This window comes from Solanum lycopersicum, chromosome 12, assembly GCF_036512215.1.
Source record: "Solanum lycopersicum chromosome 12, SLM_r2.1".
Taxonomy (NCBI): domain Eukaryota; kingdom Viridiplantae; phylum Streptophyta; class Magnoliopsida; order Solanales; family Solanaceae; genus Solanum; species Solanum lycopersicum.
This window is the reverse complement of record NC_090811.1, coordinates 69,333,441-69,405,529: the sequence shown is the minus strand read 5'-3', so window position 1 is coordinate 69,405,529 and position 72,089 is coordinate 69,333,441. Positions and strand designations below refer to the sequence as shown.

Below are 72,089 nucleotides of genomic sequence, written 5' to 3'. Positions count from 1 at the left end.
GTCTATGCATACGGTTGGCCATCACGGGTTTTCTGGGCCGTTTGGAAGGTCAAACGAGCCCCGGAGCGAGCATACGCCTCATTTTGACGATTTTCGTGTGCTATTGCACACCATTTTTTGGGTGATCGGTATTCCGACGTCAAAAATGCCAAATTTGTTCGTGGACGTCCGTCAAGACGTTGTCTATGCATACTGTTGGCCATCACGGGTTTTCTGGGCCATTTGGAAGGTCAAACGAGCCCCGGAGCGAGCATACGCCTCATTTTGACGATTTTCGTGTGCTATTGCACACCATTTTTTGGGTGATCGGGATTCCGATGTCAAAATGCCAAATTTGTTCGTGTACGTCCGTCAAGACGTTGTCTATGCATACGGTTGGCCATCACGGGTTTTCTGGGCCGTTTGGAAGGTCAAACGAGCCCCGGAGCGAGCATACGCCTCATTTTGACGATTTTCGTGTGCTATTGCACACCATTTTTTAGGTGATCGGGATTCCGACGTCAAAAATGCCAAATTTGTTCGTGGACGTCCGTCAAGACGTTTTCTATGCATACGGTTGGCCATCACGGGTTTTCTGGGCCGTTTGGAAGGTCAAACGAGCCCCGGAGCGAGCATACGCGTCATTTTGATGATTTTCGTGTGCTATTGCACACCATTTTTTGGGTGATCGGGATTCCGACGTCAAAAATGCCAAATTTGTTCGTGGACGTCCGTCAAGACGTTGTCTATGCATACGGTTGGCCATCACGGGTTTTCTGGGCCATTTGGAAGGTCAAACGAGCCCCGGAGCGAGCATACGCCTCATTTTGACGATTTTCGTGTGCTATTGCACACCATTTTTTGGGTGATCGGGATTCTGACGTCAAAAATGCCAAATTTGTTCGTGGACGTCCGTCAAGACGTTGTCTATGCATACGGTTGGCCATCACGGGTTTTCTGGGCCGTTTGGAAGGTCAAACGAGCCCCGGAGCGAGCATACGCCTCATTTTGACGATTTTCGTGTGCTATTGCACACCATTTTTAAGGTGATCGGGATTCCGACGTCAAAAATGCCAAATTTGTTCGTGGACGTCCGTCAAGACGTTGTCTATGCATACGGTTGGCCATCATGGGTTTTCTGGGCCATTTGGAAGGTCAAACGAGCCCCGGAGCGAGCATACGCCTCATTTTGACGATTTTCGTGTGCTATTGAACACCATTTTTTGGGTGATCGGGATTCCGACGTCAAAAATGCCAAATTTGTTCGTGGACGTCCGTCAAGACGTTGTCTATGCATACGGTTGGCCATCACGGGTTTTCTGGGCCATTTGGAAGGTCAAACGAGCCCCGGAGCGAGCATACGCCTCATTTTGACGATTTTCGTGTGCTATTGCACACCATTTTTTGGGTGATCGGGATTCTGACGTCAAAAATGCCAAATTTGTTCGTGGACGTCCGTCAAGACGTTGTCTATGCATACGGTTGGCCATCACGGGTTTTCTGGGTCGTTTGGAAGGTCAAACGAGCCCCGGAGCGAGCATACGCCTCATTTTGACGATTTTCGTGTGCTATTGCACACCATTTTTTGAGTGATCGGGATTCCGACGTCAAAAATGCCAAATTTGTTCGTGGACGTCCGTCAAGACGTTGTCTATGCATACGGTTGGCCATCACGGGTTTTCTTGGCCTTTTGGAAGGTCAAACGAGCCCCGGAGCGAGCATACGCCTCATTTTGACGATTTTCGTGTGCTATAGCACACCATTTTTTGGGTGATCGGGATTCCGATGTTAAAAATGCCAAATTTGTTCGTGGACGTCCGTCAAGACGTTGTCTATGCATACGGTTGGCCATCACGGGTTTTCTGGGCCGTTTGGAAGGTCAAACGAGCCCCGGAGCGAGCATACGCCTCATTTTGACGATTTTCGTGTGCTATTGCACACCATTTTTTGGGTGATCGGGATTCCGACGTCAAAAATGCCAAATTTGTTCGTGGACGTCCGTCAAGACGTTGTCTATGCATACGGTTGGCCATCACGGGTTTTCTGGGCCATTTGGAAGGTCAAACGAGCCCCGGAGCGAGCATACGCCTCATTTTGACGATTTTCGTGTGCTATTGCACACCATTTTTTGGGTGATCGGGATTCTGATGTCAAAAATGCCAAATTTGTTCGTGGACGTCCGTCAAGACGTTGTCTATGCATACGGTTGGCCATCACGGGTTTTCTGGGCCGTTTGGAAGGTCAAACAAGCCCCGGAGCGAGCATACGCCTCATTTTGACGATTTTCGTGTGCTATTGCACACCATTTTTTGGGTGATCGGGATTCCGACGTCAAAAATGCCAAATTTGTTCGTGGACGTCCGTCAAGACGTTGTCTATGCATACGTTTGGCCATCACGGGTTTTCTGGGCCATTTGGAAGGTCAAACGAGCCCCGGAGCGAGCATACGCCTCATTTTGACGATTTTCGTGTGCTATTGCACACCATTTTTTGGGTGATCGGGATTCCGACGTCAAAAATGCCAAATTTGTTCGTGGTCGTCCGTCAAGACGTTGTCTATGCATACGGTTGGCCATCACGGGTTTTCTGGGCCGTTTGGAAGGTCAAACGAGCCCCGGAGCGAGCATACGCCTCATTTTGACGATTTTCGTGTGCTATTGCACACCATTTTTTGGGTGATCGGGATTCCGACGTCAAAAATGCCAAATTTGTTCGTGGAAGTCCGTCAAGACGTTGTCTATGCATACGGTTGGCCATCACGGGTTTTCTGGGCCATTTGGAAGGTCAAACGAGCCCCGGAGCGAGCATACGCCTCATTTTGACGATTTTCGTGTGCTATTGCACACCATTTTTTGGGTGATCGGGATTCCGACGTCAAAAATGCCAAATTTGTTCGTGGACGTCCGTCAAGACGTTGTCTATGCATACGGTTGGCCATCACGGGTTTTCTGGGCCATTTGGAAGGTCAAACGAGCCCCGGAGCAAGCATACGCCTCATTTTGACGATTTTCGTGTGCTATTGCACACCATTTTTTGGGTGATCGGGATTCCGACGTCAAAAATTCCAAATTTGTTCGTGGACGTCCGTCAAGACGTTGTCTATGCATACGGTTGGCCATCACGGGTTTTCTGGGCCATTTGGAAGGTCAAACGAGCCCCGGAGCGAGCATACGCCTCATTTTGACGATTTTCGTGTGCTATTGCACACCATTTTTTGGGTGATCGGGATTCTGATGTCAAAAATGCCAAATTTGTTCGTGGACGTCCGTCAAGACGTTGTCTATGCATACGGTTGGCCATCACGGGTTTTCTGGGCCGTTTGGAAGGTCAAACGAGCCCCGGAGCGAGCATACGCCTCATTTTGACGATTTTCGTGTGCTATTGCACACCATTTTTTGGGTGATCGGGATTCCGACGTCAAAAATGCCAAATTTGTTCATGGACGTCCGTCAAGACGTTGTCTATGCATACGGTTGGCCATCACGGGTTTTCTGGGCCATTTGGAAGGTCAAACGAGCCCCGGAGCGAGCATACGCCTCATTTTGACGATTTTCGTGTGCTATTGCACACCATTTTTTGGGTGATCGGGATTCCGATGTCAAAAATGCCAAATTTGTTCGTGGACGTCCGTCAAGACGTTGTCTATGCATACGGTTGGCCATCACGGGTTTTCTGGGCCGTTTGGAAGGTCAAACAAGCCCCGGAGCGAGCATACGCCTCATTTTGACGATTTTCGTGTGCTATTGCACACCATTTTTTGGGTGATCGGGATTCCGACGTCAAAAATGCCAAATTTGTTCGTGGACGTCCGTCAAGACGTTGTCTATGCATACGGTTGGCCATCACGGGTTTTCTGGGCCATTTGGAAGGACAAACGAGCCCCGGAGCGAGCATACGCCTCATTTTGACGATTTTCGTGTGCTATTGCACACCATTTTTTGGGTGATCGGGATTCTGATGTCAAAAATGCCAAATTTGTTCGTGGACGTCCGTCAAGACGTTGTCTATGCATACGGTTGGCCATCACGGGTTTTCTGGGCCGTTTGGAAGGTCAAACAAGCCCCGGAGCGAGCATACGCCTCATTTTGACGATTTTCGTGTGCTATTGCACACCATTTTTTGGGTGATCGGGATTCCGACGTCAAAAATGCCAAATTTGTTCGTGGACGTCCGTCAAGACGTTGTCTATGCATACGGTTGGCCATCACGGGTTTTCTGGGCCATTTGGAAGGTCAAACGAGCCCCGGAGCGAGCATACGCTTCATTTTGACGATTTTCGTGTGCTATTGCACACCATTTTTTGGGTGATCGGGATTCCGACGTCAAAAATGCCAAATTTGTTCGTGGACGTCCGTCAAGACGTTGTCTATGCATACGGTTGGCCATCACGGGTTTTCTGGGCCGTTTGGAAGGTCAAACGAGCCCCGGAGCGAGCATACGCCTCATTTTGACGATTTTCGTGTGCTATTGCACACCATTTTTTGGGTGATCGGGATTCCGACGTCAAAAATGCCAAATTTGTTCGTGGACGTCCGTCAAGACGTTGTTTATGCATACGGTTGGCCATCACGGGTTTTCTGGGCCGTTTGGAAGGTCAAACGAGCCCCGGAGCGAGCATACGCCTCATTTTGACGATTTTCGTGTGCTATTAAACACCATTTTTTGGGTGATCGGTATTCCAACGTCAAAAATGCCAAATTTGTTCGTGGACGTCCGTCAAGACGTCGTCTATGCATACGATTGGCCATCACGGGTTTTCTGGGCCATTTGGAAGGTCAAACGAGCCCCGGAGCGAGCATACGCCTCATTTTGACGATTTTCGTGTGCTATTGCACACCATTTTTAGGGTGATCGGGATTCCGACGTCAAAAATGCCAAATTCGTTCGTGGACGTCCGTCAAGACGTTGTCTATGCATACGGTTGGCCATCATGGGTTTTCTGGCCCATTTGGAAGGTCAAACGAGCCCCGGAGCGAGCATACGCCTCATTTTGACGATTTTCGTGTGCTATTGCACACCATTTTTTGGGTGATCGGGATTCCGACGTCAAAAATGCCAAATTTGTTCGTGGACGTCCGTCAAGACGTTGTCTATGCATACGGTTGGCCATCACGGGTTTTCTGGGCCGTTTGGAAGGTCAAACGAGCCCCGGAGCGAGCATACGCCTCATTTTGACGATTTTCGTGTGCTATTGCACACCATTTTTTAGGTGATCGGGATTCCGACATCAAAAATGCCAAATTTGTTCGTGGACGTCCGTCAAGACGTTGTCTATGCATACTGTTGGCCATCACGGGTTTTCTGGGCCATTTGGAAGGTCAAACGAGCCCCGGAGCGAGCATACGCCTCATTTTGACGATTTTCGTGTGCTATTGCACACCATTTTTTGGGTGATCGGGATTCCGATGTCAAAATGCCAAATTTGTTCGTGGACGTCCGTCAAGACGTTGTCTATGCATACGGTTGGCCATCACGGGTTTTCTGGGCCGTTTGGAAGGTCAAACGAGCCCCGGAGCGAGCATACGCCTCATTTTGACGATTTTCGTGTGCTATTGCACACCATTTTTTAGGTGATCGGGATTCCGACGTCAAAAATGCCAAATTTGTTCGTGGACGTCCGTCAAGACGTTTTCTATGCATACGGTTGGCCATCACGGGTTTTCTGGGCCATTTGGAAGGTCAAACGAGCCCCGGAGCGAGCATACGCCTCATTTTGACGATTTTCGTGTGCTATTGCACACCATTTTTTGGGTGATCGGGATTCCTACGTCAAAAATGCCAAATTTATTCGTGGACGTCCGTCAAGACGTTGTCTATGCATACGGTTGGCCATCACGGGTTTTCTGGGCCATTTGGAAGGTCAAACGAGCCCCGGAGCAAGCATACGCCTCATTTTGACGATTTTCGTGTGCTATTGCACACCATTTTTTGGGTGATCGGGATTCCGACGTCAAAAATTCCAAATTTGTTCGTGGACGTCCGTCAAGACGTTGTCTATGCATACGGTTGGCCATCACGGGTTTTCTGGGCCATTTGGAAGGTCAAACGAGCCCCGGAGCGAGCATACGCCTCATTTTGATGATTTTCGTGTGCTATTGCACACCATTTTTTGGGTGATCGGGATTCCGATGTCAAAAATGCCAAATTTGTTCGTGGACGTCCGTCAAGACGTTGTCTATGCATACGGTTGGCCATCACGGGTTTTCTGGGCCATTTGGAAGGTCAAACGAGCCCCGGAGCGAGCATACGCCTCATTTTGACGATTTTCGTGTGCTATTGAACACCATTTTTTGGGTGATCGGGATTCTGACGTCAAAAATGCCAAATTTGTTCGTGGACGTCCGTCAAGACGTTGTCTATGCATACGGTTGGCCATCACGGGTTTTCTGGGCCATTTGGAAGGTCAAACGAGCCCCGGAGCGAGCATACGCCTCATTTTGACGATTTTCGTGTGCTATTGCACACCATTTTTTGGGTGATCGGGATTCTGACGTCAAAAATGCCAAATTTGTTCGTGGACGTCCGTCAAGACGTTGTCTATGCATACGGTTGGCCATCACGGGTTTTCTGGGTCGTTTGGAAGGTCAAACGAGCCCCGGAGCGAGCATACGCCTCATTTTGACGATTTTCGTGTGCTATTGCACACCATTTTTTGAGTGATCGGGATTCCGACGTCAAAAATGCCAAATTTGTTCGTGGACGTCCGTCAAGACGTTGTCTATGCATACGGTTGGCCATCACGGGTTTTCTTGGCCTTTTGGAAGGTCAAACGAGCCCCGGAGCGAGCATACGCCTCATTTTGACGATTTTCGTGTGCTATAGCACACCATTTTTTGGGTGATCGGGATTCCGACGTTAAAAATGCCAAATTTGTTCGTGGACGTCCGTCAAGACGTTGTCTATGCATACGGTTGGCCATCACGGGTTTTCTGGGCCGTTTGGAAGGTCAAACGAGCCCCGGAGCGAGCATACGCCTCATTTTGACGATTTTCGTGTGCTATTGCACACCATTTTTTGGGTGATCGGGATTCCGACGTCAAAAATGCCAAATTTGTTCGTGGACGTCCGTCAAGACGTTGTCTATGCATACGGTTGGCCATCACGGGTTTTCTGGGCCATTTGGAAGGTCAAACGAGCCCCGGAGCGAGCATACGCCTCATTTTGACGATTTTCGTGTGCTATTGCACACCATTTTTTGGGTGATCGGGATTCTGATGTCAAAAATGCCAAATTTGTTCGTGGACGTCCGTCAAGACGTTGTCTATGCATACGGTTGGCCATCACGGGTTTTCTGGGCCGTTTGGAAGGTCAAACAAGCCCCGGAGCGAGCATACGCCTCATTTTGACGATTTTCGTGTGCTATTGCACACCATTTTTTGGGTGATCGGGATTCCGACGTCAAAAATGCCAAATTTGTTCGTGGACGTCCGTCAAGACGTTGTCTATGCATACGTTTGGCCATCACGGGTTTTCTGGGCCATTTGGAAGGTCAAACGAGCCCCGGAGCGAGCATACGCCTCATTTTGACGATTTTCGTGTGCTATTGCACACCATTTTTTGGGTGATCGGGATTCCGACGTCAAAAATGCCAAATTTGTTCGTGGACGTCCGTCAAGACGTTGTCTATGCATACGGTTGGCCATCACGAGTTTTCTGGGCCGTTTGGAAGGTCAAACGAGCCCCGGAGCGAGCATACGCCTCATTTTGACGATTTTCGTGTGCTATTGCACACCATTTTTTGGGTGATCGGGATTCCGACGTCAAAAACTCCAAATTTGTTCGTGGACGTCCGTCAAGACGTTGTCTATGCATACGGTTGGCCATCACGGGTTTTCTGGGCCATTTGGAAGGTCAAACGAGCCCCGGAGCGAGCATACGCCTCATTTTGACGATTTTCGTGTGCTATTGCACACCATTTTTGGGTGATCGGGATTCCGACGTCAAAAATGCCAAATTTGTTTGTGGACATCCGTAAAGACGTTGTCTATGCATACGGTTGGCCATCACGGGTTTTCTGGGCCGTTTGGAAGGTCAAACGAGCCCCGGAGCGAGCATACGCCTCATTTTGACGATTTTCGTGTGCTATTGCACACCATTTTTGGGTGATCGGGATTCCGACGTCAAAAATGCCAAATTTGTTCGTGGACGTCCGTCAAGACGTTGTCTATGCATACGGTTGGCCATCACGGGTTTTCTGGGCCGTTTGGAAGGTCAAACGAGCCCCGAAGCGAGCATACGCCTCATTTTGACGATTTTCGTGTGCTATTGCACACCATTTTTTGAGTGATCGGGATTCCGACGTCAAAAATGCCAAATTTGTTCGTGGACGTCTGTCAAGACGTTGTCTATGCATACGGTTGGCCATCACGGGTTTTCTGGGCCGTTTGGAAGGTCAAACGAGCCCCGGAGCGAGCATACGCCTCATTTTGACGATTTTCGTGTGCTATTGCACACCATTTTTTGGGTGATCGGGATTCCGACGTCAAAAATGCCAAATTTGTTCGTGGACGTCCGTCAAGACGTTGTCTATGCATACGGTTGGCCATCACGGGTTTTCTGGGCCATTTGGAAGGTCAAACGAGCCCCGGAGCGAGCATACGCCTCATTTTGACGATTTTCGTGTGCTATTGCACACCATTTTTTGGGTGATCGGGATTCCGACGTCAAAAATGCCAAATTTGTTCGTGGACGTCCGTCAAGACGTTGTCTATGCATACGGTTGGCCATCACGGGTTTTCTGGGCCATTTGGAAGGTCAAACGAGCCCCGGAGCGAGCATACGCCTCATTTTGACGATTTTCGTGTGCTATTGCACACCATTTTTTGGGTGATCGAGATTCCGACGTCAAAAATGCCAAATTTGTTCGTGGACGTCCGTCAAGACGTTGTCTATGCATACGGTTGGCCATCACGGGTTTTCTGGGCCGTTTGGAAGGTCAAACGAGCCCCGGAGCGAGCATACGCCTCATTTTGACGATTTTCGTGTGCACCATTTTTTGGGTGATCGGGATTCCGACGTCAAAAATGCCAAATTTGTTCGTGGACATCCGTCAAGACGTTGTCTATGCATACGGTTGGCCATCACGGCTTTTCTGGGCCATTTGGAAGGTCAAACGAGCCCCGAAGCGAGCATACGCCTAGTTTCGACGATTTTCGTGTGCTATTGCACACCGTTTTTTGGGTGATCGGGATTCCGACGTCAAAAATGCCAAATTTGTTCGTGGACGTCCGTCAAGACGTTGTCTATGCATATGGTTGGCCATCACGGCTTTTCTGGGCCATTTGGAAGGTCAAACGAGCCCCGAAGCGAGCATACGCCTCATTTTGACGATTTTCGTGTGCTATTGCACACCATTTTTTGGGTGATCGAGATTCCGACGTCAAAAATGCCAAATTTGTTCGTGGACGTCCGTCAAGACGTTGTCTATGCATACGGTTGGCCATCACGGCTTTTCTGGGCCATTTGGAAGGTCAAACGAGCCCCAGAGCGAGCATACGCCTCATTTTGACGATTTTCGTGTGCTATTGCACACCATTTTTTGGGTGATCGGGATTCCGACGTCAAAAATGCCAAATTTGTTCGTGGACGTCCGTCAAGATGTTGTCTATGCATACGGTTGGCCATCACGGCTTTTCTGGGCCATTTGAAGGTCAAACGAGCCCCGGAGCGAGCATACGCCTCATTTTGACGATTTTCGTGTGCTATTGCACACCATTTTTTGGGTGATCGGGAATCCGACGTCAAAAATGCCAAATTTGTTCGTGGACGTCCGTCAAGACGGTTTCTATGCATACGGTTGGCCATCACGGGTTTTCTGGGCCATTTGGAAGGTCAAACGAGCCCCGGAGCGAGCATACGCCTCATTTTGACAATTTTCGTGTTCTATTGCACACCATTTTTTGGGTGATCGGGATTCCGACGTCAAAAATGCCAAATATGTTCGTGGACGTCCGTCAAGACGTTGTCTATGCATACGGTTGGCCATCACGGCTTTTCTGGGCCATTTGGAAGGTCAAACAAGCCCCGAAGCGAGCATACGCCTCATTTTGACGATTTTCGTGTGCACCATTTTTTGGGTGATCGAGATTCCGACGTCAAAAATGCCAAATTTGTTCGTGGACATCCGTCAAGACGTTGTCTATGCATACGGTTGGCCATCACGGCTTTTCTGGGCCATTTGGAAGGTCAAACGAGCCCCGAAGCGAGCATACGCCTAGTTTCGACGATTTTCGTGTGCTATTGCACACCGTTTTTTGGGTGATCGGGATTCCGACGTCAAAAATGCCAAATTTGTTCGTGGACGTCCGTCAAGACGTTGTCTATGCATATGGTTGGCCATCACGGCTTTTCTGGGCCATTTGGAAGGTCAAACGAGCCCCGAAGCGAGCATACGCCTCATTTTGACGATTTTCGTGTGCTATTGCACACCATTTTTTGGGTGATCGAGATTCCGACGTCAAAAATGCCAAATTTGTTCGTGGACGTCCGTCAAGACGTTGTCTATGCATACGGTTGGCCATCACGGCTTTTCTGGGCCATTTGGAAGGTCAAACGAGCCCCAGAGCGAGCATACGCCTCATTTTGACGATTTTCGTGTGCTATTGCACACCATTTTTTGGGTGATCGGGATTCCGACGTCAAAAATGCCAAATTTGTTCGTGGACGTCCGTCAAGATGTTGTCTATGCATACGGTTGGCCATCACGGCTTTTCTGGGCCATTTGAAGGTCAAACGAGCCCCGGAGCGAGCATACGCCTCATTTTGACGATTTTCGTGTGCTATTGCACACCATTTTTTGGGTGATCGGGAATCCGACGTCAAAAATGCCAAATTTGTTCGTGGACGTCCGTCAAGACGGTTTCTATGCATACGGTTGGCCATCACGGGTTTTCTGGGCCATTTGGAAGGTCAAACGAGCCCCGGAGCGAGCATACGCCTCATTTTGACAATTTTCGTGTGCTATTGCACACCATTTTTTGGGTGATCGGGATTCCGACGTCAAAAATGCCAAATTTGTTCGTGGACGTCCGTCAAGACGTTGTCTATGCATACGGTTGGCAATCACGGCTTTTCTGGGCCATTTGGAAGGTCAAACGAGCCCCGAAGCGAGCATACGCCTAGTTTCGACGATTTTCGTGTGCTATTGCACACCATTTTTTGGGTGATCGAGATTCCGACGTCAAAAATGCCAAATTTGTTCGTGGACGTCCGTCAAGACGTTGTCTATGCATACGGTTGGCCATCACGGCTTTTCTGGGCCATTTGGAAGGTCAAACGAGCCCCGAAGCGAGCATACGCCTCATTTTGACGATTTTCGTGTGCTATTGCACACCATTTTTTGGGTGATCGGGATTCCGACGTCAAAAATGCCAAATTTGTTCGTGGACGTCCGTCAAGACGTTGTCTATGCATACGGTTGGCCATCACGGCTTTTCTGGGCCATTTGGAAGGTCAAACGAGCCCCGAAGCAAGCATACGCCTCATTTTGACGATTTTCGTGTGCTATTGCACACCATTTTTTGGGTGATCGAGATTCCGACGTCAAAAATGCCAAATTTGTTCGTGGACGTCCGTCAAGACGTTGTCTATGCATACGGTTGGCCATCACGGCTTTTCTGGGCCATTTGGAAGGTCAAACGAGCCCCGAAGCGAGCATACGCCTCATTTTGACGATTTTCGTGTGCTATTGCACACCATTTTTTGGGTGATCGAGATTCCGACGTCAAAAATGCCAAATTTGTTTGTGGACGTCCGTCAAGACGTTGTCTATGCATACGGTTGGCCATCACGGCTTTTCTGGGCCATTTGGAAGGTCAAACGAGCCCCGAAGCGAGCATACGCCTCATTTTGATGATTTTCGTGTGCTATTGCACACCATTTTTTGGGTTATCGGGATTCCGACGTCAAAAATGTCAAATTTGTTCGTGGACGTCCGTCAAGACGTTGTCTATGCATACGATTGGCCATCACGGCTTTTCTGGGCCATTTGGAAGGTCAAACGAGCCCCGAAGCAAGCATACGCCTCATTTTGACGATTTTCGTGTGCTATTGCACACCATTTTTTGGGTGATCGGGATTCCGACGTCAAAAATGCCAAATTTGTTCGTGGACGTCCGTCAAGACGTTGTCTATGCATACGGTTGGCCATCACGGCTTTTCTGGGCCATTTTGAAGGTCAAACGAGCCCCAAAGCGAGCATACGCCTCATTTTGACGATTTTCGTGTGCTATTGCACACCATTTTTTGGGTGATCGGGATTCCGACGTCAAAAATGCCAAATTTGTTCGTGGACGTCTGTCAAGACGTTGTCTATGCATACGGTTGGCCATCACGGCTTTTCTGGGCCATTTGGAAGGTCAAACGAGCCCCGAAGCGAGCATACGCCTCATTTTGACGATTTTCGTGTGCTATTGCACACCATTTTTTGGGTGATCGGGATTCCGACGTCAAAAATGCCAAATTTGTTCGTGGACGTCCGTCAAGACGTTGTCTATGCATACGGTTGGCCATCACGGCTTTTCCGGGCCATTTGGAAGGTCAAACGAGCCGCGAAGCGAGCATACGCCTCATTTTGACGATTTTCGTGTGCTATTGCACACCATTTTTTGGGTGATCGGGATTCCGACGTCAAAATGCCAAATTTGTTCGTGGACGTCCGTCAAGACGTTGTCTATGCATACGGTTGGCCATCACGGCTTTTCTAGGCCATTTGGAAGGTCAAACGAGCCCCGAAGCGAGCATACGCCTCATTTTGACGATTTTCGTGTGCTATTGCACACCATTTTTTGGGTGATGGGGATTCCGACGTCAAAAATGCCAAATTTGTTCGTGGACGTCCGTCAAGACGTTGTCTATGCATACGATTTGCCATCACGGCTTTTCTGGGCCATTTGGAAGGTCAAACGAGCCCCGAAGCGAGCATACGCCTCATTTTGACGATTTTCGTGTGCTATTGCACACCATTTTTTGGGTGATCAGGATTTCGACGTCAAAAATGCCAAATTTGTTCGTGGACGTCCGTCAAGACGTTGTCTATGCATACGGTTGGCCATCACGGCTTTTCTGGGCCATTTGGAAGGTCAAACGAGCCCCGAAGTGAGCATACGCCTCATTTTGTCGATTTTCGTGTGCACCATTTTTTGGGTGATCGGGATTTCGACGTCAAAAATGCCAAATTTGTTCGTGGACGTCCGTCAAGACGTTGTCTATGCATACGGTTGGCCATCACGGCTTTTCTGGGCCATTTGGAAGGTCAAACGAGCCCCGAAGCAAGCATACGCCTCATTTTGACGATTTTCGTGTGCTATTGCACACCATTTTTTGGGTGATCGAGATTCCGACGTCAAAAATGCCAAATTTGTTCGTGGACGTCCGTCAAGACGTTGTCTATGCATACGGTTGGCCATCACAGCTTTTCTGGGCCATTTGGAAGGTCAAACACGCCCCGAAGCGAGCATACGCCTCATTTTGACGATTTTCGTGTGCACCATTTTTTGGGTGATTGGGATTTCGACGTCAAAAATGCCAAATTTGTTCGTGGACCTCCGTCAAGACGTTGTCTATGCATACGGTTGGCCATCACGGCTTTTCTGGGCCATTTGGAAGGTCAAACGAGCCCCGAAGCGAGCATACGCCTAATTTTGACGATTTTCGTGTGCACCATTTTTTGGGTGATCGGGATTCCGATGTCAAAAATTCCAAATTTATTCGTGGACGTCCGTCAAGACGTTGTCTATGCATACGGTTGGCCATCACGGCTTTTCTGGGCCATTTGGAAGGTCAAACGAGCCCCGAAGCGAGCATACGCCTCATTTTGACGATTTTCGTGTGCTATTGCACACCATTTTTTGGGTGATCGGGATTCCGACGTCAAAAATGCCAAATTTGTTCGTGGACGTCCGTCAAGACGTTGTCTATGCATACGGTTGGCCATCACGGCTTTTCTGGGCCATTTGGAAGGTCAAACGAGCCCCGAAGCGAGCATACGCCTCATTTTGACGATTTTCGTGTGCTATTGCACACCATTTTTTGGGTGATCGGGATTCCGACGTCAAAAATGCCAAATTTATTCGTGGACGTCCGTCAAGACGTTGTCTATGCATACGGTTGGCCATCACGGCTTTTCCGACCCATTTGGAAGGTCAAACGAGCCCCGAAGCGAGCATTCGCCTCATTTTGACAATTTTCGTGTGCTATTGCACATTATGTTTTGGGTGATCGAGATTCCGACGTCAAAAATGCCAAATTTATTCGTGGACGTTCGTCAAGACGTTTTCTATGCATACGGTTGGCCATCACGGCTTTTCCGACCAATTTGGAAGGTCAAACGAGCCCCGAAGCGAGCATACGCCTCATTTTGACGATTTTCGTGTGCTATTGCACACCATTTTTTGGGTGATCGGGATTCCGACGTCAAAAATGCCAAATTTATTCGTGGACGTCCGTCAAGACGTTGTCTATGCATACGGTTGGCCATCACGGCTTTTCCGACCCATTTGGAAGGTCAAACGAGCCCCGAAGCGAGCATACGCCTCATTTTGACGATTTTCGTGTGCTATTGCACACCATTTATTGGGTGATAGGGATTCCGACGTCCAAAATGCCAAATTTGTTCGTGGACGTCCGTCAAGACGTTGTATATGCATACGGTTGGCCATCACGGCTTTTCCGACCCATTTGGAAGGTCAAACGAGCCCCGAAGCGAGCATACGCCTCATTTTGACGATTTTCGTGTGCTATTGCACACCATTTTTTGGGTGATCGGGATTCCGACGTCAAAAATGCCAAAATTTGTTCGTGGACGTCCGTCAAGACGTTGTCTATGCATACGGTTGGCCATCACGGCTTTTCCGACCCATTTGGAAGGTCAAACGAGCCCTGAAGCGAGCATACGCCTCATTTTGACGATTTTCGTGTGCTATTGCAAACCATTTTTGGGGTGATCGGGATTCCGACGTCAAAAATGTCAAATTTGTTCGTGGACGTCCGTCAAGACGTTGTCTATGCATACGGTTGGCCATCACGGCTTTTCCGACCCATTTGGAAGGTCAAACGAGCCCCGAAGCGAGCATACGCCTCATTTTGATGATTTTCGTGTGCTATTGCACACCATTTTTTGGGTGATCGGGATTCTGACGTCAAAAATGCCAAATTTGTTCGTGGACGTCTGTAAAGATGTTGTCTATGCATACGGTTGGCCGTCACGGCTTTTCCCACCCATTTGGAAGGTCAAACAAGCCCCGAAGCGAGCATACACCTCATTTTGACGATTTTCGTGTGCGATTGCACACCATTTTTTGGGTGATCGGGATTCCGACGTCAAAAATGCCAAATTTGTTCGTGGACGTCCGTCAAGACGTTGTCTATGCATAAGGTTGGCCATCACAGCTTTTCCGGGCCATTTGGAAGGTCAAACGAGCCCCGAAGCGAGCATTCGCCTCATTTTGACAATTTTCGTGTGCTATTGCACATTATGTTTTGGGTGATCGAGATTCCGACGTCAAAAATGCCAAATTTATTCGTGGACGTTCGTCAAGACGTTGTCTATGCATACGGTTGGCCATGACGGCTTTTCCAACCCATTTGGAAGGTCAAACGAGCCCTGAAGCGAGCATACGCCTCATTTTGATGATTTTCGTGTGCTATTGCACACCATTTTTTGGGTTATCGGGATTCCGACGTCAAAATGTCAAATTTGTTCGTGGACGTCCGTCAAGACGTTGTCTATGCATACGGTTGGCCATGACGGCTTTTCCGACCCATTTGGAAGGTCAAACGAGCCCCGAAGCGAGCATACGCCTCATTTTGACGATTTTCGTGTGCTATTGCACACCATTTTTTGGGTGATCGGGATTCCGACGTCAAAAATGCAAAATTTGTTCGTGGACGTCCGTCAAGACGTTGTCTATGCATAGGGTTGGCAATCACGGCTTTTCCGACCCATTTAGAAGGTCAAACGAGTCCCGAAGCGAGCATACGCCTCATTTTGACGATTTTCGTGTGCTATTGCACACCATTTTTTGGGTGATCGGGATTCCGACGTCAAAAATGTCATATTTGTTCGTGGACGTCCACAAGACGTTGTCTATGCATACGGTTGGCCGTCACGGCTTTTCCGACCCATTTGGAAGGTCAAACGACCCCGAAGCGAGCATACGCCTCATTTTGACGATTTTCGTGTGCTATTGCACACCATTTTTTGGGTGATTGGGATTCCGATGTCAAAAATGCCAAATTTGTTCGTGGACGTCCGTCAAGACGTTGTCTATGCATACGGTTGGCCGTCACGGCTTTTCCCACCCATTTGGAAGGTCAAACGAGCCCCGAAGCGAGCATACACCTCATTTTGACGATTTCCGTGTGCTATTGCACACCATTTTTTGGGTGATCGGGATTCCAACGTAAAAAATGCCAAATTTGTTCGTGGACGTCCGTCAAGACGTTGTCTATGCATCTGGTTGGCCATCACGGATTTTCCGACCCATTTAGAAGGTCAAACGAGCCTCGAAGCGAGCATACGCCTCATTTTGACGATTTTCGTGTGCTATTGCACACCATTTTTTGGGTGATCGGGATTCCAACGTCAAAAATGTCAAATTTGTTCGTGGACATCCGTCAAGACGTTGTCTATGCATACGATTGGCCATCACGGCTTTTCCGACCCATTTGGAAGGTTAAACGAGCCCGAAGCGAGCATACGCCTCATTTTGACGATTTTAATGCGCTATTGCACACCATTTTTTGGGTGATTGGGATTCCGACGTTAAAAATTCCAAATTTGTTCGTGGACGTTCGTCAACATGTTGTCTATGCATATGGTTGGCCATCATGGCTTTTCTGACCCATTTGGAAGGTCAAACGAGCCTCGAAGCGAGCATACGATTGGCCATCACGGCTTTTCTGGGCCATTTAGAAGGTCAAACGAGCCCCGAAGCGAGCAAACGCCTCATTTTGACGATTTTCGTGTGCTTTTGCACACCATTTTTTGGGTGATCGGGATTCCGACGTCAAAAATTCCAAATTTGTTCGTGGACGTCCGTCAAGACATTGTCTATTCATACGGTTGGCCATCACGGCTTTTCCGACCCATTTGGAACGTCAAACGAGCCCCGAAGCGAGCATACGCCTCATTTTGACGATTTTCGTGTGCTATTGCACACCATTTTTTGGATGATCGGGATTCCGACGTCAAAAATGCCAAATTTGTTCGTGGACGTCCGTCAAGACGTTGTCTATGCATACGGTTGGCCATCGTGGCTTTTCCGACCCATTTGGAAAGTCAAACGAGCCCCGGAGTGAGCATACGCCTCATTTTGACGATTTTCGTGTGCTATTGCACACCATTTTTTGGATGATCGGGATTCCGACGTTAAAAATGCAGAATTTGTTCGTGGACGTCCTTCAAGACGTTGTCTATGCATACGGTTGGCCATCACGGCTTTTCCGACCCATTTGGAACGTCAAACGAGCCCCGAAGCGAGCATACGCCTCATTTTGACGATTTTCGTGTGCTATTGCACACCATTTTTTGGATGATCGGGATTCCGACGTCAAAAATGCCAAATTTGTTCGTGGACGTCCGTCAAGACGTTGTCTATGCATACGGTTGGCCATCGTGGCTTTTCCGACCCATTTGGAAAGTCAAACGAGCCCCGAAGCGAGCAAACGCCTCATTTTGACGATTTTCGTGTGCTTTTGCACACCATTTTTTGGGTGATCGGGATTCCGACGTCAAAAATTCCAAATTTGTTCGTGGACGTCCGTCAAGACATTGTCTATTCATACGGTTGGCCATCACGGCTTTTCCGACCCATTTGGAAGGTCAAACGAGCCCCGAAGCGAGCATACGCCTCATTTTGACGATTTTCGTGTGCTATTGCAAGCCATTTTTTGGGTGATCGGGATTCCGACGTCAAAAATGCCAAATTTTTTCGTGGACGTCCCTCAAGACCTTGTCTATGCATACGGTTGGCCATCACGGCTTGTCCGACCTATTTGGAAGGTCAAACGAGCCCCGAAGCTAGCATACCCCTCATTTCGACGATTTTCGTGTGCTATAGCACACCATTTTTTGGGTGATCCGGATTCCGATATCAAAAATGCCAATTTTTTCGTGGACGTCCGACAAGACGTTGTCTATGCATACGGTTGGCCATCACGGCTTTTCCGACCCATTTCGAAGGTCAAACGAGCCCCAAAGCGAGCATACGCCTCATTTTCACGATTTTCGTGTGCTATTGCACACCATTTTTTGGGTGATCGAGATTCCGACGTCAAAAATGCCAAATTTGTTCTTGGACGTCCGTCAAGACGTTGTCTATGCATACGGTTGGCCATCACGACTTTTCTGACCCATTTGGAAGGTCAAACGAGCCCCGAAGCGAGCATACGCCTCATTTTGACGATTTTCGTGTGCTATTGCACACCATTTTTGGGTGATCAGGAATCCGACGTTAAAAATGCAGAATTTGTTCGTGGACGTCCTTCAAGACGTTGTCTATGCATACGGTTGGCAATCACGGCTTTTCCGACCCATTTGAAAGGTCAACGAGCCCCGAAGCGAGCATACGCCTCATTTTGACGATTTTCGTGTGCTATTGCACACCATTTTTTGGGTGATCGGGATTCCGACGTCAAAAATGCCAAATTTGTTCGTGGACGTCCATCAAGACGTTGTCTATGCATGCGGTTGGCCATCACGGCTTTTTCGACCCATTTGGAAGGTCAAACGAGCCCCGAAGCGATCATACGCCTCTTTTTGACGATATTCGTGTGCTATTGCACACCATTTTTTGGGTGATCGGGATTCCGACGTCAAAAATGCCAAATTTTTTCGTGGACGTCCGTCAAGACGTTGTCTATGCATACGGTTGTCCATCACTGCTTTTCCGACCCATTTCGAAGGTCAAACAAGCCCCGAAACGAGCATACGCCTAATTTTCACGATTTTCGTGTGCTATTGCACACCATTTTTTAGGTGATCGGGATTCGGACGTCAAAAATTCCAAACTTGTTCGTGGACGTCCGCCAAGACGTTGTCTATGCATACGGTTGGCCATCACGGCTTTTCTGACCCATTTGGAAGGTCAAACGAGCCCCGAAGCGAGCATACGCCTCATTTTGACGATTTTCGTGTGCTATTGCACACCATTTTCGGGTGATCAGGATTCCGACGTCAAAAATGCCAAATTTGTTTGTGGACATCCGTCAAGACGTTGTCTATGCATACGGTTGGCCATCACGGCTTTTCCGACCCATTTGGAAGGTCAAACGAGCCCCGAAGCGAGCATACGCCTCATTTTGACGATTTTCGTGTGCTATTGCACACCATTTTTTGGGTGATCGGGACGTCCGTCAAGACGTTGTCTATGCATACGGTTGGCCATCACGGCTTTTCCGACCCATTTGTAAGGTCAAACGAGCCCCGAAGCGAGCATACGCCTCATTTTGACGATTTTTGTGTGCTATTGCACACCATTTTTTGGGTGATCGGGATTCCGACGTCAAAAATGCCAAATTTGTTCGTGGACGTCCGTCAAGACGTTGTCTATGCATACGGTTGGCCATCACGGCTTTTTCGACCCATTTGGAAGGTCAAACGAGCCCCGAAGCGAGCATACGCCTCATTTTGACGATTTTCGTGTGCTATTGCACACCATTTTTTGGGTGATCGGGACTCCGACGTCAAAAATGCCAAATTTGTTCGTGGACGTCCGTGAAGACGTTGTCTATGCATACGGTTGGCCATCACGGCTTTTCCGACCCATTTGGTAGGTCAAACGAGCCCCGAAGCGAGCATACGCCTTATTTTGACGATTTTCGTGTGCTATTGCACACCATTTTTTGGGTGATCGGGATTCCGATGTCAAAAATGCCATATTTGTTCCTAGACGTCCGTCAAGACGTTGTCTATGCATACGGTTGGCCATCACGGCTTTTCCGACCCATTTGGAAGGTCAAACGAGCCCCGAAGTGAGCATACGCCTAATTTCGACGATTTTTGTGTGCTATTGCACACCATTTTTTGGGTGATCAGGATTCCGACGTCAAAAATGTTAAATTTGTTCATGGACGTCCGTCAGGACGTTGTCTATGCATATGGTTGGCCATCACGGCTTTTCCGACCCATTTGGAAGGTCAAACGAGCCCCGAAGCGAGCATACGCCTCATTTCGACGATTTTCGTGTGCTATTGCACACCATTTTTTGGGTGATCGGGATTCTGACGTCAAAAATGCCAAATTTGTTCGTGGACGTCCGTCAAGACGTTGTCTATGCATACGGTTGGCCATCACGGCTTTTACGACCCATTTGGAAGGTCAAACGAGCCCCGAAGCGAGCATACGCCTCATTTCGACGATTTTCGTGTGCTATTGCACACCATTTTTTGGGTGATCGGGATTCCGACGTCAAAAATGCCAAATTTGTTCGTGGACGTCCGTCAAGACGTTGTCTATGCATACGATTGGCCATCATGGCTTTTCCGACCCATTTGGAAGGTCAAACGAGCCCCGAAGCGAGCATACGCCTCTTTTCGACGATTTTTGTGTGCTATTGCACACCATTTTTTTGGTGATCAGGATTCCGATGTCAAAAATGCCAAATTTGTTCATGGATGTCCGTCAAGACGGCTTCTATGCATACGGTTGGCCATCACGGCTTTTCCGACCCATTTGGAAGGTCAAACGAGCACCGAAGCGAGCATACGCCTCATTTCGACGATTTTCGTGTGCTATTGCACACCATATTTTGGGTTATGAGGATTCCGACGTCAAAAATGCCAAATTTGTTCGTGGAAGTCCGTCAAGATGTTCTCTATGCATACGGTTGGCCATCACGGCTTTTCCGACCCATTTGGAAGGTCAAACGAGCCCCGAAGCGAGCATACGCCTCATTTCGACGATTTTTGTGTGCTATTGCACACCATTTTTAGGGTGATCAGGATTCCGACGTCAAAAATGCCAAATTTGTTCATGGTCGTCCATCAAGACGTTTTCTATGCATACGGTTGGCCATCACGGCTTTTCCGACCCATTTGGAAGGTCAAATGAGCCCCGAAGCGAGCTTACGCCTCATTTCGACGATTTTCGTGTGCTATTGCACACCAGTTTTTGGGTGATCGGGATTCCGACGTCAAAAATGCCAAATTTGTTCGTGGACATCTGTCAAGACGTTGTCTATGCATACGGTTGGCCATCATGGCTTTTCCGACCCATTTGGAAGGTCAAACGAGCCCTGAAGCGAGCATACGCCTTATTTCGGCGATTTTTGTATGCTATTGCACACCATTTTTTGGGTGATCAGGATTCCGACGTCAAAAATGCCAAATTTGTTCATGGACGTCCGTCAGGACGTTGTCTATGCATATGGTTGGCCATCACGGCTTTTCCGACCCATTTGGAAGGTCAAACGAGCCCCGAAGCGAGCCTACGCCTCATTTAGACGATTTTCGTGTGCTATTGCACACCATTTTTTGGGTGATCGGGATTCCGACGTCAAAAATGCCAAATTTGTTCGTGGACGTCCGTCATGACGTTGTCTATGCATACGGTTGGCCATCACGGCTTTTCCGACCCATTTGGAAGGTCAAACGAGCCCCGAAGCGAGCATACGCCTCATTTCGACGATTTTCGTGTGCTATTGCACACCATTTTTCGGGTGATCGGGATTCCGACGTCAAAAATGCCAAATTTGTTCGTGGACGTTTTTCAAGACGTTTTCTATGCATACGGTGTGCCTTCACGGCTTTTCCGACCCATTTGGAAGGTCAAACGAGCCCCGAAGCGAGCATACGCCTCATTTCGACGATTTTTGTGTGCTATTGCACACCATTTTTTGGGTGATCGGGATTCCGACGTCAAAAATGCCAAATTTGTTCATGGACGTCCGTCAGGACGTTGTCTATGCATATGGTTGGCCATCACGGCTTTTCCGACCCATTTGGAAGGTCAAACGAGCCCCGAAGCGAGCATACGCCTCATTTCGACGATTTTCGTGTGCTATTGCACACCATTTTTTGGGTGATCGGGATTGTGACGTCAAAAATGCCAAATTTGTTCGTGGACGTCCGTCAAGACATTGTCTATGCATACGGTTGTCCATCACGGCTTTTTCGACCCATTTGGAAGGTCAAACGAGCCCCGAAGCGAGCATACGCCTCTTTTCGACGATTTTTGTGTGCTATTGCACACCATTTTTTGGGTGATCAGGATTCCGACGTCAAAAATGCCAAATTTGTTCATGGACGTCCGTCAGGACGTTGTCTATGCATATGGTTGGCCATCACGGCTTTTCCGACCCATTTGGAAGGTCAAACGAGCCCCGAAGCGAGCATACGCCTCATTTCGACGATTTTCGTGTGCTATTGCACACCATTTTTTGGGTGATCGGGATTCTGACGTCAAAAATGCCAAATTTGTTCGTGGACGTTCGTCAAGACGTTGTCTATGCATACGGTTGGCCATCACGGCTTTTTCGACCCATTTGGAAGGTCAAACGAGCCCCGAAGCGAGCATACGCCTCATTTTGACGATTTTTGTGTGCTATTGCACACCATTTTTTGGGTGATCGGGATTCCGACGTCAAAAATGCGAAATTTGTTCGTGGACGTCCGTCAAGACGTTGTCTATGCATACGGTTGGCCATCACGGCTTTTACGACCCATTTGGAAGGTCAAACGAGCCCCGAAGCGAGCATACGCCTCATTTCAACGATTTTCGTGTGCTATTGCACACCATTTTTTGGGTGATCGGGATTCCGACGTCAAAAATGCCAAATTTTTTCGTGGACGTCCGTCAAGACGTTGTCTATGCATACGGTTGGCCATCACGGCTTTTCCGACCCATTTGGAATGTCAAACGAGCCCCGAAGCGAGCATACGCCTTTTTTCGACGATTTTTGTGTGCTATTGCACACCATTTTTTTGGTGATAAGGATTCCGATGTCAAAAATGCCAAATTTGTTCATGGACGTCCGTCAAGACGGCTTCTATGCATACGGTTGGCCATCACGGCTTTTCCGACCCATTTGGAAGGTCAAACGAGCCCCGAAGCGAGCATACGCCTCATTTCGACGATTTTCGTGTGCTATTGCACACCATTTTTTGGGTTATGAGGATTCCGACGTCAAAAATGCCAAATTTGTTCGTGGACGTCCATCAAGATGTTGTCTATGCATACGGTTGGCCATCACGGCTTTTCCGACCCATTTGGAAGGTCAAACGAGCCCCGAAGCGAGCATACGCCTCATTTCGACGATTTTTGTGTGCTATTGCACACCATTTTTAGGGTGATCAGGATTCCGACGTCAAAAATGCCAAATTTGTTCATGGACGTCCGTCAAGACGTTTTCTATGCATACGGTTGGCCATCACGGCTTTTCCGACCCATTTGGAAGGTCAAATGAGCCCCGAAGCGAGCATACGCCTCATTTCGACGATTTTCGTGTGCTATTGCACACCATTTTTTGGGTGATCGGGATTCCGACGTCAAAAATGCCAAATTTGTTCGTGGACATCTGTCAAGACGTTGTCTATGCAAACGGTTGGCCATCATGGCTTTTCCGACCCATTTGGAAGGTCAAACGAGCCTCGAAGCGAGCATACGCCTCATTTCGACGATTTTTGTGTGCTATTGCACACCATTTTTTGGGTGATCAGAATTCCGATGTCAAAAATGCCAAATTTGTTCATGGACGTCCGTCAAGACGTTGTCTATGCATACGGTTGGCCATCACGGCTTTTCCGATAGATTTGGAAGGTCAAACGAGCCCCGAAGCGAGCATATGCCTCATTTCGACGATTTTTGTGTGCTATTGCACACCATTTTTTGGGTGATCAGGATTCCGACGTCAAAAATGCCAAATTTGTTCGTGGACGTCCGTCAAGACGTTGTCTATGCATACGGTTGGCCATCACGGCTTTTCCGACCCATTTGGAAGGTCAAACGAGCCCCGAAGCGAGCATACGCCTCATTTTGATGATTTTCGTGTGCTATTGCACACCATTTTTTGGGTGATCAGGATTCCAACGTCAAAAATGCCAAATTTGTTCGTGGACGTCCGTCAAGACGTTGTCTATGCATACGGTTGGCCATCACGGCTTTTCCGACCCATTTGGAAGGTCAAACGAGCCCTGAAGTGAGCATACGCCTCATTTCGACGATTTTTGTGTGCTATTGCACACCATTTTTTGGGTGATAAGATTCTGATGTCAAAAATGCCAAATTTGTTCATGGACGTCCGTCAAGACGGCTTCTATGCATACAGTTGGCCATCACGGCTTTTCCGACCCATTTAGAAGGTCAAACGAGCCCCGAAGCGAGCATACGCCTCATTTCGATGATTTTCGTGTGCTATTGCACACCATTTTTTGGGTTATGGGGATTCCGACGTCAAAAATGCCAAATTTGTTCGTGGATGTCCGTCAAGATGTTGTTTATGCATACGGTTGGACATCACGGCTTTTCCGACCCAGTTGGAAGGTCAAACGAGCCCCGAAGCGAGCATACGCCTCATTTCGACGATTTTTGTATGCTATTGCACACCATTTTTTGGGTGATCAGGATTCCGACGTCAAAAATGCCAAATTTGTTCATGGACGTCCGTCAAGACGTTGTCTATGCATACGGTTGGCCATCACGGTTTTTCCGACCCATTTGGAAGGTCAAACGAGCCCCGAAGCGAGCATACGCCTCATTTCGACGATTTTCGTGTGCTATTGCACACCATTTTTTGGGTGATCGGGATTCCGACGTCAAAAATTCCAAATTTGTTCATGGACATCTGTCAAGACGTTGTCTATGCATATGGTTGGCCATCACGGCTTTTCCGACCCATTTGGAAGGTCAAACGAGCCCCGAAGCGAGCATACGCCTCATTTCGACGATTTTCGTGTGCTATTGCACACCATTTTTTGGGTGATCGAGATTCCGACGTCAAAAATGCCAAATTTGTTCGTGGACGTCCGTCAAGACGTTGTCTATGCATACGGTTGGCCATCACGGCTTTTCTGGGCCATTTGGAAGGTCAAACGAGCCCCGAAGCGAGCATACGCCTCATTTTGACGATTTTCGTGTGCTATTGCACACCATTTTTTGGGTGATCGGGATTCCGACGTCAAAAATGCCAAATTTGTTCGTGGACGTCCGTCAAGACGTTGTCTATGCATACGGTTGGCCATCACGGCTTTTCTGGGCCATTTGGAAGGTCAAACGAGCCCCGAAGCAAGCATACGCCTCATTTTGACGATTTTCGTGTGCTATTGCACACCATTTTTTGGGTGATCGAGATTCCGACGTCAAAAATGCCAAATTTGTTCGTGGACGTCCGTCAAGACGTTGTCTATGCATACGGTTGGCCATCACGGCTTTTCTGGGCCATTTGGAAGGTCAAACGAGCCCCGAAGCGAGCATACGCCTCATTTTGACGATTTTCGTGTGCTATTGCACACCATTTTTTGGGTGATCGAGATTCCGACGTCAAAAATGACAAATTTGTTTGTGGACGTCCGTCAAGACGTTGTCTATGCATACGGTTGGCCATCACGGCTTTTCTGGGCCATTTGGAAGGTCAAACGAGCCTCGAAGCGAGCATACGCCTCATTTTGATGATTTTCGTGTGCTATTGCACACCATTTTTTGGGTTATCGGGATTCCGACGTCAAAAATGTCAAATTTGTTCGTGGACATCCGTCAAGACGTTGTCTATGCATACGATTGGCCATCACGGCTTTTCTGGGCCATTTGGAAGGTCAAACGAGCCCCGAAGCAAGCATACGCCTCATTTTGACGATTTTCGTGTGCTATTGCACACCATTTTTTGGGTGATCGGGATTCCGACGTCAAAAATGCCAAATTTGTTCGTGGACGTCCGTCAAGACGTTGTCTATGCATACGGTTGGCCATCACGGCTTTTCTGGGCCATTTTGAAGGTCAAACGAGCCCCAAAGCGAGCATACGCCTCATTTTGACGATTTTCGTGTGCTATTGCACACCATTTTTTGGGTGATCGGGATTCCGACGTCAAAAATGCCAAATTTGTTCGTGGACGTCTGTCAAGACGTTGTCTATGCATACGGTTGGCCATCACGGCTTTTCTGGGCCATTTGGAAGGTCAAACGAGCCCCGAAGCGAGCATACGCCTCATTTTGACGATTTTCGTGTGCTATTGCACACCATTTTTTGGGTGATCAGGATTTCGACGTCAAAAATGCCAAATTTGTTCGTGGACGTCCGTCAAGACGTTGTCTATGCATACGGTTGGCCATCACGGCTTTTCTGGGCCATTTGGAAGGTCAAACGAGCCCCGAAGTGAGCATACGCCTCATTTTGTCGATTTTCGTGTGCACCATTTTTTGGGTGATCGGGATTTCGACGTCAAAAATGCCAAATTTGTTCGTGGACGTCCGTCAAGACGTTGTCTATGCATACGGTTGGCCATCACGGCTTTTCTGGGCCATTTGGAAGGTCAAACGAGCCCCGAAGCAAGCATACGCCTCATTTTGACGATTTTCGTGTGCTATTGCACACCATTTTTTGGGTGATCGAGATTCCGACGTCAAAAATGCCAAATTTGTTCGTGGACGTCCGTCAAGACGTTGTCTATGCATACGGTTGGCCATCACAGCTTTTCTGGGCCATTTGGAAGGTCAAACACGCCCCGAAGCGAGCATACGCCTCATTTTGACGATTTTCGTGTGCACCATTTTTTGGGTGATTGGGATTTCGACGTCAAAAATGCCAAATTTGTTCGTGGACCTCCGTCAAGACGTTGTCTATGCATACGGTTGGCCATCACGGCTTTTCTGGGCCATTTGGAAGGTCAAACGAGCCCCGAAGCGAGCATACGCCTCATTTTGACGATTTTCGTGTGCACCATTTTTTGGGTGATCGGGATTCCGATGTCAAAAATTCCAAATTTATTCGTGGACGTCCGTCAAGACGTTGTCTATGCATACGGTTGGCCATCACGGCTTTTCTGGGCCATTTGGAAGGTCAAACGAGCCCCGAAGCGAGCATACGCCTCATTTTGACGATTTTCGTGTGCTATTGCACACCATTTTTTGGGTGATCGGGATTCCGACGTCAAAAATGCCAAATTTGTTCGTGGACGTCCGTCAAGACGTTGTCTATGCATACGGTTGGCCATCACGGCTTTTCTGGGCCATTTGGAAGGTCAAACGAGCCCCGAAGCGAGCATACGCCTCATTTTGACGATTTTCGTGTGCTATTGCACACCATTTTTTGGGTGATCGGGATTCCAACGTCAAAAATGCCAAATTTATTCGTGGACGTCCGTCAAGACGTTGTCTATGCATACGGTTGGCCATCACGGCTTTTCCGACCCATTTGGAAGGTCAAACGAGCCCCGAAGCGAGCATTCGCCTCATTTTGACAATTTTCGTGTGCTATTGCACATTATGTTTTGGGTGATCGAGATTCCGACGTCAAAAATGCCAAATTTATTCGTGGACGTTCGTCAAGACGTTTTCTATGCATACGGTTGGCCATCACGGCTTTTCCGACCAATTTGGAAGGTCAAACGAGCCCCGAAGCGAGCATACGCCTCATTTTGACGATTTTCGTGTGCTATTGCACACCATTTTTTGGGTGATCGGGATTCCGACGTCAAAAATGCCAAATTTATTCGTGGACGTCCGTCAAGACGTTGTCTATGCATACGGTTGGCCATCACGGCTTTTCCGACCCATTTGGAAGGTCAAACGAGCCCCGAAGCGAGCATACGCCTCATTTTGACGATTTTCGTGTGCTATTGCACACCATTTATTGGGTGATAGGGATTCCGACGTCCAAAATGCCAAATTTGTTCGTGGACGTCCGTCAAGACGTTGTATATGCATACGGTTGGCCATCACGGCTTTTCCGACCCATTTGGAAGGTCAAACGAGCCCCGAAGCGAGCATACGCCTCATTTTGACGATTTTCGTGTGCTATTGCACACCATTTTTTGGGTGATCGGGATTCCGACGTCAAAAATGCCAAATTTGTTCGTGGACGTCCGTCAAGACGTTGTCTATGCATACGGTTGGCCATCACGGCTTTTCCGACCCATTTGGAAGGTCAAACGAGCCCTGAAGCGAGCATACGCCTCATTTTGACGATTTTCGTGTGCTATTGCAAACCATTTTTGGGGTGATCGGGATTCCGACGTCAAAAATGTCAAATTTGTTCGTGGACGTCCGTCAAGACGTTGTCTATGCATACGGTTGGCCATCACGGCTTTTCCGACCCATTTGGAAGGTCAAACGAGCCCCGAAGCGAGCATACGCCTCATTTTGATGATTTTCGTGTGCTATTGCACACCATTTTTTGGGTGATCGGGATTCTGACGTCAAAAATGCCAAATTTGTTCGTGGACGTCTGTAAAGATGTTGTCTATGCATACGGTTGGCCGTCACGGCTTTTCCCACCCATTTGGAAGGTCAAACAAGCCCCGAAGCGAGCATACACCTCATTTTGACGATTTTCGTGTGCGATTGCACACCATTTTTTGGGTGATCGGGATTCCGACGTCAAAAATGCCAAATTTGTTCGTGGACGTCCGTCAAGACGTTGTCTATGCATAAGGTTGGCCATCACAGCTTTTCCGGGCCATTTGGAAGGTCAAACGAGCCCCGAAGCGAGCATTCGCCTCATTTTGACAATTTTCGTGTGCTATTGCACATTATGTTTTGGGTGATCGAGATTCCGACGTCAAAAATGCCAAATTTATTCGTGGACGTTCGTCAAGACGTTGTCTATGCATACGGTTGGCCATGACGGCTTTTCCGACCCATTTGGAAGGTCAAACGAGCCCTGAAGCGAGCATACGCCTCATTTTGATGATTTTCGTGTGCTATTGCACACCATTTTTTGGGTTATCGGGATTCCGACGTCAAAATGTCAAATTTGTTCGTGGACGTCCGTCAAGACGTTGTCTATGCATACGGTTGGCCATGACGGCTTTTCCGACCCATTTGGAAGGTCAAACGAGCCCCGAAGCGAGCATACGCCTCATTTTGACGATTTTCGTGTGCTATTGCACACCATTTTTTGGGTGATCGGGATTCCGACGTCAAAAATGCAAAATTTGTTCGTGGACGTCCGTCAAGACGTTGTCTATGCATAGGGTTGGCAATCACGGCTTTTCCGACCCATTTAGAAGGTCAAACGAGTCCCGAAGCGAGCATACGCCTCATTTTGACGATTTTCGTGTGCTATTGCACACCATTTTTTGGGTGATCGGGATTCCGACGTCAAAAATGTCATATTTGTTCGTGGACGTCCACAAGACGTTGTCTATGCATACGGTTGGCCGTCACGGCTTTTCCGACCCATTTGGAAGGTCAAACGACCCCGAAGCGAGCATACGCCTCATTTTGACGATTTTCGTGTGCTATTGCACACCATTTTTTGGGTGATTGGGATTCCGATGTCAAAAATGCCAAATTTGTTCGTGGACGTCCGTCAAGACGTTGTCTATGCATACGGTTGGCCGTCACGGCTTTTCCCACCCATTTGGAAGGTCAAACGAGCCCCGAAGCGAGCATACACCTCATTTTGACGATTTCCGTGTGCTATTGCACACCATTTTTTGGGTGATCGGGATTCCAACGTAAAAAATGCCAAATTTGTTCGTGGACGTCCGTCAAGACGTTGTCTATGCATCTGGTTGGCCATCACGGATTTTCCGACCCATTTAGAAGGTCAAACGAGCCTCGAAGCGAGCATACGCCTCATTTTGACGATTTTCGTGTGCTATTGCACACCATTTTTTGGGTGATCGGGATTCCAACGTCAAAAATGTCAAATTTGTTCGTGAACATCCGTCAAGACGTTGTCTATGCATACGATTGGCCATCACGGCTTTTCCGACCCATTTGGAAGGTTAAACGAGCCCGAAGCGAGCATACGCCTCATTTTGACGATTTTAATGTGCTATTGCACACCATTTTTTGGGTGATTGGGATTCCGACGTTAAAAATTCCAAATTTGTTCGTGGACGTTCGTCAACATGTTGTCTATGCATATGGTTGGCCATCATGGCTTTTCTGACCCATTTGGAAGGTCAAACGAGCCTCGAAGCGAGCATACGATTGGCCATCACGGCTTTTCTGGGCCATTTAGAAGGTCAAACGAGCCCCGAAGCGAGCAAACGCCTCATTTTGACGATTTTCGTGTGCTTTTGCACACCATTTTTTGGGTGATCGGGATTCCGACGTCAAAAATTCCAAATTTGTTCGTGGACGTCCGTCAAGACATTGTCTATTCATACGGTTGGCCATCACGGCTTTTCCGACCCATTTGGAACGTCAAACGAGCCCCGAAGCGAGCATACGCCTCATTTTGACGATTTTCGTGTGCTATTGCACACCATTTTTTGGATGATCGGGATTCCGACGTCAAAAATGCCAAATTTGTTCGTGGACGTCCGTCAAGACGTTGTCTATGCATACGGTTGGCCATCGTGGCTTTTCCGACCCATTTGGAAAGTCAAACGAGCCCCGGAGTGAGCATACGCCTCATTTTGACGATTTTCGTGTGCTATTGCACACCATTTTTTGGATGATCGGGATTCCGACGTTAAAAATGCAGAATTTGTTCGTGGACGTCCTTCAAGACGTTGTCTATGCATACGGTTGGCCATCACGGCTTTTCCGACCCATTTGGAACGTCAAACGAGCCCCGAAGCGAGCATACGCCTCATTTTGACGATTTTCGTGTGCTATTGCACACCATTTTTTGGATGATCGGGATTCCGACGTCAAAAATGCCAAATTTGTTCGTGGACGTCCGTCAAGACGTTGTCTATGCATACGGTTGGCCATCGTGGCTTTTCCGACCCATTTGGAAAGTCAAACGAGCCCCGAAGCGAGCAAACGCCTCATTTTGACGATTTTCGTGTGCTTTTGCACACCATTTTTTGGGTGATCGGGATTCCGACGTCAAAAATTCCAAATTTGTTCGTGGACGTCCGTCAAGACATTGTCTATTCATACGGTTGGCCATCACGGCTTTTCCGACCCATTTGGAAGGTCAAACGAGCCCCGAAGCGAGCATACGCCTCATTTTGACGATTTTCGTGTGCTATTGCAAGCCATTTTTTGGGTGATCGGGATTCCGACGTCAAAAATGCCAAATTTTTTCGTGGACGTCCCTCAAGACCTTGTCTATGCATACGGTTGGCCATCACGGCTTGTCCGACCTATTTGGAAGGTCAAACGAGCCCCGAAGCTAGCATACCCCTCATTTCGACGATTTTCGTGTGCTATAGCACACCATTTTTTGGGTGATCCGGATTCCGATATCAAAAATGCCAATTTTTTCGTGGACGTCCGACAAGACGTTGTCTATGCATACGGTTGGCCATCACGGCTTTTCCGACCCATTTCGAAGGTCAAACGAGCCCCAAAGCGAGCATACGCCTCATTTTCACGATTTTCGTGTGCTATTGCACACCATTTTTTGGGTGATCGAGATTCCGACGTCAAAAATGCCAAATTTGTTCTTGGACGTCCGTCAAGACGTTGTCTATGCATACGGTTGGCCATCACGACTTTTCTGACCCATTTGGAAGGTCAAACGAGCCCCGAAGCGAGCATACGCCTCATTTTGACGATTTTCGTGTGCTATTGCACACCATTTTTGGGTGATCAGGAATCCGACGTTAAAAATGCAGAATTTGTTCGTGGACGTCCTTCAAGACGTTGTCTATGCATACGGTTGGCAATCACGGCTTTTCCGACCCATTTGAAAGGTCAACGAGCCCCGAAGCGAGCATACGCCTCATTTTGACGATTTTCGTGTGCTATTGCACACCATTTTTTGGGTGATCGGGATTCCGACGTCAAAAATGCCAAATTTGTTCGTGGACGTCCATCAACACGTTGTCTATGCATGCGGTTGGCCATCACGGCTTTTTCGACCCATTTGGAAGGTCAAACGAGCCCCGAAGCGATCATACGCCTCTTTTTGACGATATTCGTGTGCTATTGCACACCATTTTTTGGGTGATCGGGATTCCGACGTCAAAAATGCCAAATTTTTTCGTGGACGTCCGTCAAGACGTTGTCTATGCATACGGTTGGCCATCACTGCTTTTCCGACCCATTTCGAAGGTCAAACAAGCCCCGAAACGAGCATACGCCTAATTTTCACGATTTTCGTGTGCTATTGCACACCATTTTTTAGGTGATCGGGATTCGGACGTCAAAAATTCCAAACTTGTTCGTGGACGTCCGCCAAGACGTTGTCTATGCATACGGTTGGCCATCACGGCTTTTCTGACCCATTTGGAAGGTCAAACGAGCCCCGAAGCGAGCATACGCCTAATTTTGACGATTTTCGTGTGCTATTGCACACCATTTTCGGGTGATCAGGATTCCGACGTCAAAAATGCCAAATTTGTTTGTGGACATCCGTCAAGACGTTGTCTATGCATACGGTTGGCCATCACGGCTTTTCCGACCCATTTGGAAGGTCAAACGAGCCCCGAAGCGAGCATACGCCTCATTTTGACGATTTTCGTGTGCTATTGCACACCATTTTTTGGGTGATCGGGACGTCCGTCAAGACGTTGTCTATGCATACGGTTGGCCATCACGGCTTTTCCGACCCATTTGTAAGGTCAAACGAGCCCCGAAGCGAGCATACGCCTCATTTTGACGATTTTTGTGTGCTATTGCACACCATTTTTTGGGTGATCGGGATTCCGACGTCAAAAATGCCAAATTTGTTCGTGGACGTCCGTCAAGACGTTGTCTATGCATACGGTTGGCCATCACGGCTTTTTCGACCCATTTGGAAGGTCAAACGAGCCCCGAAGCGAGCATACGCCTCATTTTGACGATTTTCGTGTGCTATTGCACACCATTTTTTGGGTGATCGGGACTCCGACGTCAAAAATGCCAAATTTGTTCGTGGACGTCCGTGAAGACGTTGTCTATGCATACGGTTGGCCATCACGGCTTTTCCGACCCATTTGGTAGGTCAAACGAGCCCCGAAGCGAGCATACGCCTTATTTTGACGATTTTCGTGTGCTATTGCACACCATTTTTTGGGTGATCGGGATTCCGATGTCAAAAATGCCATATTTGTTCCTAGACGTCCGTCAAGACGTTGTCTATGCATACGGTTGGCCATCACGGCTTTTCCGACCCATTTGGAAGGTCAAACGAGCCTCGAAGCGAGCATACCCCTCATTTCGAAGATTTTCGTGTGCTATGGCACACTATTTTTTGGGTGATCCAGATTCCAACGTCAAAAATGCCAAATTTTTTCGTGGGCATCCTTCAAGACCTTGTCTATGCATACGGTTGGCCATCACGGCTTGTCCAACCCATTTGGAAGGTCAAACGAGCCCCGAAGCGAGCATACCCCTTATTTCGACGATTTTCATGTGCTATAGCACACCATTTTTTGGGTGATCCGGATTCCGACGTCAAAAAAACCAAATGTTTTCGTGGACGTCCGTCAAGACCTTGTCTATGCATACGGTTGGCCAACACGGCTTGTCCGACCCATTTGAAAGGTCAAACGAGCCCAGAAGCGAGCATACCCCTCATTTCAACGATTTTCGTGTGCTATAGCACTCCATTTTTTGGGTGAACCGTATTCCGACGTCAAAAATGCCAAATTTTTTTGTGGACGTCCGTCAAGTCCTTGTCTATGCATACGGTTGGTCATCACGGCTTGTCCGACCCATTTGGAAGGTTAAACGAGCCCCGAAGCGAGCATACGCCTCATTTTGACGATTTTTGTGTGCTATTGCACACCATTTTTTGGGTGATCGGGATTCCGACGTCAAAAATGCCAAATTTGTTCGTGGTTGTCCGTCAAGACGTTGTCTATGCATACGGTTGGCCATCACGGCTTTTCCAACCCATTTGGAAGGTCAAACGAGCCCCGAAGCGAGCATACGCCTCATTTTGACGATTTTCGTGTGCTATTGCACACCATTTTTTGGGTGATCGGGATGCCGACGTCAAAAATGCCAAATTTGTTCGTGGACGTCCCTCAAGACGTTTTCTATGCATACGGTTGGCCATCACGGCTTTTCCGACCCATTTGGAAGGTCAAACGAGCCCCGAAGCGAGCATACGCCTCATTTTGACGATTTTCGTGTGCTATTGCACACCATTTTTTTGGTGATCGGGATTCCGACGTCAAAAATGCCAAATTTTTTCGTGGACGTCCATCAAGACATTGTCTATGCATACGGTTGGCCATCAGGGCTTTTCCGACCCATTTGGAAGGTCAAACAAGCCCCGAAGCGAGCATACGCCTCATTTTGACGATTTTCGTGTGCTATTGCACACCATTTCTTGGGTGATCGGGATTCCGACGTCAAAATTGCCAAATTTGTTCGTGGACGTCCGTCAAGACGTTGTCTATGCATACGGTTAGCCATCACGGCTTTTCCCACCCATTTTGAAGGTCAAACGAGCCCCGAAGCGAGCATACGCCTCATTTTGATGATTTTCGTGTGCTATTGCACACTATTTTTTGGGTGATCGGGATTCCGATGTCAAAAATGCCAAATTTTTTCGTGGACGTCCGTCAAGACGTTGTCTATGCATACGGTTGGTCATCACGGCTTTTCCGACCCAATTGGAAGGTCAAACGAGCCCCGAAGTGAGCATACGCCTCATTTTGACGATTTTCGTGTGCTATTGCACACCATTTTTTGGGTGATCGAGATTCCGACGTCAAAAATGCCAAATTTGTTCATGGACGTCCGCCAAGATGTTGTCTATGCATACGGTTGGCGATCACGGCTTTTCCGACCCGTTTGGAAGGTCAAACGAGCACCGAAGCGAGCATACGCCTCATTTTGACGATTTTCGTGTGCTATTGCACACCATTTTTTGGGTGATCGAGATTCCGACGTCAAAAATGCCAAATTTGTTCGTGGACGTCCGTCAAGACGTTGTCTATGCATACGGTTGGCCATCACGGCTTTTCTGGGCCATTTGGAAGGTCAAACGAGCCCCGAAGCGAGCATACGCCTCATTTTGACGATTTTCGTGTGCTATTGCACACCATTTTTTGGGTAATCGGGATTCCGACGTCAAAAATGCCAAATTTGTTCGTGGACGTCCGTCAAGACGTTGTCTATGCATACGGTTGGCCATCACGGCTTTTCTGGGCCATTTGGAAGGTCAAACGAGCCCCGAAGCAAGCATACGCCTCATTTTGACGATTTTCGTGTGCTATTGCACACCATTTTTTGGGTGATCGAGATTCCGACGTCAAAAATTCCAAATTTGTTCGTGGACGTCCGTCAAGACGTTGTCTATGCATACGGTTGGCCATCACGGCTTTTCCGACCCATTTGGAAGGTCAAACGAGCCCCGAAGCGAGCATGCGCCTCATTTTGACGATTTTCGTGTGCTATTGCACACCATTTTTTGGGTGATCGGGACGTCCGTCAAGACGTTGTCTATGCATACGGTTGGCCATCACGGCTTTTCCGACCCATTTGTAAGGTCAAACGAGCCCCGAAGCGAGCATACGCCTCATTTTGACGATTTTCATGTGCTATTGCACACCATTTTTTGGGTGATCGGGATTCCGACGTCAAAAATGCCAAATTTGTTCGTGGACGTCCGTCAAGACGTTTTCTATGCATACGGTTGGCCATCACGGCTTTTTCGACCCATTTGGAAGGTCAAACGAGCCCTTAAGCGAGCATACGCCTCATTTTGACGATTTTCGTGTGCTATTGCACACCATTTTTTGGGTGATCGGGATTCCGATGTCAAAAATGCCAAATTTGTTCGTGGACGTCCGTCAAGACGTTGTCTATGCATACGGTTGGCCATCACGGCTTTTCCGACCCATTTGGAAGGTCAAACGAGCCCCGAAGCGAGCATACGCCTCATTTTGACGATTTTCGTGTGCTATTGCACACCATTTTTTGGGTGATCGGAATTCCGACGTCAAAAATGCCAAATTTGTTCGTGGACGTCCGTCAAGACGTTGTCTATGCATACGGTTTGCCATCACGGCTTTTCCGACCCATTTGGAAGGTCAAACGAGCCCCGAAGCGAGCATACGCCTCATTTTGACGATTTTCGTGTGCTATTGCACACCATTTTTGGGGTGATCGGGATTCCGACGTCAAAAATGCCAAATTTGTTCGTGGACGTCCGTCAAGACGTTGTCTATGCATACGGTTGGCCATCGCGGCTTTTCCGACCCATTTGGAAGGTCAAACGAGCCCCGAAGCGAGCATACGCCTCATTTTGACGATTTTCGTGTGCTATTGCACATCATTTTTTGGGTGATCGGGATTCCGACGTCAAAAATTCCAAATTTGTTCGTGGACGTCCGTCAAGACGTTGTCTATGCATACGGTTGGCCATCATGGCTTTTCCGACCCATTTGGAAGGTCAAACGAGCCCCGAAGCGAGCATACGCCTCATTTTGACGATTTTCGTGTGCTATTGCACACCATTTTTTGGGTGATCGGGATTCCGACGTCAAAAATGCCAAATTTTTTCGTGGACGTCCCTCAAGACCTTGTCTATGCATACGGTTGGCCATCACGGCTTGTCCGACCTATTTGGAAGGTCAAACGAGCCCCGAAGCTAGCATACCCCTCATTTCGACGATTTTCGTGTGCTATAGCACACCATTTTTTGGGTGATCCGGATTCCGATATCAAAAATGCCAATTTTTTCGTGGACGTCCGTCAAGACCTTGTCTATGCATATGGTTGGCCATGACGGATTGTCCGACCCATTTGGAAGGTCAAACGAGCCTCGAAGCGAGCATACCCCTCATTTCGAAGATTTTCGTGTGCTATGGCACACTATTTTTTGGGTGATCCGGATTCCAACGTCAAAAATGCCAAATTTTTTCGTGGACATCCGTCAAGACCTTGTCTATGCATACGGTTGGCCATCACGGCTTGTCCAACCCATTTGGAAGGTCAAACGAGCCCCGAAGCGAGCATACCCCTTATTTCGACGATTTTCATGTGCTATAGCACACCATTTTTTGGGTGATCCGGATTTCGACGTCAAAAATACCAAATGTTTTCGTGGACGTCCGTCAAGACCTTGTCTATGCATACGGTTGGCCATCACGGCTTGTCCGACCCATTTGAAAGGTCAAACGAGCCCAGAAGCGAGCATACCCCTCATTTCAACGATTTTCGTGTGCTATAGCACTCCATTTTTTGGGTGAACCGTATTCCGACGTCAAAAATGCCAAATTTTTTTGTGGACGTCCGTCAAGTCCTTGTCTATGCATACGGTTGGTCATCACGGCTTGTCCGACCCATTTGGAAGGTCAAACGAGCCCCGAAGCGAGCATACCCCTCATTTCGACGATTTTCGTGTGCTATAGCACACCATTTTTTGGGTGATTCAGATTCCGACGTTAAAAATACCAAATTTTTTCGTGGATGTCCGTCAAGACCTTGTCTATGCATACGGTTGGGCATCACGGCTTGTCCGACCCATTTGGAAGGTCAAACGAACCCCGAAGCGAGCATACCCCTCATTCCGACCCATTGGAGCTCTATAGCACACCATTTGTTGGGTAATCTGGATTCCAACTTCAAAAATGCAAAAAGTTTTTGTGGACGTCTGTCAAGACCTTGGTTATGCAGCCAGTTGGCCATCACGGCCAGTCCGGCCAATTTTCAAGGTCAAACGAGCCTGAAGTGCACATACCCCCATTTAGACGATTTTCGTGTGCTATAGCAAATCATTTTTTGGGTGATCTGAATTTCGACGTAAAAATGTCAATTATTTATGTGGACGTCCGTCTAGACATTGGCTATGTATTTGGTTGGACCTCATGGTCACTCCAACCCATTTTCAAGGTCAAACGAGCCCCGAAGCGAGCATACCCCTATCTCGACGATTTTCGTGTGCCATAGCGAACCATTTTTGAGGTTATCCGAATTCCGATGTCAAAAACGCCAAATTCATTCGTGACAATCTAGTGAACATAAATGATGCGCCTCTTTTTCTAAATTTATGAGCCACGGAACAAAAAATACAAAATCATTTCAACTTCCTAGTGCATTTAATATGATTGACCCACTTTATTTGAGGCCAAACTTTTTTAAGTCCACTCATGACAGCGTAGCAAACAATCCTGACTGCCTTCCTAACAAAAATAAAAAATATTACCGCTATCGTACTTCCAAGGACTCTCTTGTCAAGGAGCAACCAGTTCCTTGTTTCGTTGTTACTTCCCACCGTAAGTTCACAAAACACTACTGAAGATTGTACATAGAGGATAATTAATTCTATTAATGATAAAAATGTTCCCTTTTTACAATTAATGAGATGATGTCTACAAGTAGTTCAAAACTGATGCTGAACTTCAGTTAATCTTTCAGCCATATCCAACACGCTGAACTATAACCCATCCAACAGGGCATTCCTAACATCTATCCCCCCCCCCCAAAAAAAAAATCTATTCCTTTTTGTTAATCCTCATTTACATAACTAAATCCTATCTTCTTACATCTACTCATGTACAGTGTCTAATCCCCGAGAACCCTCTTTCTAGACCACGTGAAGACTAGAATCAATGGACCATCCATCTTCCTTCTATTGGCTTAGAGACTTCCAGCCACCATGCATGAATGAGATTTAGCAAGCATGGGTCCCCAGAACAAAGCAGAGCTTGCTTCATTCATTTGCAAAGGACAGAACATCCTTTCTCCTCTTTCTATACCTGTTAATGGTTGAGGGGGAAAAATTAGGTATGCCTACCAATCCAAACATCACAAGATTAGACAGAATCTTAGAGAATGAAATGCATCAGACAATTTCTTGCCCATGGAAAAAGGGGAGTGCACTAGGTTAAATGAAGGAACTTACCGAGCATTTCAACTGCAACTTTATCACTCAACCAGCTCTTAGACAGATATGAAGTCCACACAGAATCTTTTTGGGGAGATGCTTGGGACCCACAAGTAATGATCAAGAGCTCAAACCCAAACTGGGCCATCAATGCAAAATTATAAAGTTTCAAGACTTATCGAAGCTTTAGTAAAAACAGAGAGAACAAAAGGTGCCTCTTCACCAGGATGTATTGTAGTAGGCACTATTGTGTAACCCTTTGGGTCGGGATCTAGGACCATCTCACATGATATTTCACGAGAATTGACATAGTCTGTCCCACCAACAGATTCATGTAAATAGATGTTATATGCAGCACGTCTACCACGAGTTTTCAGTATCCTCATCCCAATATAGAACATCATTGAATCATGGCTTGATTGATAATTCCTGAAACCAGCTGTTGTCCTTGAGAAACTCACACCCTAAAATAGCGTTCTGATTAGTTTATTTGATCAACAAAAAGTTAATGTCAATATGCAACAACTCTATTCCAGATTAATCACAATACTGAACCTGAGTTAAGGTGATAAAAACGTGAATGGGTAAGGAAGCATCAGGACCACTTGCTCTTAGACGATATTGGGGATTCTGATGCCATGTGTCATAGTCCTGGCAGCCTCCAGCACTGTAACCTCTCCACTGACCATGGATAGAGTAGCGCATCTCTGGTGGGTAGACACGACAAACATATATAGACCTAAAATGTATTTGGAAATCTTGCCAAGACATCCAGAAAATTCCATCGTTTGCCTGTTTACAACAAAACAGGAAAAATAAGCAACATCCAGTAAAAAGCTGTATAAGCATAACCCTTCAGTCCTTGTCTTGATGAACAAAAGGACCAGAATGTGGAAAACCCAAGGAAACAGAATCAGATAAGTGGGTTCTCTCGTCCCTCCAGAAGCAATTGTAAAAGGTGATTATTAACACAACCGGAAACTTCCACATACAAGAGATCTACCAAAAAAACAGAGAGCATACAAAATGAATGGTCCTCTACAAAAAAATAAAACCAATTTCCAGTACAAATAGGAATCTTATGGGTGCACCAAAATGAAATTAAAGGTAACAGACTATTCTTCACATGTACAACATCAAAAGTTTGTTTCCTTCAAAAGCTCTCCTATTTCATCATGAAACTACCTATATAAGAGTAATTGGAGCAAAATCCCACCATGTTTCTCCTCTTCCATCTTCCAACGGCCCAGCTGAATAGAACATCCTTCACTGTTCCTTACATTCCATCATTGATCCTCCCATTCAACCCTGTCTAGCGATTGGTATTCCACTAATAATATTTTTTCTGCCACAATATCTCAAGCTATTTTCTACAATAATGGAGGGTGGCAAAGAATTACTATTCACAGAACAGTGTGATAGCAGTTTCGCTGTTTGCAAAGCAGTATAGCAATTCTTTAGTGGTACCATAAATTAGATTATTAGTTTTGTCATGTCACTTTAACTACTCCATTTATATAATTGGGTTGATAATTATTACTTAACTGTAGATACCTATCAACTCAAAAATATTAATGGAAACTGACCAGAAATAACTTACAAAAAAATCTATATTCTCACCATTTAATTTGCAAATAAATAACTTACCGTGAAAAGAACAAACAGATTCTAGTCTTATTCTGGTCCCAGAAACCATGTGAACTACACTTCTTTCACATCAAGCATGCCTTTTCTTTGCAATCATATAATCTCTTGTTCAACTCCTTCAAGCTCTATCCTATTTCACTCGTTCCAAAAAATCCACCTAATAGATAAAGGGGCAAGATTGCAGGATTCAAACCTATGTAGAAAAACTTCAACAGATTTACAGTCACTCGGCCACTCTTCTCTTCCGGGGCCGAGGCCCCCCTCAATAGGTTCTAGTTCTAAGAAGGGAGTGGGGAGCTGAATCAAACAAAAAGCATCCCCCTTAGCGGCTTGGACTTCTCTTCCTCCTTCAGTGTGCACAACATCACCCAGTGCAACCCAAACCAGTTAAGAACCACCCTCCACAATCGATTGGTTCTTGACAATGCAATAGGAGATGATCTGCATTTTGCTCGAACTTTTGCACATAAAACATGACCAACAGTGAGGGATTGTGCAAAGCAAGAAACTAGGGAAAATGGGCTACCAAGAGAAAGGGCATACAATTGGCTGAGCAACAAATGGGAATTAAAAAAACAAGTTAATTGTTATAAAGTAAAAAATCGCGTATAAAAATTATTGATCATAGAAACATATATGCTTTTGTTTGAAACAAACGCATTAGTCAAGACATACCTCCTGAAACAAATAGTAATAAATATATGTAGAGAGAGAGTAATCTTCATAATTTTCTTTACTCATTTCCTTTTTTGAGAATCAAAAAAATGAACAACAATGAAGATGATTTTCTTACTCTTCACTCTCAATTAACTTACTTCTACCTCCCCACCCAAACCACCCCCAAAAAAACAAATAAGATGGGGTCTCTAGATAAACTATCAGGAGTTACTCAATCCAGAGGTATCCCAAAAGTGAAATTAGGCAGAAGAATCTTTATCCTTTTCCCTAAACTCTGGTTCTTACACGAAAATTCACTAGGTAAAATCTCAGTCAATGTCAAAAAACAGTAATTTGGAAGAGGGGGGGGGACAGGAGCAACCTGTGGGACATGCTTAAGCTTGTGTTTCATCCTGTCGGTCCACTCAGGTGATGGATCAGACCAAGGGCCGTTCCATTCAACTTCATTGGCCCATGGATTCCGGATCTGAACAAGCTTGTGACCATCAACTTCTCGTACCTGAGCAGTAAAACATACAAAAGATGAATGTGTGGCTGAAATTTTCTTGGCAGGTGGATAAGTCATAAGAAGAAGGATTGAATTTCTACCTGTAATATTGAATAGGCATGACCTTGGACAATACCACTGGAGGAGATATGCACATCTGAACCAGAAGGACTACCAGCGCCCAGTAGGAAACCCTCTTGTTTGAAGCGCAGCAGCTGAGACCAGAGTCTTCCACTAGCAAGATCAATCTGTGCCTCAGAACTTCTCATGTCAATCTCCTCACCAGCACCTCCGGTGAGGTCTACAAGAGCATCTTGCACAAGCCCACCCTCTAATGCCTCATATGATCCATGAAGCTTTGCATAAGCTTTTTCTAACAAGGAGACCCACATTTCATTACCCTTCCGACTGGTGGCAAATGCTGGTTTACCAGGTGACTCGCATGGAATCCAATCATCTACCACAACAGGGACCCATTCCCCCTAAATAAATAGAGTGACAAGGATTAACTTGATTTAGTGATCTTTTCAGAAAAGGCAACCATGTTTTTTTGTTTCTCATAGGAACAAGTATATAAATCAACTAAGATACTCTCATCAGTTTAGGATACAACATCCAAGGAGATTAACATAGAAAGGTAGCATCATCCCATGTGGAAGTCAAATGGACCATGTCTTTGATGTCAACATGCAAAAGGTACAAAATTCAAGGAAAGGTACTGTATACATGGATTCATTGCACCATTGATGGGAGAAGTGAGACTCTGGGAATAGTTGTGCTTTTCCCCAAGCCCGGCAGCAGTAATAAATAACAGTTGCAGTATTAGTAAACACTAATTAGTTACATATGTGCATAAGGAAAAAAATGTTTTTTTCACATAGGTTTACAATGTGAGCAAGGAAAAAGGAAATTTAGGGCAATGACCAGATTGAGGCCCTTATCCACACTTGCTCCCTTGATGGGCCACTCTGATCCAGGAGAAGAAGAAGACACAAAATTCCCAATTGACTGACAGTTTTCCTTTCTTTATCCAAAAAGGGAAAGGTCTGTGTACACTCTACCCTCACTCTACCCTCCCCAGATCCCATATTGTGAGACTACACTAGGTATGTTGTTGTTGTACCCAAAAAAGGAGAGGAAGAGGTTAAACTTCAAAACACCATAATATTGACTAACAAAAGATCAAAACATAGATGACATAAATCAACTCAAAGGGGAAGGATGAATATTAGCAGTCTTGCTTCAGCTTCTACATCACATTTTGTGGCTGAAACTTGCACCCAAAGGACCCTATGCCCATAATATTATATCGTAAGCACACCAGTAAAATAGAGCCAATATGGAAAATCTTAGATCAATCAGAGAAAATACCAATATGCACTACACTTTTTGGTGCAGATGTCTACTGATCTTGGAATTTTTCATGATCTACTAGAAAAAAGCTAATTAATGAAAAAGTTCAAGGTCTCACACTCTCCACTTCCAAATGTTCTCTTTCTTTTTTCTTCAGATGATCTATCCCTCCAAATCTATAATCCTAGTTGCTAGTGGGTCATCTCTATGAACTCAGAGATCCCAAATTTTGAACACAGGAAATGTATCGCTTCCAGAGTGTTGTTCTAGTTTTCTTCTGTTCAGAGTTCAAGAGACATGTTAAAACAACTTAGAATTAAATCAATTGAAAAAATCCAGCACGTTCAAGTCTGGTGGGCACTATGATGATTCTATGCTTCTTTTTTTTTTTTTTTGAAATTATGATTCTATGCTATTTTTCAGAACACATTACAGGCACAGCAACAGCAGTCTAACCTGAATGCAGAAGCGAACTGTATATATTCCTTCTTGGTTGTATTCTGGTGTAATTATGACTTCTGATATTCGTGAAACCTCAGTTAGCACAGCAACAGCACTTAGAAACCAGCAATCACCCAGACGCCCCTGATTAAATAGTACAGCATCACAGTGAGCAACTGATCTATAAAAACAATACTAGCAACCTACTTGAGATCTGCCTCCCGAAAAAGAAAAAGAAAAGAGGAGGCAGGAGGGGATACTTTGAGTAAACAGTGTGAAACAAGAGTATCAGAACCTGGCAAACATCTGAAGAACTTGCTACTCCAGAAAATAAGCATGGGTGAGAATCCATATGCTTCTCTTTCACTATATCAGTAGGCCTCATCCATTCAGAAACAACCTGGGATGAACTAATATCAGCTAACACACCACACATCATAATCGAACCTAGAAAATCAGAAAACCAATATAACTATGAGCAAAGTGCTGCCAATGCACTCACCTGCAATTTAGATGGAGGATGGTCTGGATCCACAAATAATGAGCGGTCATTGGGAGGAAACTCTTGATCAGTGAAATGTGATTCTCCTCTTGCTAAAAGAGCCTCCTTCACAGCTATTTCCACTGAAAGCATGTGTTGATTGATTTCCTTCTGTGAGTCTACTCGAGTCTTCCTCAACCTTCGAGTAAACGAATCCACATCCAACACAACTCCATCACGATCTGACCTTCTCTTCCTCCCACTTGAATACTGCCCATCCCAATCTACATCATCTCTGTCATAAAGATCTACATCCGCAGGATCACTGTCCCAACCATCAACCTAAGCAAGAAGAACCAAGTGGCAGCCATGAGACAAATTCCAAAAGACAGGCAATTCCTTTTAAGTTTACCTGATATGTTGAAATTAGCAACAGCAAAAATATCAATCAACTCCACCAGTCTGGTTTCTTAAAGAGTTCGATCGTAAGAATAAAATACTTCAAATATCTAGACCTTGAGTATCTACAAAATAAAGCGACGGAGACCTACGGACCATTTTATCAACAAATAATAGCAATTAGATGTATTGCTGGAAACAAATCATTTGCACTGAAAAACACAAACCCTAGTTGGAGAATCTGCCCATTGCCAATTATCATCCGGCAGATCAATCATGCTGTACTCAGCAGAACCCATGGCCGCAGGAAGAGCCGCAATCTCATCTTCTGTCAAGCACCTTCCCCAAAGAAATACATCCATTATGTGCACCTTTGATTCGACTCCTTCACTATCTGACCTCCCAAATGAATCAACATCAATGGGCGGCCTTATGCCCACCCAGACATCCGTTCCAAGATCCCATATGCAACTAGCCACTCTAAGTGGTAGCCCCGTCTGGTAGCCATCAAAATATCCATCCAGGTAGCAAGTTGCTTCACCCAAATCAGCATCAATAGTCAAAGTTATGATATGCCACCTGGAAAATAATGCTTTTACATGTAAGACAGCCATCTGAGTGTACTCAAGACTCAAGAATGAAGGGAACAAGAAAGAAAAAAGTATCGCGCCTCCATTTTTAATTTAGGGAATTTATGTACTGTATCTTGTATATTTAGCACCACCTTGGTGTGTTCAAATAAAATTCATTGAATTATCAGAAAATAATACAAGACAGAAGTCCTAAGCAATTCCAACAACCATCTTTACACAGCAATTCACATGACAACAAAGCGGAAAAGCTTGCGAACCTTCCATCTGCTATACTGGTGGCACTTATACTCCATTCCTTTACAGTAGTTTGCTTGTCAGTTTTAGTAATTAATCTAAGCCCAACTTGTCCTGCTTCAATGCCTTGCTCAGACCCAGCCACAAGAAATTCCCAGCAAATATTCTTCTGGAACTCAGTGCCGAACAAACAAACAGGTCCAGATTCAGGCTGGACCATAACAGCAAGGGAGCAACTAATTTTTTGACACTGACACACAGAAGGATCAATCTGACCGCACAGTCGGCCACTAGTGGTGGGTTCATCATCAAGTATACACACAGCACCAGCAAGTCCAGTCTGCAACAGGAAAGATTTAAAAACAAGAAAATCAACATACAGGAATGTGGTTAAGTACCTAATCAGAAAAAAAAATTGGGGATAAGCTTGTGATTGCTTTGATGTATTATCGTAAAAAGAGTGACAGGAAGAAGATAAATTCAGTTTCAGACCTATTCTAACAAATGGTAGTGAGGGTTTCATAACTTTCGATGGTGAACCCAGACTAGAGTTGTGGAGGTTTACCTTGTCATTTTCTTCCGTCATTATCACATATAAGGTTATTTCCCATTTCTATATATGTAATGTATCTCATTGAAGCTCCACGGACTCACTGTGGATAAGTATATATAGTTTCAGAAAGTAAGGATGACTTAGGTAGATACTCATCTTAGACATGTTATGTCTTTGGTCTTTTGCATGGGTATTTGACTTTTGTTATCAAAGCACTGAATGATGACAAAGGGATGCTTGGGGGGCCCAATACATATTTTATTGATGGTTGTTACGACAGAGTCAGGGCCCATGGCGGATGCCGGCACAACTCCCTAGTTTAGGTCGTGACATACTTGTGAAGGCATAAAGTAGAATTTCAGCATCACATTTTGTTATCTTAGTTGCGCTTTAAGTTGAGGGTAGGGATGACCTGAAGTGCTCGACGAGATAGCTGAGCAGCACGAATACGACGTGCAATGCTTGAAACTCTTTCCCTTGCAAAAGAGTCGTCAAGAACAGAATCTCCTCCCACTGCACGAACTGCAGCTGCCATTGCTGCTGCCTCTCTATTACCAGCATTAGGAATAGATGATATAAGTGATGCCTCTATTTCCTTCCATTTTCGTTCCTCCTTCTCAAGGAGAGCTTTCCTCCTTTCTTTACCCCTTCCTTCCTCTTCACGTCTCTGCATCAGGATTTCCTCTTCCATCTCTTTCTCCCTCATGTAACTGCAAACACCAGTTAAGCAAAATTGGAAGAAGTCTTAACTCTACAAGTGCAGCAGAATTACCAGAACAGTCTGAGAACACTTTTACCTCTCCTGTATGATTTCAAATCGCCTACGATCTTCTGGGAGCCATTTCTTTATGTCTTTGGCACTGAGATCTGAAAACCCTATGTTGTCAAGGAAAAGTCGCAGACGAACCTCGTCCTGGCAAAGCATACTATGTTCAGCATAAAAGGGGAAAGGGAAACGAGAAGAAGAAGATAGAGAAGCTAAAATGCAGACAAGTAGTTTGCAACAAATAGTTACCTGTACCCTCTCAGCTTTAGCAGTCAAACCAAGCAAGAGAAGCAAGTAACCACCAAACTTATCCCACATGTATACCCATTCAGTATCAATAGCTTCCTCTAAAGCCAGAATTCGAGCATGGGCACACATTTCTCTTCGGTGACCTACATCACTAGTTGCTTCATGCCTAAGTGTTCTATTTCTTAACCTGCAGAAAATTGAGCCAGCAGCCAGTTCTTCATTTATAAGACGGTCTCTTAATTTCATGACATCTGCTCGTGGAAGCACGAAATTGCCTCCCCTATCCCTCATCATTGTTGGATCACCAACCAATAGAGCAGCTGAGCTGGCAGACCTCTGGGGGGCAGAGTATGTTCCGGATAAAGCATTTCTGGTCTGAGCAAACCATTAACAGAATTGACATTCAGCAAGAAAATTAAAAACAAAACAAGAGGTTTATCTAGAATTTACAGGTACAAGAGTCAGAAGACACCAATCACCGTGAAGGTTTCATTATATATATATCATTATTACTCTCAAGACAAACTAAAAGTATCACCAAAAAAGCAACCTTGTGTTAATGCTTATACTAAGCACATCAAAGTTCAAGCAGAGTGTAGACGATATTCATATCTCAACAGGCAGACTTCTATGGATCCATTGTGACCATTTGATATTTATAAATGGTACCAACCAAATAACACAATTTTAACAACAACTAATTGATAACTAAAATACAAAATCAATGAAATCAAAACCTGTAGAGCACTGATGCACTCAAGCAAGATTAAATAGAACCATCCCAGAACACCCATCAAACTGAAATACATAACACATTGATGACATCAATAATGGTACATAAGCAAATTGCAAATTAGAGATTCAAATCAAGAACAAAAAAGAAATCACCAAAAATTTCAAGATTTAGGTTCAAATAAGTTCATCAATCTAACAGCACCATATTGTTTTTAACCCAGTTTAGGGACATCCCCATCCAAATCTCATGCAATAAGGTGGGACCATTACGATAAAACAAATCAATGAACTATTTAATGGCAAAAAGTTCTTTGTTTTCAATTGAAAACAAGGATCACCTTCATATAGGATTGAGACCAAAAACAACAATAGCACAAAGAACACTAAGTAACACCTAGGAGAAAAAAAAAGAATGAAAGAGCTTTTACTGTAATAAAAAATGGTGGTACCTTCGTAGCAGATCGAGCAATTGCCTGGACCATGGTTTCTTTGCTAAGAAAATGAACAGCATCTTCCACCATCTAATATTATAGAAATGTTAGACAGCAAAAACCAGGATACTAAAGGAAGTAGATCAAGCTGAAGTTCTTTTATGAAAACTCATCTCCATGGTTACCATGTTGAGTATAGTATAAAAGAGTTCATGATAAAAACACCAAACACACAAAAAAAGGAAGTCTATATAGCTCATTCAGTACAGTTATTCCAAGATATAGAAGCAAACCTCGAGTGTTAAACATGGACGAGAGACAGCAAAGCCAAAGGCCACAACGAGTGTAATTGCTGATACAGCAGCACCAGCAAATGGTGGATAAATTTTCAAACTGGCAACCACACCCCAGCCCTCAATAGCCAATGCAATGACATAGAGCACAAGAAATGCAGCACTGTCAACAAATGATTTCAGGTAGAATTAGCTGTCAAATCGTGCAATTTTGATAGCAACTTGAGTGAAGAAATACTTGGTAACAAAAATTCATAGGAAGAAACTGGGGTACCTCTAAAGTTAAGAGTTCACAATTTACTTTAACTATGCATTTCAAGCTGCTATACACAATGTAAATCTTAAACAAGTAGAGGAAATTGACAAACCTGACATTTTTCCCAGAGTCTGCATGAGCATCATAAACATAAACAGGCAACACCCTTGGGGAGTAGACTACTATAGGAGGTGAAAGAAGGACCTGAAAGAAAAAGGGTTTTGGGAACAAAAGCCAATTCACAAGCAAGAAAGACCACAAGGCAAGATAAACAACTCTAACAAGCAAACGATAAAAATAAATAACACGACTGGGAGGATTGCAGTTTTGATCCCCGAGTCATTAGTTCATTATGATTTATCCTTGTAATATTTCACTAAGCATATTTAACCTTGAGCTAACAGAAATGTGTCTTTAATCCATCTTTGAAAATATTTTATACAATTAATTACAGAATTCTCTTGCCCTCAAATGGTTTAACAATTAATAATTTGTTAAATTTGTAGACTCACGTGTAGAAGGATCAAAAGTGTATCTTTCAATTAATTGAAGGCTAAATGTGCTTAACCAGATTGATATTGTAACCTCCCTTAAATGAACTAGGTTGAACTAGAGCTTCGCATGTGTCTCATGAGTTAATTTTGTGTTAAAATGGTCAATAATGATGTTTTGAGGCAGTGTTTAAAGGTCAAACGTCCATGACGTTCGGAAGATGTGCCTTAAAAAGTGCTTGTGTGTCTTAGTATGTTTTGGCAAGTTTTACGTGTGCGTTTTGGTTGAAAATGATGTGAGGGGACCCTAGGACCTAGATGACCATGTATAGGGGTTTCACGTCCGGGTACAACTCCACCTAGGACCCAACAAGGGATCCTAGAAGAGGACCCAAGACTTGGCAACAAAGCTGCCAAAACTGGGCAATCGACGCCCCCTAACCTACTGACCGTGCATGGAACGACGCCCCATCGTCCTGGTCGTAGGTCCATGCTTAGTGGTGGGGAGCTTTGCCCCACAATCCAAGTCTTTAAACCAAACGACGGCCTAGCAGGACGGGCCGTCGATCAGACGACGCCCCGTTGCTATGGCCCGTCATTGGTCACCTGTGAAATTGTCTAGTGAATCGGCCAAGACTTGGGGTGTTTACTAAATTCACCCCAAAGTCTTCTATGAAACATGGCTGATATTTTTAGGGTATTTTAAGAGGGTTCAAACACTAAGACCAAATTTTAGACTTCATTTTCAAAAATCCAAAACCTCTCCATCAAGAAAGACTCTCTCAAACTCCATAGAAGCGAGAACTCAAGGGCGGGCTAAAAGGGCTGGTAGTGGACGTTTTCTTCATCAAAAATTTGTGGGTTTCTTGTCATTGAGGTATGGTAATCATCCTTGAAATTCCTTTCATTCAAGGAGCCACTTCCAAATGATTTCAAAAAGGGCTTTCAAACTCCAACTTTCTCTATCTTTGACTGACTCCAAGCATGGGTCTTTGCATGAAAACGTTTTAAGAATTCAAATAGGTTGTTTTTAGTGTTAGTTGGTGACTTTAATGTCGAAACTTCAATGAAACCATGTTTATGTTTTTTATCAACTTTTAGCTTATGAAATGGGTTTAATATGCATGATTAGAAAATGATAGAGTTATGGTTTCTTATGGTTAAATTGTGATTTAGCTACTGCCCTAAAAGCTATTTTATGATGAATTATTGGAGAAATTGTGAATAGGTGGTGAAAGCTTGGATGAGTAAGTTGGTTATATTTGTTTAGTTCTTATCGTGAAATGCTCTTGTGTGGTATGGTCCACCTTTGGTGGCGGTGTTTACTTTAAGTATATGAATATAAATGTACAAGTGTATTGTGAATAGGGCCATGAAGGCATAGCATGTCAAGTAAAATGATAATGATGATGTTATTGTTGATGCGCTTTATGAAGCTCGTTGTGTGAAGTATGTTAGAGACTAGGTCTAAGTGAAGTATATGTTTATGTGAAGTATGCTAGTATGTGATATATGATATATAATGAATGAAGTTATAAATACGTTTAGGAGTCAATGTTATGAAAATGGTGATTATATGAAAGGTGCGCTCACACACACACTTGAATGAATGAATGAATTTAATGAATGTGAATGGGGAAGATTTGGGGTAACACTCTGCGTGAGTTGAGATGAAGTGTTTAGTTGCAACCTCACTATTTCCCAAGAGTTTTCGAATGTAGGTTGGAGGATGGATACCCTTCCCAAGTTGAGATGTGGTGTCCAATGTTCCTCTTGAGATCAGTACTCCTCGTTAGTAGAGAATTTGTTCCTTAGAAGCAATCTCCTTATCCCTTAACTATGCGCCCGCATAGGTGTAGCTATTGGAGAATAAAGGCTAAGAGGATGACCTTACCCTAGGCAAGTAGGGATCCCTCATCCGATAGGGGTTAATGTCGGGATTCCATGTCTAGCTCTCATGGTCTATGTCAGTTAAAGCTATCCCCCACAAAAGAATGTAATGAACTAAGTCTTCTAAACAGTGTACTACTTAGGGTAGGTGGTGGTATGAGACGCTATTTATCCATTGAACAAGTAGACACTTGAAAGGGGAGTCTTGGTGTGTCTTTATATTTAATGTATGAATGTGTCATTATGAAATGAAAGTGAAGTTACGTGATTTAATGTCTAATGTTAAGAAAGCATCTTAAGATTATGTCTTGTGTAATGAAGTTTAAGAATGATGAATGTGGTGTACCTAATCTCATGGAATCCTCAAGGAGCACATTGTGGGAGTAGTAGTATGGGATTGCAAGTCCACTTGGAGAGGGGCACCTATGTGAAGTTCTAAATGCAAGTATATTTCTCCAATGTCTAGTTATAAGATAAGGACTTGTTCCCCAAACGAATTAAGCCTATAATGGATAGTCTTGAGGATCACTTAGGTGTGCATTGAAGGAATTGTATGGGCGGTTCCTTCATGTACCTTAGTGATTCTTAGGATAACCTTGGTTAGGGAAACTTCAAAGGAATGAGTTCATTGTGAGTTGGCTTGAAATGAGTTCACTATATGTTTCTTGAGTTCACTGTAAAGTGGTCCTTTGTGTTAAAATTTTGGAAGTCTTATTCTATGTGCTAAATTATGACTTGTATGTTATTTTACTTCTATATTCATGAAGGATTTACTTATTTAGCATGAAAGCTTACTTCTATTAAACCGTGTTTGTACTAACCCCATACTTTTCTATACGTTATAACTATATCTATAAGTATAGGTTGGAGGCAAGTTGAAGAGCTGAAGGCAAGCTTGGGAATCGACTCTCTCAAGTCTAAATATGTCCCCATATATTCGAGGCCATGGTCTTTACTTCTTTAGTTCTTTTTTGAAGACTTATTATGTATTTTCTTTCAATGTAACTCCCTAACATATTTACGTTGTCTTTAAGTTGGCTTGTGACGATGAAACTACTCTTTAGTATTTATAAAAGATATTTCCTTATTATTATTACATCGTGAAAAGTTTTAATTCCGCACTACTTTTCATGTCTTAGGTAACGAATGATAGCAAAAGGCTAGTACAAGACCTCCGAAAGGTCAAGTACGCAATTGTTTCCGACCTAAGGGTTGCCCTAACTGCTAGGGGGTACTTTCGGGTCGTGACAGATACATGGACCAAAATCAGAATTTGTCAATATTTAGGGACTAAAAGCACAAATTATCCAACACACTTAAATACTTTATTTGTTGTTATTAAGTGTAAGTGTACAACTTACTGTTAATGCCCTTCCAGCTACGAGAAAAAGAAATGAGAAGTAACCAACAGACGCACCAACAAAAGCCTTGTCTGAAACAGAAAGATGCATTTGCCATCAATTATCAAGTACCACAAAACATTAGATTAACTATATTGAGCATCTTAAGACAGGAGAAGTGTATTTACCCTGAAACCATCCAACAAGAAATGCTGCAAGAGCTAAAAGGAATGCAAGAAAACAAACAAGTAACATTTGTATCCTTGTCAAATAGAAGTTATTTGACGCCCAATAGTGAATAACACCAATAGCTAGAACAAGAAGGAGAAGCACCAGAAGGAATGCAGCACCTATCTGTTAAAATACAAAAAGGAAAATAAAAACATACAATGTCAAATAACTGTTCGAAACATGAAAACTACAGCAAATAGGATTGATCACTTACTGCCCAGGGTTTAATTGTAACTATAATAGCTGAAATGGCTCCAAGCAAAAGAAGAAGACCAATAATTATGAACATATAAGCACCTCGAGAGAGCTTCCAATTGTCATCTTTCCTGAAGATGTTACAGATATTATGACTCCGGAGTGAAAATCACTATCATCTTTAAGATAGCATTTCTAATAATGTAAGCACATTCTAAATAAATATCACATACCACTTGAACAAACCAGCACCAAGAGACAATACTGCTGGAATGCATATCAATGGAAGCAAAGAAGCGAGGAAATCAGCTTTTGTTGGAATCTGGTCGGTTCTAGACCCAACAACTTCAAAGTAGGATACGCTACAGAAGGCCACAATAACAGCTTCGGGGATGAAAGAAAATAAATTATGAGTAAAAGGCTTTTCAAAGAGAATAAAATGAACTACCAAACAAAAGGTTTTAAACCAGAGAGGCTATTACAGTATTTCTTAGTTTAAAAAAGAGAAGAGGATAGATTACAGTGGAAGGATTACCTGCAAATAAGCCAATACAAATAGCAGATGAGAGAGAGAACCGATAAGTTGCGAACCAGGATATAATTGGCAGCACACCAGTAACTACCAAAGCAATTGCAGAAGCCATTGCCCAGCCAAGGAAAACAGATGATGCATAAGGGGATGTAACACTGTTCCGACCACCAGTCCACCCCTTATAATCTAAATCATCCAAAGGCTTTGCAGACACTATTGCTCCAAGAGCTAAAATTGACCCAGCAAATAAGGAGATGGAAATGAAAAGAACAGCTCCCTGGAAACAGAATTGGCAATTATGATTCTTATAGAAAGTCATATAAGAATGTATAAGCGTGAATTCTTTGCAAGTAATGGCATATCCCACGCATAGATTGAGATTCTAGAGAAGGAGGATGAAACAATAATAACTACTACTACTACGCCACAGTCCCAAATAAGTTGAGATCAGTTATATAAATCCTTATTTCGTCGTGTAAGTTCTTTCATATCATCATCATAATAAATGAAATAAAAGTATGTTGAATATATACACATTAATACACACATGATAATAACAATAATCTTTTTTAGCTTGGTAGCTTATAACAATAAAAAAAATTTAAAGTCTCATACGAGTTTAAAAACCTATCGTCAACTAGTAGCTATCACCCCTTCCATATAATTTTAGGTGTACTTTTTTAACACTCGCTTGCCACAATTCTACACCTACTGACCTGTGCATTTATAGGTCGACGCAGAACATGTTCAAACCATCTCAAGTGTCCCTCTAGCACTTTCTCCTCATGTGTGCTACTTGCACCTTCCGGTGAATGTAATCTTCACTAATCTTGTATCACCGCACATCCAACTTAGCATCCAAATCTCCACAGCCCTCATCTTGGGGACATGTTGGACTAATGAACTTACCTTTCATTTTGGTAGGTAAAATTCTATCAGATGACACCCCTGTAGCACCTATCCATTTCAACCATCCCATTTTAATCTATGAGTAACATCTTCCTCTATCAATCAATTATCTTGAAACGACTAGCCCAAATATCTAAATTTTTTGCACTTTGGCACCACAATCCAAAGGAGATCCACCAGACAAACAGAAATTGGTTCTCTTCACTCTTGTGTTCATACGCCTAGGCTCTTTCACTCTATCCCAAAGTTTCAATGCATGACTCATACGTCAAATGCCACAATAGTTCGCATAGCTTTGAATATCTCTTTTGTTCTTGCAAATCATAACCATGGTACTCTTCCTCCAATCATTGGGCATCCTACCAATTCTTAGTACAGCATTGAATATCTAGGTGAGCCATTCCACGGCACTTTCAAACTCTATGGGGATACTATTTGGGCCACAAGCTTTTCCAGTACGCATGTTTTTCATGGCATCATTTACCTCTAACCTCCCAACTTACGAGTATAGCTAAAATTTCTATCTTTCACATACATGTGTAGATCTTAAGTTGTTATTCTCCTTGTTCTTGTTGAACAATTAATCAAAGTAGTCTCTTTGTTTCTCCTTGATCTCATCATCTCCCGTCAACACATGTTGAGCACTGTCCTTAAAACACCTTCATCTAGTTTATGTCCTTGCCCTTCTTCGCTTTAGTCTTGCTAATTTAAACAATTCTCTCTCTACTTCTTGTGTCCCTAGCTTTTGATACAAGTCATCTAGCGCATCCCCTCGGTCTTTACTAATAGCCTTCTTAGGCACCCACTTAGTAGTATTGAAATTGTATTCTTCAAAAAGCTTCTTTGTCGGTTGCTTTTGTAACTTCCAATAACTCTCTTTTAGCTTTAATAATTATTTGTACCTCCATTCCCTGCCATTATTTTATGTGGTCAAGGTCATAAACATTTAGACACATCTAACACTTCTGCAACTGATTTTTTAATCCAACCTAACACTTTCTTCCTAAGGTGTCTATGTTTCCCTCTATATACAATGCTCCCTTCTCTCGAAGTTTTTTCCTGAAACGCGAACGGTTTATCACTCTTTAATGCCCACTACTTCTACATCATCACTTTTCTCACTTTACTCCTAAACTTTACATCGAAGACTACTAACAAATGTTGGGAGGTCACTGATTCTCTTGGAATAACCTTACAATCATTGCATGTATTTCGATCTCCCCTTCTTACAAAGATAAAGTCTATTTGACTATGGTTAGCCCCATTTTATGAGAAATTAAGTGAGAATCCCTCTTATTAAAATAGTCTTCCATTTGTCATTCTGACCTATACAAGAGTTTTGGTTCATACATCAACAACCAGTAATAAAATAAGAAAGTTATTTGATTGACTAAAAAAAACGATAGACAAACATCTCCTCAAACATAGAAGTGTACAGCTCAGTGAATCAAACACCTCAATTCAAACTAGTTGGAATTTGCTGCCACCAAAAAAATGATCTGTAAAGGTAATACTAACAAAAATTTAAGAAAACCCAATCCAAATACACAGCAAAAGTGCAGAGGACCACAGCAATATTAACAGCATATAAATAGAAGGGAATTGCTAAACACACTAACCTCTTTCATCCCCAGTGTTAGATGGTTTCCTGCACGGCTTGCATTTTCAGCTCTTGAAGACCAAAACTGGTACCCATTACGAATCCATATAGGAATTGCAATAGAGAGGCATGCTACCATTAAGGGTACAGTCAATGATAATCCCAGAAGAACTGATGATTTGCTGCAAATCCAATGTGTACAACAGAAGTATCAACCAAAAGATACAGCCAAAAGCATATCATATCTTCTTGAAAACTATGTATTTATACTCCATGTGTACCGTATTAGTTGCCCACTTTCCCCTTTACATGGCCCTTTAGAAATCATATAAGACGGATAGTTTTACTTATACCCCTTAAGAAACTCTATTGGAACTTCGCGAAAAACTTGTTTTCACTTTAAAAAGAATTAATTATCAAGGTGAAATAGGAAAAACGTAATTAATTATATCTTGGTTTCGTAAATTGAAAAGTAATTTGGGACAACTATTTATAGTAAGGTGGACAACTAATATGGGACGAAGGAAGTGTTTTACCATTGTATTTTTTTGGTCACCATAATGTCTTGATATTGTGGTTGATTTAGATTGGTTCACCTGACGGGTAGAGTAAGGTGTCATCGGGACTTGGGAGATTTGGGTCGGGACAATCACAAACTGGACTTGATGTGCCTAAAGATAGTGTCTTCGCACACGAGTTAAGTGTCATCAGGACTAAGGACTTAATGCTGCCTAAAATATGCAATATAAGTTGGTTCTGTAACTTAACAGTGACTGGGACAAAGTTAATTTAAAAAAAGGGTTTACCTTAAGAACGAAAGCAGCAGACCAACACAAGTGCTCAGCATCCAAGCGATAAAGCCATACTGCAACAACATAGCAAAATTTTACCCAAAAGTTAGTTTTAAAATTGAACCTCTAATTCAAGGTGACAAGAGTCAGACTGCCTTCTGAAAGTATTATGCTAAAGTGCATCTCAATTTTTGAAGAACTACACTGGTAAACCCATCATTAAGTCAAAAATGAATGTCCATTCAAAAGACAGCTATACTAGAGAGGACATATTTATGTGGCCTGAGAGAGAGGTCACTGTAAGAATATCAAGTGTCCTGTGTTAGATACCAATGAACATGACCAACATCAATCATCAAATTAACAAAGCATCTTCTCTTCTCTTCTTTCACCTAACCTCTTTTAGGAATAACATCAGCTGTCCTTGAACATCTATTTTGGAGCTAGCCATAATTAAATTGCTTAACAGGTCTAGCATAGCTGAGCACGCAAAGCATACCATGTTAACTGGATTCAACAGATTGGCTGGTACAAAAACCTTTTGTCTGGATTTCATTACAGGTTAACATATAAAGATGAGTATTTAGAGAGCAAGAGAGAAAGAGGGAGAAGAGCCTGGACTAGTGCTGAAACCATAGTAGCTAAAGACAATCCCTCTTGCGAAAGAAAAGAACCATAGAAACCAATGTAAATAGCATCAAAATATAGTAGAGCTTTAGAAATCGACATCAACCCACATTAGAGCACGGCATGGAGATAATAATACACTTAAAAACAAAATTTCCAGGCAAACAAGTGATGATATGATGATATGACAAAGTTTCAGTAGTAACAACGGCGCAAAGTTATCCCAACCAAAACCTCAAATAGCAACAAGATGCTTGGTGGGAAAACAAATAAAAACAGATACTTGTAGGCAAAGAACCAAAAATATAAATACCTTCCGAGGCTTTGAAGTCATGGACAAATCTTCAGCTTGTAGTGACCGAAGGAAGGCCAAAATAGAACAGACAACAGGAGACATAAGGAGAACCGCAATGCCAAATTCAAACTACAGACACCAATTTTTGTTAGAAAATGGTAAATAGAACTATACGGAGTTCAAATTAGCTGTGCCGTACTCCAAATACGCTTTAAGCTGAACATTTGAAGTAGCAATGCATTTCTTACCTGTTGGTGTGTAGCATTTAGAAGTTTTATTGTCTTTGGTCGGAAGATGGCCACAATGACGGTTTCAAGAATGAAAATTAAACTGAAAAGAAGCCATGCTCGTTCTGGAGTTCCAGCTATATGGTGCAACATTACTCTAAAACGTTGAAGCCACCTTCCTAATCCTTGGAGTCTAAGTTCTTCCGAGAATGAAATTTGATTATGTAACACATCGTCAACACCATTTGAATCAGTGACAGGAGGGTTATTGTCACGATGTTCTCGATCAGCATCCAAACTACTTCTCTGCAACAAGGCTAGAATCATTGGGTCCAATCCATTCTCCTTCAGCATCACAGCAAAATTAGGATCAAGCCCTTTATCTTGCAATAAATTAGCTAATTCACGATCTGTGTGTCTTCCTTTCCTCTTTAACATAGATGTAATCCTGGGATCACTCAACTTTTCTTGAAATGCAAGTGCCAAATTCAAGTCCAGTATCTGTTGATTTGCGGAAGTGGATGTACTAGAATCACCGCCTTGGCTATCAAGGCCACTACTAGAACAAACAACCAACGAACTATTATGCTCTAAATTTCTGTCAACATAAGATGATCCTACTTCAGGCTCTTGAACTACTGAACGACAAGAACTACTACATAGAGCTAGACTGGGCCTTCCACTGTCTACGCTCTTATCACTATTAATCCCCTCGATGTTATTCCAGGTACTGCCATCACCAGTGCAAGGCACAGTTGCATTACCAAGATGACCAGCATCAGCACTACTACTGCGCTTAACACTTGAGCCACAACCCTCAGAAGAGCTTGCAGAGCTATTTTGGTCTTTTCTGCGGAATCCTTCTCTAAGGCGGATAACTGTGCTCTGCAAGGCATCTCGTCTAGCTGCTAATGGGTCTGTAACTGATAAATGCCGTGAAACAGCCGCGCCCAACAGCACAGATGCTACAACTGCATAACTAATACAATGCCCAAAGTACCTGAAACAAATTTTTTGCAGTAAAAGATTAGAAGTTTCTATTCTAAAAATAATATAAAAGGGATGTATGTGCCCACGAGCACAAGAAAACTTAATAATGGAAGGAAATTAATTAGCATGGGTTAACAACAAACCAGTAATGAACTCCAAAACAGATCAGGAACACCCGAGATGTACCAGCAACAAAAAGTACGACAACTCGACTTTTCAGAAGCTTAAAGCCATACAAGCATGCTCCCAAGTTCCAATCTGATTAGAATGAAATGCTAGTGAATTAATTACTTACCAACAAGGGAAATCAGAAATGATTTCCAAATACAAGTCAGAAAAGGAGATATATGCTTGAAATGAACTACCAAGGATTATCACGGCAGCTGATGTTGTAGCCCCAAGCCAGTTTGATTCCTTTGCTGTCAGACCATACAGGATGGAATACACAAGAAGTACTACAAGTGAACCAACATAGAGAAGTCCAAGATGCAAAGCCCTGCAAAGCCCAAGTTCAGCATGATGATGACGAAATTATAGACTTCAGAGAAAATTTCGAAAAGATAGTTCTGGAAATATGATGAGTAGTATAGATAAGAACTACTGAACACATGATATAACAGGGTAACGTTCTAATCTAAAGTAGCATTTAAATTGATTTGTTTAGCTGTGAATTTTTAGATCTACTGCATTTACTGGAGTGTGCGCTTTGTTTTCTCAGAGTTGGTATTCCTTTATTCAAAGAGATTCAAGTTACACCCATTATTTAGAGTTCTTAGGCTCTTTATTTTCAAATCCTGTTAGCTGAGAACATCTTGGCCTCTCTTCATATTCTTTCATCTCTAATAACAATGATGCACCCAAAAAAGGAGTTGTAATATTTGTCATCCCCATCCTTTTAATGGAGACCTTCCAATATTGTTCAAAAAATCCCTAGCCAACAAGAATGATGTTCCCCTTCAACAAGTATTACAACTTACATTTTACTCTGTCTTTCTATTGCCTATAAACAGTCCAGCACATCAAAGATGTATTCTGTTTGAGCTAATAAATTATATCTTCTGCAAATTGTTCTGCACATCCTCAAAACACCTCTTGTTGTTTCTTTCTGTCCAAACTGCCCACCCATATACATGTTTGGACAATATTCCATCTCTTATCCTTCTCTGATACATTTCCATCCCTGTTCCACCTGCTTAGTAATCCTTTAATGCTCCCAGGTTTTACCCACCTGATCTCCTTCAGGCTGATGAACATTCTCCACAGCTCCCCTATCCTTTTGCAATGTAAGAAAATATGGTTGATCACAAAAAGCATCTAGAAACCAACTGTTAACCTCTCTTGTTTAGGTTTTCATGTGTCAAGACTGTCTATATGGCAAGCAGCCTCAACACTTCTTTGCACTATTTTTTTCCATCCTTATTTGGTAGACTCGAATCTATCTCGCACGCAATTTCTTTGCCTAAATTTTGGTTGATTTGTTTCCACTCTATATTTCAAAAGAATATCACATCAAACTTCACCAATTTTCCTCAGAAATCACTAGGCTATTTGTGTGTGAAAACACATTTGTTTTATTAAGAATGACCTGTGGAATCAGATGAATCATTAACTTTTGAGCAGTTGCTTCGTGACTTATGTAGAAACAGATGTATTTAAAAATATTTCTAATAATGCTATTGTAAAACATTTCAACAGATATAACCTTGTCAAGAACGGTTGTGAAAATGTAATTACTTTCTGCTTTCAATTAGTAATATTTATTTTATTGGCTCTTTCGTATGTTTTTCCTATATTTTGACACCCTTTAATGAAAATCATGACCGGGGGGGGGGGGCGGGGGGGGGGGGGGGGGGGGGGGGGGACTCTGGATTTTTCCTTTCATGCAAAGTGGTCTACAAAACGAAAGTTTAAAGGGTAAGACCCTGAAGGTTATTCAGAGAGAAAATAATGGAGATAGTCAAGGTCTCCTACTGATTTTCATTGTTGAGAGTTGTTCTCGTGATCTGGGATGGAAGGACCTGAGATGTGTGAAAGCTGACCTAGACACCATGGTAATCAAAATGGAACAATAGTAATAATAATAAATAACCGGGCTCCACTTAAGGTGGAGTATTTCATTTGGACGATGTTGAAGGAAGCTGCTTCTTTTACTACCAGAAGGAAGTTGTTTTAACACATAAGATCTCCAAAAGAAGGCCTAAGTGTATGTACTAGATGTGCTCTTTGTGAAGACAACAGTGAAGATGTCAATCCTCTTTTTTTGGATTGCAGCCTCGCTTCACAGCTTTGGAATCATCTCTAAAATATTACCAGTCAGCTGGACAATTCCGCAATTAACTTATTACAAATATTGGCACAGGAAGGACCTAAGAAAAACAACATGAAGGTATGGAACTCTATAGTCTATCCAGCAGCGATCAGCTGGTCCATAAAAAATACTACAACTATTGAGAACCAAAAAAGATTCTGTAACTAATTGCAAATACAAATGTATTGCATTGTAAGTTTTCGGATGCAATATGGTATATTTTGGAGGTAAATACCTACTAGCATTCTCTTGTTGCTGATAATCAATAAATTATCCCAAACTTTTGTGAGTGTGTTCTTTTTTTTTCTTTTTTCTTTTTTTTTTGGGGGGGGGGGGGGGGGGGTGGGGGGGCATGGGCAATAGCATGACTTTATAGCAAGCAATGTATAGCTTACCTTCTAGATTGTCGAGGATACAACTCATTGGGATCAGGTGGCTCTTGTAAGCAAGCAACAGGACCCACTTCAATACAGTCAGAATAAGCAAATTTATATGCCCTCCGTACGTACTCATCGACGTCTAAGCCATTCCCTGCCAGGATCGGTAGACAGAGAATTCACAAAGGAGAAAAAAACACAAAAGGAGAACAAGAATTTTGTAAACATTTCAATGGACCCCTAACAAAATTCCCTAAATAAACAACAAAATTCCCTAAATATTTGACCTACTTTGTGCAAAAAAATAAAGCAAAGATGCTCACGACAAGTTACTGATTAACCTTCAAAAAACACATACATAGATCATGACAAAGACACACATCATAACATACCATTGAAGACCATCCTGCAAATAAATAGCATATTGATTGCCAGGGAGATTGCTGACACACCAAAGAAGAACCCTGAAGGTGAGTATCTTTCAGATGCCCTAACACCTGCTGTGACATACACAGCACAAAGTTCATATGCACAAAGCAAACCGACAGCTAGTAGGAGGAGAACAGCTACAGCCCCTGCAGAACACATTAACAAACAATTGTGAAGTGAAGGGAGTGAAAGAACTTCAAGATAAGCACCAAAAAAAAAACAGATGTAAAAAGAAAGTTGTTTAATTGCTTATGTACAAAACAATGACCAAAAAATTCAATTTAATTGCTAAAATTTATCATCCTTCAACAAGAAATTATCAGTGATCTGGCTTAAACTTTATTATAAGGTAAAAGATCATAAAACCATAAAAACATAATATAACAACTTAAACTTTACTAAAAGGTAAAAGATCATAAAACCACAAAAATTAATATAACATCTATAAAGCACAGAGACCAAAATTAAATGCATATATTCGAGTTGAATTTCAATCCAACAGTAACACCAGTTGCGCGAAACTTTAGCAACTTCATAGAGCACAGTCCACAAATACAAGAACTGGAATCAGATGAGGGCAGCCATAGTGAACAAAACTTCAATCCAAGGAAGGTCTGTTTCCATCTCTCGGAATAACGGGACTGGAGGTAATTGTTCATAAATTCAAATATGAAGGATGAGAAGACATTGCTAAGAGAATTTAAAGATATGTTTATTTGTTTACAAGGTAAATAATTATATTAACAATTAGGGAAAATCCCATATACCAAAGAAAAAACTCTACATTAAGATATCGCTCTCAATGAAAGAAACCCAATCTATACATATTATAGTTGTGCTCTATAGCATAATGATGTGGCATAGTTCTTTGGACAAGGATTAATTCTTTTGGACTCTTTTATTTTGAGAATGTTATCCACAGGTATTTTGGACTCTTTTTAGAAAGGTAACCGTTCGTATAATCTATATAAACTCAACATCGCAACTGGTGCTGAATTTAGAACTTTATATCAACAAAAGAGCAAAACAAAGAGAGAAAAACTCCTATCGAGACAGAGATATAGATTTTGTGGATCAAGGCCGGGGACAAAAAAAGCACCAAATTCTTTCACAAGATCGCAAATGCCAACATACGATATAATTCGACTAAATAGCTCGAAAATCAATGGAAATAGGATCACAAAGCAATCAAAAGGGAAATTTTGAAGTTCAAAAATAATGTTTTAAGGGAAAGTGAAAAATAGAGACCAGCCTTCAAAACTAACTGACCAACTTTTGACTTTTGACTTTTTGGGTACTTATCCAAACACTTCAAAAACTAAAAAATAGCTTAAAAGCCAAAAGACACTAAAAATAAGTCAATCCACAAACCCACTTAGACATATAATGGTAGTTGAAATATTATGTAAATGTATGAGTGTGTATGAATGTATGTGTTTAGCCAACACGATTAAGTACATTCATTTTTCTTCCTCCCAGCAAGTATAAGAGGAGTAATACATACTTGAACTTTGCCACTGTGTTCTCCACCAAAGCATTATTGAGTAGAATGCCAAAAGAAGAGCACTTCCAGCCATTATTACAGCTAGACCAACTATATCTCGTCCCAATATCAACATTAACCAACCTCCCCATGTAACAAGAACCACCACTGGAGAGATCACAGTTATCCAGGCAAACAGAGAGAGAAAACTACATATAATTCCCAGCTGGGGCCCTTGTAAGAATCCCGGCCATTTTCGAGCAAAGATCCAACTGAAAGGCCAAAAAATAGAGATATTAACCACAAAGAACATATTTCATCCATAAAAAGGAAAATATTGATATATATGAACAGATACATGAACTATATTTATGGTATAGAAGTAGCTAGAAAGAACTGTCAAATCAAACAAAAAAAAAAGAAATATAGTTGGACAGCAAATTGGGGAAACGGACAGTCTCGTGGATGAGGTACCAAAGATAACTAAAGGAAGCACCAATTGCTGTGGTTAAACCGGCATATTTTTGTTTTGAAGTCTTTAATATGTACTGCTCTTATTAGAAAGCATCATAGATCACATCCCATGTAAGCCAGAGAAACACAAATGGCCACAGAGGTCCTCTATTTTTTCTTTTTCTTTTTTTCTTTTCTTTTTTTTTTTTTTGATGAAATAAGATTCTGTATAGCTTGCATCAGGAAGATGCAAAGGTACAAAAGATATGTTAGATCCAACAACAGTAGGTCTTTTAGCATAAGGAGCTAATCAAAAGCAAAAGAGGGCTATTAAGCCCACAGAGAACCAAAGAAATCTAAAAAGAACTAACATCATTTCCAGGAGCATAAGTAGTCCAACTAAAAAGCAGTAACAGACATCTACAGTTAATAACTGAGGTAGGAGTTAAAATACCATCAAAACATCTTCTATTCCTTTCTATCCAAAAACACCAAAGTTACAGCTTTGGGATTTTTTCCACATTTTCTTGATGGCTTCGCTGATTCTCCAAGAATTCCAGCTATCAACTGCTTTCTTTATAGTCAAATGTAGTGCCCAAGAGAGGTCAAAAACTAATAGGAACATGTGCCAGCTGTCAGCATCCACTGCGCAGTGCAAAAAGAGATGATTTACAGTTTCTAAGTTTTTCTGGCACATGTAGCATCTATTTCTAGTTGGGACTTTCTTCTACACAGGTGGTCTTGAGTCAGTGTGGCCCCTTGCAGTGCTATCCAGGTAAACAACTGATCTCTGGGGAATTTTTTTTTGGGGGGAAACAGGTAACTTTTTGTATTCCTCAGCAGTAAGGGCTGTGCTGGCCACCTCCAAAAAACTGTTACAAGAAATGATCTCTGGGGAGGTTTTGCTCGCCAGATTAACTTCCATGGCCGGAGATGAATTGACTTCATTTAATGAGCACATTTTGTGATGCCTTTACACTGTATGCACCCTCCTTGGAGCTGCCTCATCTCATTGTATCCATGCTTTGGCCATCTTTAATGAAGTTGTTTAATCTTCCCAGTAGGTATAGAACATCTTGTAATTCTCAATCTTGAATACTCCTTCTGAATTGGACATCCCATAGGTTGCCTTCTCTGTTTTTCTCTATTGTAACGTTTGAGTTAGTGGCTATTAAAAAGAGAGTTGGGAATCTGGTTTGCAATGTGGAATCACCAAGCCGTTTGTCCTTCCAAAACTTCACCAAAAGCCATTACCAGCTTTGAAGGACATGTCCTGCTAAAAATAATCTTTTGAATTGTTATTGTGTTTCCAAGGTCCCACCCCATGTGGTACTCATGGTGCTCCAGTTGTCCTGAGGATCATACTTGGCTCTCACAATATCTTTCCACAGACTATTAACCTCGTGTCCATACATCCATAGTCCTTTAAGGAGTTTTTGGCCAAAAACATCCTTAAACTACACCCTCAACTTAAACTACATCCTTAAATTATTTTTCTTAATGGAAAATATCCCCCAATTATTTAAAATTTGACAACTTTCATCCTTTTGTTAAAATTTGTCAAAAATTAACAAATTCTTCACAACATCATGTACGGTTCACACTACTCTCAACAAATTAAACTCCCTAAATCACCCCCAATAAAGCAATTCTGTTCATTCTACATGCATCTAAAATAATATTATAACTTTTTTTAGTGACAACGTTTTGCATTGTCTTCCTTTAATTAGCAATTATATTTTTTTTACTATTCATTTGATTTGATATCAAAGAAATCAATGGAAATGTTTTTTACATTGAATCTGCAAAAAGTGGTGTCGATCGGAGACTTTTACTTGTAATAATGGAAAAAGAAACTTAGTAGAGATTCAAAATTAGTTGAAAATTGATCACCTCAATAATCAATTTGCCCCAAATCTAAAGACATTTGACTTTGCAAGGTGAAGATGATGCGAAATTAAGCTCCAACTCCATTCAGTTGGTAAAGAAGAAGAGCAAATCATGTCTCCTCGTAGACTAACACCGTCCTAACATTGTTTTTTTAAAACAGCAAACACGAGTCTCAATTTTATTCTATTTTTGAATGTTTTTTCCAACATGTAATAATATTGTTGATTATTTTTTTTTGGGAATAGTATGAATTGCATATGTTTTGTGTGAAATTCCCTAATTTTTGACAATTTTTAACAGAGGGGTGAAAGTTGTTAAGTTTTAAACACTTAAAGGATGTTTTTTGTTTTTTTTAAGAAGGATAATTTAAGGATATAAGCATATTAGCCAAAAACTCGTCCTTTAAGCAACAGACACTTGTTGTGCTTAGCCAAGTCCCTGATTCCCAGTCCATCATTTTAGGTTGAATTACTATAGGCCATTCAAGTGCATCTTGTGGTCTTCATTGTTCCCTTCTCAAAGGAAGACTTGTCGAATTATTCTAAGACATTATTTGGCATTGGAATGAGAAACATGATGTATGCGGGAATGGTGTCAAGAACATTGTTGATTCAGGTAACCCTTCCAAGTGAGAGGTATTGTATTTTCCATGTATCCATGCTCTTCTCCAACTTTTCAGTTACTCCATACCAAACTTCCTCCGACTTATATTGAGCTCCTGGAGGCATTCTTGGGTAAGTAATAGGGAAATGAGCCAATGCCACAACACATAATGTTAGCCAATTCTTCCAAGTTTGGCACTTCATTCACCGGAAAGCATGTCAATATGTAAACCTGAAATAGATTCGAAAATAAGAAGGATTAGGCTGAGGTATTCCAACTGCAACTTGTCTGCCCCACAGAATATTAGTGTCATCTGCATACAATAGGTGGGACACTGATGCAGAGACTCTAATACTACTAGAATGGTAAATCCTTCAATCCATTAGATGAGGTTAGCTTTGTCTAGCTTAACTTGGGCCTTCCATGGCTGTGATGAACAAGAATGGTGAGAGTGCTCATCTTGGTCTCCACTGCTCATCTTCTGTGTTTAGCCCCCCCCCCCCCCCCCCCCCAACAAAACCAACCAACCAAATCCCTAAAAGCTTAGGATCTCTTCTTTGATGGTATCTTTATCTTCAATGATCTCTTCCGCTGATTTTTTTAAGGTTGTCAATACAATAGTACCTCCAACTAGAGTTGGCCATTAATTGAAAGATTTGGTGTTTTTGTCGTCTTCTTTTAGCCAAAGACATATAGATTTCTATCCCCAAGATATCTTTTCTGCTTTGGCCATTATTTGTAGTTCCAACCTAAGGTGCTTCAGTTTATTTTTCTTCTCTTGTTATTGGACTCTTTCTTTTGTTGCTTGTTTTAGCGAAGTAAGCTCATTCAATAACACAAGTCCTTTTTTGTTCAAATCGACCAAACTCTTCTCTATTCCACTTAGTGATGTCTTTTTTCAGATTCTTCAATTTCTGCACAAGCATAAAATCTGGCCTACCACTAATTAAGTAGCCCTGTCACCAGCGATTTTTGTCAGATGCCACATATTTTCAAACTTGAATAAGACAGTGGCTTCCCAATCCATACATTCAAGAAGAATAGGATGTGATCTGATATCAATCAAAGCATCCCTATTTGTTTGATTGGTTTGAACCTATCACACCATTCTTGGAAGATTAGGAACCTGTCAATTCTTGATGTTTGCAACAAATTCTCCCCCTTAAAACCATGTGAAATGAGCCCATAATTAGTTGATAGTGATATACTAGAAACAGGAAAAAAGCTCCCAGACACAAAAAGACGAGGAATGTCCTAACCCAGTAGGGTCCTACGCCTCCGGAAATCCTTCTGATCACCGAATTCCACTCTTTTTTTCTTTCTTTCCTCTGTCCCCTTTGCACTCGTTCCAAAATGGAAGACGCTATTTATTTTGCAATTGAATTCAAGGCCTACAACATCTCAAGAACACTTGGTACGGCGGGAGCTGGGTATGACTGGACAGAGAGAAATTGGAACTCCATTAAGAGAATAACTTCCAATGAGAGGACAACGGAATGGATCGTGCATACATTGCGGAAGCATCACTGACAAAGGGGAACACGGTGAAGAGATGGAAGAAGAAAGACAGCTTCTCAGAAGTTTTCTGCTCTAGGAACTACAATAAATTTTATTTTTTTTGAAAATGGTAAATTGTATTCATCAGCATTAATATATGCTGGCCACCTTCAAAAATGAGCAATTACAAGCTTCCTATCAACTCTACAATCTGATCTACATCTTCTATACAAAGTAGTTTACACCAAAGAAGTAGAGCTTCAATACAATTCCATTTTACTTTATATATGGAATTGGACCTATCTTTAAAGCATCTCTCATATCTTTCCTACCATATTGACCACCATATACAGGATGGTATTAATCTCCACCATCTCTTTTAACTTCAACTTCCTCCCTTCTAATCCAGCAACTCAAAAGATCTGATGTGTGATCTGGCATTGTCCAGCTAGAAACTACAATAAATACGGCCGCTACATCAGTCTAAAAATGTGAGAGGCAGGAGGAGGGGAGTGATTATCATCCTTGAGCTAGCATTCGATTCAGGGTGGTTGAGCATTACGGAAAAGGTGGGGAGATTCATTAAAAGTCGCAAAAAGTTAATGAATTTGGGGAATCATAGACTGGTGAGCAGGGACATTCCATATGCTACAGTACTAAGAAGCAGTAAATAGGCTAACAAGGGGTCAAAAGTTGCTGAAAGGAGAAGGCAGTTCTAAAGGGAAATAGGATCTTTGTTAAAGATGATCCAGAGGAGCACAGTGAAGTGCTAAAGAGGAGTCTAGTGGGTGCATTTGAATACAGAGTCGGAGAAACAACGACTCTTGCAGAAATCAGGGGATAGGCCAACCGACTATGGAAACAAACAAAGGGCTGAACATTTATTAATTGGCCAATGGGCTTTTTTTATTTGAGTTTGCATGTACAGTTACAGCAGAGGAAGTGATCGAAGGGGACTGCGAGTGGAGGAAGTAGTGGACTGTTCTATGATGTCTTTTTGTGAGAAATTTTTGGCTAGGTGGAGGTTGAGTTCCCATGTAATGCAATATGGGATCCAAGTGTGCTGAGGAAGACGTGTTTTTTTTCACTTGTAGCCACTAGAGGGGTGATTCTGGCAGCAAAAAAACTTGGAGCAGAAGGTTGCCAGCATTAGTTGGTCTTGCGTGTACAAGGAGAAGGGCGAGGAGGTGAATCACCTTCTTCTACATTGTGGACTTACCATGAGATTATGGTGGAATATGTTAGGTGGTTTTGCATTCCTTGGACAATGCCAAGGACTTTGAAAGATTTGGCGCTCAGATGAAAGAGAGGGAGAAAGAGGAGAGAAAGAAAGGCTTGGAACGTGTTTCCGGTTGCATTAAGGTAGGTCATTTGGAGACAGAGAACTAGGAGAGTTTTTTAAGGTGTAGAGTCGAGTTTCTTGCAGTAGAGGAGTATTCTCCGCTCCCTTATTTTCTTTTTGTACAAAGAGAAAGCTTTATGTTGTACCAAGGATTGGATGGAATTTGCAGAGAATCATATTTTGTAGTCTTTGGTCTTTTGTATAACCTTTGTATATGACAATTTTAGTTATGTTTCTACATGGAAGTACTTTACTTGATCAAAAAAAAATGTATAGCTCTAACACCTGTATAGATGACCTTCGTTACTCACATTTGAACCACATTTAAGATAAGCAAAAAGATAAAACTCTATGGAGAGAACAATCAAAATGGTCCTTGATGTACAGGTGTTACTTTATTTTGTTCCTTAATACATCTCACTTGATTGAAATGGTTTTTAATGCATACTAAGAGCTGTTCATTTGGGTCCTTTACCCTAAACTTAACAGATTTATCAAAAAAATGTGTTAAGTTTAACTATAGGCCACCGTGACTAACAAAATCCACCATTTTCTCATTTGTTAACTCCAAAAAAGAGCTTCATAATATCCAACACCACCTTCTCTACCTTCTCTAACAAAATACACTATTTTCTCTTCCCTTTTTCTGGCCCAAAATTCTCTACTATCTCTAGCAAATTTTGCAGCTTCACTCTTATTTTTCATTGTCCTAAATCGATTTCCTTGTGCAGCATTTGACAGGGAATCTACATGAATTTCCAAATTCAACTTAATTCTCTAGTTCTCTACCTATCTATGCTGAAAATGGGGGAAACATACAAGCAAAGCCCCATATTCGCAGGAGTCGGAAAAAATCACTATTTGAGCTCACAAAAACATATCCTCATTTAAAATTTAGCGAGAAAAATATCATGTAAATTCAAGATTATTGGAATCAACATGCTTGTGAGCTTATATGACTCAAAATCAATTAAAAGTTTCAGTCTTTATTCAAATTCTAAGAGTACCAGGATACAATTTATTGCTTACTAAATAGCATATGAGAAAAGGAATCAGATATGAAAAATTTGGAAGTAAAAAATTACCTGTAAATCCGCCATGGCCTCCAATTAACTGCCCAAAGTAAAGCAAAAGAGGCAGAACCTACCACAGAGAAAAGGGTCCCCGAAATCACACATGCCAACATTAATTCATGCTCATTTCCTTCCATTTTCCTCCTTTATCCCCCCTTTCTCTGTCAACTGCATCCAAAAATGTGATATTTATTACAAAAATAGAAAACACACAAAATTTTCTGTAAGTTGAAGGTTTTACATACCTAGCTCAACAAAAACCTCCCAGACTAAAACTGAGACATTCCCAAACAGAATAGGGTTTTTGCCAGACCATAGTCAAGAGTAAAGCTTGGATTTAGAGAGAGAGAGAGAGAAAAGCATATCGTGTGGTGCGGGTCAATAGAAAATTGTTGAAGAAAAATCAAAACCCTAACCAGGCTCGGAAGGAGACTAGAGAGGAGAGAAGAATAAAGTAAAAGTACAAGTGAGTGTGGATATAAAATTCTGAAACGTCAGTGCTTGCTTGTAAATATTAATTAAAATAACAGCTGCGTTTTCCTGTCTTAGCTTCTAATATCACAAATTCATTCTCATTTTGTTGTTCATCTGTTTTTATATTATTATTATTATTACTAAAATTTCACTTAATTAATAAGAGTTCTGTTGACACTTTCAAGTAGTAAGAGAGCTCTTGACAATCAATCAAGCAGTAAGAGTTCAAGGTGATGTTAATGGTAGTGAAGATTGGAAGGAATATGGATATATCTATAGAACCCGAAGATTTCAAGTTTTCACGTCTTGAAGAATTTTAAATTATCTTTAAATCGATCAGCAGCCATGTGCTTGCTTCTGTGCTATCAAGGCGTTCCAATTTATGGGGAGTATTTTAAACTAGTTAACATATCCGCGCTTCTCATTAGGTTTATGAATAATTTTTTTGATTTAAATATTTTGAGTCAAATATTATTATCATTAAACCCAATAACTTATATTTTTCAACTTGTTGTTCACTATCTATGCTTGTAGTATTTTAAATATAGTTGATTTCGTATAATCTATTTGGTATGTTATCTTTAGAAACATGTAAAGAAAGAAAATAATTTCATGGAAATTTTCTTTTTGTTTATGCGGCTGTAGTAAATTCTAAATTATATTTTAGGATGGAGTTAAATCATACACTCTTCATAAAAAAAATATTATGAAAAAAATTACTCTAAATAAATTGATAACCAATAATTTAATAAATTAGAAAACATATTATATATATATATATATATGAATGAAATTCCTAAAGTGGAAATATACAACTAATTTCAAGTCATGCTTATCATATTACTAGTTCTCGAATACGTGTGTTGCACGTATATTTCACGTTAAGTAATTTTTTAAAGAAAATAATATGAGTTGTATAGATTTGAAAGGGCAGATTACTTTGTGTCTGATTTAAACTTTTGAGTCATTTCTTTTTTGAGTTCAACATACATAATTAGTAAAATATATGTATATTGAATGTAACATGACAAACTATTAAAATCAATGTTTTTCATGCATTGCACCACCATATTAAACTAATAACTTCAAATTTTTGATTAAACCTCTAAAGTATATAATTTCATATATAACATTTTTTTTCTATAGTAATACATGCACTTACATATATTAAAGTGTAAGATAAATTAAAGAATAACAAAATAAAGACACAACAATTTTAACTAATTAATCAACATCACCTGATAGGTAAACTACCACGAAATGGCTATTTGACATTGTTGCCTCAAATATGCAATCGGCTATAAGAATCTCAAGTTTTCAATCGTATGATATAATTTGAATAGTAATACACTTATCTAAATTACTGTGCAAATCAATTGGAACTGCATCCTACGCTTTTTTAAAAAAAATGTTATGTGTATTTATATAAAACTTAATAGAGTACATGAAAAGTTTTCTAACGGATGAAAATTAAAAGAAATAACAAATTTAAAATTAATGAGATAAATGCATATATAATTATATAGTAAAAGATAAATTATACTAAGAGTTTGATAGATTCATGAACTTCACATTAATGTTTCATAATTTCCGGAAGTTGAAACGAAATTAAAATATTGAATAGAGGACAATTTTAGGAAGAT

General features: G+C 43.0%; 1 protein-coding gene across 3 annotated transcripts; it reads right to left on the bottom strand.

Moving 5' to 3' along the window:
- Window positions 1-38,225: 38,225 nt before the first annotated feature.
- LOC101266917 (calpain-type cysteine protease DEK1) lies at window positions 38,226-70,468 on the bottom strand. 3 transcript variants are annotated; one of them, XM_069292668.1, is made up of 33 exons: window positions 70,218-70,460; window positions 69,985-70,140; window positions 64,022-66,291; window positions 63,136-63,386; window positions 61,595-61,777; window positions 61,221-61,356; window positions 58,883-59,013; window positions 58,661-58,775; window positions 57,549-58,527; window positions 57,319-57,429; window positions 56,394-56,452; window positions 55,607-55,769; window positions 53,082-53,355; window positions 52,780-52,930; window positions 52,566-52,677; window positions 52,309-52,474; window positions 52,142-52,212; window positions 48,512-48,603; window positions 48,144-48,306; window positions 47,869-47,940; window positions 46,685-47,059; window positions 46,467-46,582; window positions 46,082-46,379; window positions 45,140-45,456; window positions 44,517-44,868; window positions 43,912-44,232; window positions 43,705-43,809; window positions 43,425-43,553; window positions 41,717-42,097; window positions 41,490-41,627; window positions 39,359-39,595; window positions 38,822-39,267; window positions 38,226-38,675 (listed from the first exon to the last, which is right to left on the bottom strand). In XM_069292668.1, the coding sequence occupies exons 4-32, from the start codon at window positions 63,248-63,250 to the stop codon at window positions 38,962-38,964; spliced, it is 6,168 nt and encodes a 2,055-aa protein (XP_069148769.1). In that variant the 5' UTR covers window positions 63,251-63,386; window positions 64,022-66,291; window positions 69,985-70,140; window positions 70,218-70,460; the 3' UTR covers window positions 38,226-38,675; window positions 38,822-38,961. The 3 variants fall into 3 exon arrangements, with proteins under 3 accessions (XP_069148769.1, XP_069148768.1, XP_069148767.1); XM_069292667.1 differs by lacking the exon at window positions 64,022-66,291 and having other exon boundaries at window positions 38,226-38,709; window positions 70,218-70,468; XM_069292666.1 differs by lacking the exon at window positions 64,022-66,291 and having other exon boundaries at window positions 70,218-70,468.
- Between the last annotated feature and the right edge of the window lie 1,621 nt (window positions 70,469-72,089).

What these genes read in the sequence shown, in the direction of transcription:
- LOC101266917 (XM_069292667.1), bottom strand. Translation starts at nt 70,109, where the DNA reads ATGGAAGGAAATGAGCATGAATTAATGTTGGCATGTGTGATTTCGGGG. An exon ending in CAGTTCGCTTCTGCATTCAG is followed by an intron (nt 42,098 to 43,424) that starts GTTAGACTGCTG and finishes CTATTTATTTAG; the next exon opens with GGGGAATGGGTCCCTGTTGT. An exon ending in AGCTTAAGCATGTCCCACAG is followed by an intron (nt 39,596 to 41,489) that starts GTTGCTCCTGTC and finishes TGTTGTAAACAG; the next exon opens with GCAAACGATGGAATTTTCTG.